Source organism: Dermacentor andersoni, chromosome 10 (assembly GCF_023375885.2).
Source record: "Dermacentor andersoni chromosome 10, qqDerAnde1_hic_scaffold, whole genome shotgun sequence".
NCBI lineage: Eukaryota > Metazoa > Arthropoda > Arachnida > Ixodida > Ixodidae > Dermacentor > Dermacentor andersoni.
In genome coordinates, this window is record NC_092823.1 from 46,314,192 (window position 1) to 46,375,139 (window position 60,948).

The 60,948-nt window shown below is 43.3% G+C and overlaps 1 protein-coding gene across 1 annotated transcript; it reads left to right on the forward strand.

The window, feature by feature from the left end:
• Positions 1 to 19,933: 19,933 nt before the first annotated feature.
• LOC126543122 (ornithine decarboxylase-like) lies at positions 19,934 to 57,940 on the forward strand. The gene is made up of 10 exons (XM_055062266.2): positions 19,934 to 20,017; positions 29,553 to 29,646; positions 31,269 to 31,365; positions 32,727 to 32,803; positions 42,560 to 42,726; positions 44,088 to 44,222; positions 49,081 to 49,246; positions 50,679 to 50,832; positions 54,830 to 54,933; positions 56,116 to 57,940. The coding sequence occupies exons 2-10, from the start codon at positions 29,563 to 29,565 to the stop codon at positions 56,458 to 56,460; spliced, it is 1,329 nt and encodes a 442-aa protein (XP_054918241.1). The 5' UTR covers positions 19,934 to 20,017; positions 29,553 to 29,562; the 3' UTR covers positions 56,461 to 57,940.
• Positions 57,941 to 60,948: the final 3,008 nt, after the last annotated feature.

Consider the following 60,948-nt stretch of genomic DNA (forward strand, 5'->3'; position numbering starts at 1 on the left):
GTATGACAGACGCTACACAAAGACCTTGTGAAAATTCACTGAAGGTTACGGTACTCCGTAGTCGGTATTTTGATCGCAGCTGTTTGGGTGTTTTTAATTCGCGATATATTGTGGCATGGAAGATAATTCTGAACAACAGGGTCCTCTCGGTCGAGGCGCTGAGCATCTGCTCGGGCAACTCGTTGAGATACTGCTGCCGACGAATCACTTCCACTGGTTGCGTCACTCATTGTTCAAAATGAACTGGCTGACACTATTTCGTAGTTTTGAATATATTTTGACGTGTTAGTGACGGCGAAGAACGACACAGACTCGAAACTGTGAGTTACAAATTCAGCTATTTATTGGACAAACTTGTGCGCAGCAAAACAACGCTCATGCACAACGTTAGTGGTGAGCGGAGTCAGCGATCGCTAAAAATCTGATCTGCGGCTTAAGCGCGTTGACCTTTATACGTGGCTCGTCAAAGGTTCCAGTGTACTCGTTGGTGCTTGCGTGGTTTCCATAAAGTACCACACAACTTGCGTCGCGCATACCATCAGATTAGAATGAGGTTTCGTTACAACAGTAGAGAGGTAAAACAATCGTTAACATTCTTGAAACTTCTGCTGCCTGCAGGCGCATCGTGGATCGAGGCGTACCGTTTAACATTTGTTAGCTGGTGAGAAACAGTGGTCGAAGAAAGATAAAGGGGGAACAAACGACGACCTGTACTCTGGCGCCATCTCGAAGCGATCGTCTTTGAACGAGTCTTCCACAGCACTAAGCTTTCCTTCTCAGGCTTTCGCCATTCCCTCCTCCTCCGCTTTTCTCCTCCGGCTCTCGTCGCTATCACCGCCTCTAATTCCCCTCTCTACGTTGCTTTGTCATCCTTCGCTTTTCTACCCGTTCGCACAGTTACGCCGACGGTCGCGTAGGAACGGACGCCTAAGCGCTTCGCTCAGAAAATGTCGGCCACACGACTTTGGAAGTGTTCTGGTGCTACGGTGACGCCTAATGGTGGTCTATTCAAGCAGAGCCTACTAAGCGGCATGACGAAAGTAGTCAGGATTTCGCTTCCCTAATTAAGGGGCATTTGCCAGAATACTTAGTTCGCCTCAAACTTCCAAACCATGATGCTTTTTGTAGCATGTCTAGCCTGCGTACCACTGCTGGGATGGGGTGCCAATCTTGAAAGATGGATTTCTTTAGTAAAGTCGACTCATAAGGGGTGTGCACTGGATGAATTTCGTACGACAACCGTGACAGGCGGGATGATGCCGATATTCTCCATTAGCGATAGCTCAATTTTTGCCGTGCCAAAGAGCAGCAGTGATACACCACGTGGGTTCGACCAAATGAAGGGTCCAACTTTCTCCGGTCCAAACTTTATATTACACTCACTCTTGAGCCTTCCGAGGCCCTGGAACATGTCACAGACGTCGTTAACGACGTTGACGGTACGAGTCAGAGAACTAAGTTAGGTGAACAGGCTAAGATGGCTGGCTGATCGATGGTTGGTCGAGCAGACTTGCGTGTAATGTTGGCAGGACAGACATTTGGAGACGTTGACGACCGTTCCATGCCAGTTAATTCGGGCTACCTCGGACGTCCTTGGGCCTCGCCCGTCCGGACCCTAAATGCGGCATTGTCTCGACGTGAAAGGAAAGTTATGAAGCGTCTCTCGGAAATTGAACTCAGGTACAACGGTCTCCTCTGCTTCAGTGTCTATATTCAACTTAGCTTACATTGGTTCAACCTGAGAAGGTATCTCCCACTTGCGTGCTGTAGGATGATTTGCAACAGCATAAAACCTAGTTCCTCGATGAGGCTCTTTACTCCTGGTATAGGGCTGCTGATTGTGGAGAAATGCCCCTGTTTCCGGCAGGATGTGAAATACGCGCATTTGAGAGGAAAGTCAGCTCTGCTGTGACCACCACTAGCCGCACTAGCCACAGGTGTCATTTTTCTTGCGTGCAGCAGCTCGGACTGCAAGGGTCGTCTCGCCTGTTAATTCCCGGACCTAGCCTCACGTTTCGCGGCCTCGTTGTGACTAGACTGAAGAGCATCCATTGCTGCAACTTCTTTTTTTTTTAGGTTTGAGTACAGCTTTCCTTGTAGCTGCATTGCGTCGTGTTAACGAGCCATTATGAGCGCTACCATGAAGTTGAGGCTCAAAGCCAGCTGCAGTGACTTCGAAACTTTCTCATTCTGGAGACCGACTGCGAGCCTGTCCCTGATCAGTTCGCAAACGCTACGGTATCTGCATGTCTCAGCCAGGGCATGCATTGCTGTGGCCACTTCTTCGACGGACTCACCTCCGAGTACGACTCGCGTGTTGAACTTCGCTTGTTCGATGATAACGTTACTCTTTGAAATGAAGTAAAATTCGAAGCCTTGCAACATAGGCACGAATTGCTTGCTGTCTGCGGCTGACAACCGAAACACGATCGAGACGTCTGCTGCTTGTGGGTACATTAGGTAGATTAACGTGTCAATTTGCTGCACTTTATGGTGATCGCTTAGCCTTGACCAAGCGCGATACCGGAAAAATCTCAAAACCTGTTCCACGGAGCTAAGTGCAGAGGCATCGCGAAGATAAATTGTTAATGACGGGCGAACTGGAATGTCTGGTGCAACGAATGACGACCTGTCAGGGCAACCATCTGGGCAAACGTTAACAATGGGTACGCAGCACCTAATCATTAATAAATTTGTTTGGCGAGTTGGCTACTTTGCCGCAATAAAAAGACGACAAAGGTCACACACAACTGCCTTGCCAAGCACTTATGCTGTTTAGGGGCGACAAATTACACAAATAAATTTTTTACCGAGCTTAGCAGGTCGTCGCTACCAACATTTGGCTGCGTCTATGTCTGAACTAATATTAGCGCTTACATAATTGGTGATGTTGTTGCCTGGCGGGATAGCGGTAAGTTCCCGCGAAGTGGAACCACACTGTTTTAACTGCTGCAAATGATTGGCTGGCTAAACAATCGCGTTTGCCATAAACACGTACAATTAGATCTCCCTGTAATACTTTTAGATGTATTATGTCGAATTTCCTCAGGTTTTCTTCGTAAAACCGGGAGTGACCATCTATTTTCTTCCATAAGGAAGAATTGGTAATAAATCCAACCCACTGAACTTATTAGGAGAGAACGTTAATTTGGCCGTAAAAACATTCGTAGTATCGAGTTCTTCGGAATTTAATTTAGGAATTCGACTGCATTCAAGTGCTACAAATTTTCATTGGCATTGTTAAACGCTTGCCGGCCTGTTCCGTGCACATGCGCTTGGAGAGGTGTGCGTGAGGCACATTAGAAAAGCTCCTGTTATTACACATATGAATAAATTGTTGAAGCATATAAAAAAGAATTCTAGCATAGCTTTCAACTGGTCAATATGATGAAAGCCGGTAAAAATTCCAGAAAGGCAATCATCGTGCTATGCGAGCACTCGGGGACAACAAAAAGAAACAATGCCTATTTCAACGCAGTCTTTGCATAGTAATTTTTATCGCACAAAAAGGACACTGGACTGAAGGGAACAACGCAGACACAGCGCTAACAACTTCGAACGTTTCCTTTCAGCCTACGACATTGTTCTTTTTGCGCGCTCAAAAGTTACCAGTGATCAGGAACATGCCCAAACATATGCCCTTTCAAGGTCTATGCAGTTTGGGTGGCCGGACGTAGCTCCTCAAATCCTCGCCTTTAAACGGATATGTACTACAAGACATTTTAGCCTAAGTAAACGAATGACATTATGTTTCAGGCATCATTACTGAACTTGTATGCAGCGCAAGACGACCCGTCCTTTTTACCTCTAAGACACTACGTTATTAGATACACTTTCTGTTCCTTAACACTGGCGGTAAAAATTATAGCAAGAACAAAATTTGACCATCTGGGTGTGTGGCCGGGCGTACCATTGCTTTCTTTGATGTAGATAAAATGCACTGTTTGATGGAATGCCAACCAAAAGCAAGAAAGCTACGGCGAGGGACATATCACTGTGTCTGAAAAAAGGCCTACATCATCTTGGCGTATCGAATATATGTTCTTCAAGACTAACGCGATGACTGAGAACCGACGTGACGCTAGCCGCCCACTTCGTAACTAGTTTCAAGCCTTTGCAATTGTCTCATCTTTGGAATCTGTCTCATTGGTAACAAGTCTCAGGTGCCAGAGCCGGCACATTTTAAGCATGAAATACTTTTAGCTCCCGTTGACGGCAACCAAGAAGGGAGCTTGAGCCAAAAAGCCAGGGCCGCTAACCGGGCAATCAAAGGAGAATATCCGGACAACCAGTCAAGATCGCATTACATACCCTAGTTACTTCCCAAACAAGTTACAAAAAACATTACTTCAGAGTTTCCAATAGCAACGTTCAAAATGCAGATACAGGGACCTATACAATTGATTGTCATCTTTTGGCGCTATGACCGAGTTGCCCCTTCTCTTTTCAACACAGGGGTCCGTGAGGTCCGCGGCGCGTGTTTCGCACCGACAGCGCCGGTAACGACTGGTTTCATCAAAGCATGTAGCGTCCGGGGCACCGCTCACGGGTATTTGACGGAGACGAGACTTGAAATGAGGTTCTGTCTGTGACAGGAAACTATTTCGTCCACAGGAAGCAGTGCACAGTACGATCTGGTGCGGCGTAGTCTGCTGGGGTGGGACATTGCGAACATTCACTACAGCCACTTTAGGATTGTGGATGGTATCATCTCCAACCCATCTGATTTCCCTGTAGCCATTTCATGGTTACATATACTCCCGATTACGGAAGAGCAAGCATTTTTAAAATATTTCTTCCTGAATGGCTTTAGTTCTTTGCCGGCGTTTTCTTTTATTCATTGCGGTTATCCTGGATCAACAGGTAACGAAGCAGGCATGGATGAGAAAAAGACGAGAATGAGGACAATGAGAACCACATTGGCAGCTTATCAATAGACTTAAAATCTTGTTGCTGTTCCTTAAAATCTGTTCCTTAAAATCTTGTTGCTTAAACTTTGCTGCAACGAACTGTGGATGATATTCTACGTTGAAACTCCGGAAGGCCATCCTATAATAATTGCTTCGGTACGCGAGAATTTTCTTACCACGGCCGAAGAACTAACTGCTCCTGGCTTCCTCAAAACCACAAGGAACAAAGCCAATGCACTGATCAGTGACGTAACTGAGAGAGGTACCGTGAAAATCAACATGCGACCAGCGGAATTCGAAGCTATGAGGGAACAAATCGTCATTAAGCGCGGCGGTCGAGGTGATAGACATCAGATCGCACTGCTGTCTTTACAAGGCACACTAAATATGACAGACCAATAAGATTGAAACGCCGTTGGGGCACAAGGAACAACTACAAGCAGTTATTAGCATGCTTGCAACTTTTGCGATACGCCGACAGACAGTGAAGTTGGATATCTTTTGTCATAGCACAGCTGGTCTGAGTCTGTGGCTGTATTTGCTTCGGTACACCTGCGAATGGAACCACAGATTAAGGTACCGCGATCGCATAGACAACATGTGGCCGTACTTATATGTAAACACCAGACAGTGGTACGATCCGTGCGGCGAGAAAGGGTATAGATATCAAGAGATTCGAGGAAAAACAATTTTATCCAGGCACTTGAAATTAGCAAAGTTCACTTGCGGGACCGACCACTTTTTACAAGCCTAAAGACATCAATTTGCTGGTCAACTACGTGGAAGCTAGGCGCCTGCGGTCACGTGGAAGACTTCACGGTTGGTATTGCATTCTTGATTGAGTTGGTATTGCATTCTAAAACGGGTACAGGGCAACGTAGAAAGGTAGAAACAAGCCGAGTCGTTCAGATGAAAGAACAGAGCACTGCTCTTTCATCTGGCCGGCTCGGCTTGTTTATTCCTTTCTATGTTGCGCTGTACCAGTTGTACATTGTTAAAGTTCAACGTCACGATGGTAGATGTGATGAGATAGCAAGTTAGATGTAGTAGAGAAATTTGGAGTTAATTTGCGTATTGTGAGGAAACCTGGTGTATCAGCAGTGACGTTTGATTTTCTTCTATGCCAACCCGAGGTGATAGCATTCAGAGTTAACATTTTTGGGAACAATATAATGACCATAGACCTTTCCTACCTCCTTCTTTCCTAAATATAGGCCGATCAGAAGCTCGGACGAAGTACTCTTGAAACTTAAGTAACTTGTTGTAGGCACCTACTCCACCCCCCCCCCCCCCCCTCTACAAAAGCTCAAATCTAAGTGCCGTGTAAACTTCCAGACCAATGTGCTGTGATGAAGAAATCCTATGAGCTAAGCTATGAAAAAGGTATGGCTTAACAGTAGCTAAAACGATTTTATGAATTCTGGTATATCACAATGGTATCAGTGACTTCCACGTTTCTATCACCGATTATCATACCATCGACAAAAGATCTCATGGCTTGTGCACAAACTTCTAGCTTATCAACGGTCATACAGCCTCGTTCTCTCTTCCGATGCCATGAGTTCAAGAAATAACGGAGAGAACCGGTGGATGCAAACAGTTTTTCATGGCATAGTTATGTAAACCATGTTGCTTAGTGCCACTAAAAAATGAAAGTAACATGTTCACCGCACTAAACACACATGTAGACATCAAGAAGTTAAAACAGCTGCATTTCGGTGGAGAAACTGAACAGCATAATTCCAGAAAATTATGAACTCTATTCGCAGAGGCTCTATAGGCAAATTTCGGGGGATTTATATCAGTGATGTGCTAGCCTAATCAAAAACGAAAGATGGCCGCATTAAAAGGGTTCTCAACTGTATCGAGCAGGAAACAGATTAAGGTCAGGAAATGTCAGTTTTTTTTTCTGTTGCAGGGCTGTTTTCCTCAGAAGGGTATTCGATGGGAAGACAGAGTCTCGCCAAGTCTTTTCATCTGCAGTGCTTTCGCGTATTCTTCGGCCTTGCCCGACAATTCACGGCCTTCATGAGGGATTATTCTTCAACGATGAAATGTGCCACAGCCTTTGCCAAGAAAGGGGTTCCGTTTGTGTGGTCAGAAACTTGAGCGTTATTCTACGCAGGACTTGTAGACATCATTTCTTGAGGCCAGGTCCTCATGCTAGCAGACTTTCCCCTGCCCTTTGAGCTGAACACTGTTGCCTTTCAATACGGTACTGGGGAAGTATCATATCAGATATATCAACAAGCCTCTTGTGACATAGGAGTTTCTTCTTAAACATTTCACAAGGCCATAGTAAACTACGCTACGACAGAACATTATTCGTTGATTGCAGTTATTGTCCTCAATTATTTTAGAACCTGCCTGCAAGAAAGAATCTCAAATGATTTACAAATAAGTCTTCATTCACCATTCGGAACTCACAGAACCGAAAGGAAGAGTACGAAGATGAGTGGAGGAAAATTCAACAGTACATTTTAGATACGGCACATCGCCCTTGACAAAGGCACCAGGAGGCGGAAGCTGTGTCCAGACTTCATATACCTGGAGAAGCTATCCATTGTGAAGTGGAAATAATCAAGTTGCGGCGAGGAACGCAGGAGCTGAAGATAAAAAAAGCAAGGTGGAAATGCACGCAAGAGTGGTGGCGACCATACTGCGAATTATCAAGACAGTCTGGAGCGTAAAGACCATAATAGCTATACTAAAAGATACGAAAAGTTAATGCAAAGATTCGCGTGGGATGTCTTGGAGGAAGATATCGCTAAAAACGTCATACGTGGCACCGCTTTCCATTGTACAATGCTAAGTTCCGGCCGCATGGAAAGAAAGTAGCCGTGCCAGATTATTCAAATGTTGAAATACATCTTATTTCTTTCTGAACTGAAGAACGAGGATCAGGGCTTCAAGCAGACCCCAGTATTTCTAGTCGCAGTGGACAGTATATTTACGTATATTATTTACGTATACACGATAGCAGTATATTTACGATAGCTCCCCATGCCATCTTTTCCCCACTGATCTCGTATCGGGACTGCCTTTTTCCGTGCACCGGATGTTTGGTCTTTGTCATTCCATTCGACGTAGCTCGCACGGAGGTCGGACGAGGTCGGACAGATACTCCGACGGGATGTAAAAAAAAAAAAAAAAAAACAAGAAGCTCAGGGTTACGAAACGCCTGTGCTCCATGTCACCTGTAAACGAAGACCTTGCCGGCAAAATGCCATCGGCGTTGCACTTTCCGGCCCTTACTGGTCGGCTCTGACATGTGTTCGCGGCACTGTGTGCGGACGTGAAATCTGAGCGTGCGGAGCATAAATGGAAATGAAAATTCAAACGAAAAGCAAACGAGACGATGTTACTGCCGTAAGAGCAGTGCTGTGAGAGCAAACTTGACGGTTTCCGCGCACAGAACTTACCGGCAGTGTAGCCAAGTCGAAGCTCCAGTGTGGACGACGAAGAGGACCGGCGCGGAGAAGTGGCAAGGTGAGCCGAGAATGTTTTGCCGAGATACCGTCAAGATGTAACCGGGAGGAATCTGCTAATGCACCGCACATTTCGCATTTCAGGCTTTTCCTAATAAGCTGTGTTAGAATTGTGAAAACAACTGCCACCACAATGTCTCCTACTGCAAATTACTAGACGAAGCTATCGTACTGTATTCGATCAGCAAGCGTGAGATTGATGGTTAGTGCATGGATATTCCTTATCTGCGTGCTTGCGGTTTCAAAAGTTCTTGAGGCTTCGTATCACTGCTACTTATACGCCTTTTATTGGCCTAAACGTTGAAGCAACCATATACTTCTAAACGCAAAAATAGCCATCGGACTCTGCAAATATGCAGTGTTTATGCGTATTGTTAGATATACAATTAAACATTTTGTTCATAATAAGCAATTGGCACAGCCAGTATGCTGCTTGAAGCGAGAAGGACGACGTTAAGGCAAATCAAACTACTAACAATAATTATCATTCTGGCCTAATAACGTGGTATACAGCAAGCCCCACAGCGCCATGTAACAGTTTTTGAAAGAAGCCCTGCTTCAGCAACATTAGCGCACCATGACAATGTGCACTTTATGAAATATAATATATCTGCTCCTTTAACAACAAGGCTATAAAGTTCGAGAGGTTTAGAAATAATTGCGGACTAATAGGTGCTGTTCGGTAATAATGCTATCTTCGCTCACCTAAATCTAGGCCGTAGCTTATATTTCAAGTGTTTTGAAACAAGCTGGTATCCCAGAACACTTTCAGTAATAAAATTAGCTTTCGCTTTGATGCAATAGAGGTGGAGCCATAATTTGCACTTTCAGTTACATATTTAGTACAACTTCTCATCTCCTTTGCTCTATATTGCATAATATGTCCAGTCAAACGAAACGATGAACGTATCTTCATCTTTGACCAACAGGCGTATTGTAGTCCGCAGATAATACCGATCTACGTCGCAAATGAGATTCAAGGCAGGTGCTAAAAGTGTAGTTGACGCTAAGGCTCTGAAGATTACTTGACTGCTTGTCTGTTTGATCTAAAAGAAGCAAAAACAATTAATACCTCAACTCAGCTTGGGAATTTCACTGATTCACCCTTAGGGACCTCACGACACTGCCAGGCTGGCGTGAGTATGATTTACAACACTGGGTGGCAAAGCTGAGAGTAAAATTTTGGTGGACGCATATGCTTCGCCTTTAGGAGTGGAACGCGATAGCCTTTAAAGATACCCGACTTTTCTCGCGCTTCCCAGGAAATGCAGCTTATGCAACCATAATATTTACCGGGAAACGCTGATGGCGACCGCTATGCACAAAGGCGAGCAGCCTGATAGAAAGGCGGTCTCACGCATTGGCCAATTCCGGAGATGGTGCACCGCTTCGCTAAAAATTTACGTCATTTTCGGGTTTGTGTTATTGTTTCTCGCTTTTAATACTTCATTTTGAGAAGATTTAGCACAAAAGACAGGCGATGTGAGCGTTTTGTTTCATTGGCACGACGCTCTTTCGCCACACCTGCCTCTTGCGCCAATAAACATCACACATTCATGCATTTCTTCAAAGTCATTTGTTTCTGGCTGTCATCCTGAAAATTCGGAGGTATAAATTTATCAAGTATGTAAGACAACCCATGGACAACATTAGTGATAGATTGGTGTGGCAATATAGCCCACATAAACCGCATGTCACAAAGCGAGGTGTGGCATATACATATACCTACATACAAACGGCAATTTGCGCTCATGGGACGCCAGATGCCAACACCAGATTTTCTTCGACAAGAGGACTTTAAGGTTCTAGCCTTAAACAAGCGGACATTTCGTGCGAATATTAACGTTCGTAGGCGTGGGGTGGCCTAATTCTTGCTGGCAATTTTTTTTAGAAAATTGTATCCGTGTTGTACCCATAATTACGGCCTTTATTAAATTTTTGCATCAGTAGGCAGGCTTGCATTCCTGAAGAAACATAAAGACACGACAATAACCTTTCTTGAATCTGTCACTACCAGAAACTACATCTACACGCTGAAGCTTAGGAAGCCACGGTTGAAGCAAAGTTGACTTTTTTTTCTGGGATGTCCACATGTCGGCTCTAAATGCCCCTTCGCCGTTAAGCTACAGGGTGAACACGTGATAACCACAAAATGTTTGCAAATTCAGGCCACTCCTAGCTGACCTCCAAGTTGGATGCGGCTAAATGCGACGCAAGAAACAAAAGTTATCATTTATTAAGACGAACGCAAAAAGGAGATGTCGGTTCTATAACGTCATACGCAAGGTCGCTTTTATTTTGTATTTATGGATAGTTAGGTTTCAAAATTAAGTTCGGCCGCTGATGCAGGGTGATATGCTGTAGTAGTGTTTAAGAAGCAGCACGGCGAAGTTGAACCACAGACACGAGAACATCAAATACGAAGCACCTGGCATGTACTGTTCTCGTCACTGTGGTTCAACACTGCAGCGCTGCTTTCCCATCACCCAATCCCAATAGCCAATCCTTTCGTGTCAACCTAAATTAACAGTTAAGGTAAGCTTTGCGTTGGTTATTGGAGGCGTTTCAGAGCTTTGGGCCATCTTCAGTGTAATATCTATATATATGAGATTGTATCATACACTGAATAACGTGAACCAGCAAATAAAACTGTGGTCTGTTATTGTGGTTAGACGGCGGAGAAGCGTGACCGGTGGTGAGGAAAACAAAAGTTACGATCAGATCCTACATGTGAATTGAAATTCATTGTAGCATATTTAGCCGGGAATTCGCAAGTCGTTTAAGCTTAAGCATGAGCATACATTAAAACTCAATAAACGTGTTATATTTTACTACTAACACCTGGATTAGAAAATCTGCAATGACAAAAATAAAGTACAGCTGCGACAGCCACCCAAATTGTGGCTGTAATGGAAATATTTCTTTCCTCCAATATTCTCGTCGCAGAGGCATTAGACACAATAGCAGAAATGATAATCTACGCTCATGCGTATGCCCTAAATGCTATAGCTTCGACATGTGTTTCCACTGCGACTTTCCCTTAACGTTTCAATTGTATACAGCAAGACCGCGAAAAGCAAAAAAAGTAAAGGAGGCGGCGATGCGGGCACAGTGCGCATGAGAGGAGAGAAATAATGTTTGTCGCACACCTGCTGGGCAAGTCAGCCATCAATGACGTCAAGGGAAGCCATGTCTTGCACACTATACTTTTACATGTCCCATTCCCTGACCAATCAGTTGTGAGCTGTGACGTGGAGTAGACAAAACAATTTGCGATGTTCACGGCCGCTGCAAGGCGCTCCTAATACTGGATTCGGGGAGGGGGGAGGGGGGGGGGGGGCGTTTCGCGAGAAACGAAGACATAGGGCGCAATTGGAGATTGTTGCTCTCCCGCTAGTTTCGCCTTCCGCGATTGGCCTAGACCACGGCGAGTCGTCAAGCGAGGCCGCGGCGTTGGACTGCACAGCTGCATGCACAAGGATGTTCCAATATTGTTTCGGCTTCAGAAACTTGTCTGTAGCCCTAACGCTCAAGTATCCATACAAGATGTTACAAAGTCGAGGCACTAGTAGAGCGCGGCGCGCAACGAAATGCGCGGATGGCGCAGAAGGGGCACTATACATTTAACTTACACGAACCATGACCAAACTGTCCAATTAGGTAATAGAGAGCGAACCATTATATGTTTGCTGCTAAAACAGCACAAGGACACTGAAATAAGCGCAAACAACGATATGCGTGCTTTTTATTTATCTTCTGACTATTTAACGTGTCATATGCTCAGGCACGGACATGCATGCTACAGGGCAGATTCGCAGTATTGTGTTTCTTTCGCAGTCTCCAGCTTTTACAGTGGTAAACATCTCCTGCAGGATATACAAACTATAAGCCAAGTTTTAGTTCTTCCACTGCACAGCGAGCCTTCCTATTAACAAATGACGGAGCTGTACGGCCGTTTCCGAAGGGACGATACTGACCTTAGCTAAACAAAATGCGGCTCAGTTCACGCCGCATGATGCGCATGGAAGATGTGAGACTGTGTGTATGCGTTTCAACAAACAATTTTCGAACCTTTATGCGCAAGGTTTGTCATGTTATCTTTGGGATACTGACTTTCACAACATGCACACGTTGGTAAACTATTTGACTCCGTGCAACAAGGGATATTTACGTGATAGAAATGCTATATACAAATGAAGGTTGTTTTAGACCTCATGTGACCACAACTGGTTTCATGCGGCGATATTGATTTCCCTCGGCAGGACTCGGCCAATAAATCACCCTACTATCTTCACAAAATACCACATATGTTCTAATGATGAGTTCTAATGTTTCATTGAAGTCGATAAACCGCAATGGTGGGCAACATCCCGAGGTTGGCTCCTCATTAGGTTGACCAAAACCTCAATATGATCTCGGCCTCACAAAGTGAGCTGAGAAATAGATCTGGTTGGCGACCCATAGAAATTCCGTGAGTAAGGTGATCCTCGATGGCGCGCCTGAGTTTGAGCGAGGTCAGACGCTCTCTGACGTCGCGCTTTGAGGTGACTCCGCAGCTGCTTATGCTTGCTTCTGCTAAACAATTATGTTCGTGTCATGTTTTTGACTTGCTCATCATGTAACCCTTTGACATCCTCAGAATTTTGCGTGCATGTAGGTATTAATCTACAGAATCACTAGTAGCGGCCTCTCGTGCGTGACGTCATCTGGTAGAGTGGCTTAACCAATATAACGCACTGTAGACTCCTCTGTCGCGCCATGTGCGTTCGTGCTACGTGAAGGCTTCCTCACACCGTCAGTGGACCTATTCTGTTCGAGTTTTAAAAGCATCGTGAGTACTCAATCTTGCAATTCAGTGTACGGTAGTGCGCTATTAACCACGAAACCAAGCTTTCCGGGTTCCCGCCTGGCAGGCCGTCTGAACGCTGCTTAATGTGGATCACTTCTCGAGTTGCGTGATCGCTTGTAGACATGCCTGTACATACGTAGGTGATGCGTGACGATATTTTGTGAGGATTTTGTCACGTCATTGTTATGCGTTCACAACAGCTTGTGTGTAGCATCAAACTACTGCCTTAGGCGTAATGCGGCAGCCTCTGCTCTGTAATCAATGCAAGGTTTTTGTCCGGCGGACCCGGAGCTCCCTGCGCGATCGGTGGAACGCCGTGCTTAGCACGACTTTTGTTACCAAACAGTGCTTTAAGAACGCTATATGGCACACGTTTTATGCTATTTTGGAGATATATTAGTCGCTGTGTTGGCTTAATGCTGTGATCTAGCAGCTTGGTGCCAGAATGTGGCATTTCATGCAGTCTGCTGTTAGTAACGTAACTGGCAGGTCAGCAGTGTTGATTATCATGCATGACGCAAGCCGAGCGTGCAAAGAAAGCTAAGAAAGGGTGACAAGTGATCTTAGGGCTGAGTGTTAGGTGCGACCTTGTCCTGGCCTGCGTATACGTACACTATAGAAATTCTTGGAGTTTCTACAAAAAAAAGTAAAGTTTCAAGAAAGCGTATTTCAAAACAGAAATCACAGATTTTTTGGCACACAACTTTGAAGTGTCCCTGTTTAAATTTGATGTGTACCTTGTTGATAGGCACCTGGCGGTTATCAAATATCTCGAACCTCATCTAGGACTGCGGTGAAACATAGTGGTGAACGCCATCATACGCAGGGAGTTACGTCTAAAAGTACTGTCATGCCCATGAAAACGATGTTCGAATAATTCCACCATGCAACTATTAGTAACACTGACACTACTGGAAGCACTGCGCTCTACCCTACAACCTTAGTAGGTTCTGCATCCTTGCCACCAACATACCAGACAGATGCCCTACTTTTGATGCAGATTGTTCCTTTGCTCCTTCCTTGTTTAGAGCACCCCGGGCACTGGCGAGATTCGGTTATTGACGCACATAGCTGCTATCGTGTTACAGAAACACGCGATAACCTCGACCCCGTACTTCCTGTATGTGATAAATACATTTATTTCCGCAAGCGTGTTATTCATTTTGCAGCAAAAGCAATGAAATCGAGCAGAGAATGTTTGGGGTTTTTGATAGAATAAGTCTTTATGGGGCTACATGGACAAAGCTGGGCAAGGGGATGTACACAAACCCGAAAATTGCTGTACGCATCACTTCGCGTTTAACAATCTTTTCTAAGTGGATTTTTGAACGAATAGGCTATTTTTTTTTTTCATTGACAAAGGAATATTTGACGGCTGCCTTCCTGTTTTTCAAAAATCCATTGCAATAAGGGCTTCTATCACGTCAACTATTATATTAATAAAGTCTCCAATTGGAAATTCATCACGCGATTTTTATCAGGAAGATCGTGCAAAGCGTAGTCGACAATTGCACAGTGTAAAGTGCCATCTAGGTGTTGTAATTGCAGTTCATATGTAGCTGTTCGTCAGTGAAACTGTGACATTTTTGATTACCACATCATTAATTGGAGTTCAATCAATTTACTGCAATATGGTACAAATGTAAAAGTTGGATTGAGATACAGTCACCGCGCCCACTAGCGATAGAGCCTGTAGACCTTGCTTAGATAGAAAGCTGCATTGACGTAATTTACTTGGTCGGCGGGACATCTTGCGATTCAGTCGCGAGATCGTATACGTGAACTCGATGGCTGTGGCTTTGTGGAAAGTGCATCCCAAAAAAACATTATCTTCCTAATAATACTGACATTCAATCCTTTTCTATGTAGATTCTGTTCTAGAAATTGTTTTTTTTCGCGCGAAAGACAACACTGATGGTTCCACCAGCTGAAGTCACTGCCGTAACGATTGCAGCGCCATCACAACGACACCAATAATTTACCTGAACCACTCGAAGGCTTAACGTGCACTCTTTAGAAGCTGCTAATTCCTACTGAAGAAACGTTAGGCGGCCCTTCCTGCGATGAGCGTCGGTCGGCGCGAGCGGACTATGAAAAGTGCGAATCGTGGAGACATATTCCTTCGCACCCCTTCAGTGAGGTTCACCGGGGAAACATGTGTCATGCTTACCCGCCAAACCATTCGATGCGTAATCGTAACTCGTCTGAGCTGGACCGCTCGTTCCGTGCTATCGTCTACTCGTGTCAGCTCTCGCTCGCGCTTCTTTCGATGGTCATGGTTTGCGACTGTTTTGTAATCTGATTTTATGCACGTCGCGAATTGTGTCGCCCTTTCTGGAATCCTCCTGGCACCAGGGCTTACACTAGAGCCTTCGACGAGTCATGTATAAAAGCGAACGTGCTGTACCCGCAGATCAGATTTTCGACAATTGCCAACTGTGTTACATGTCTCTCCCAAATTCTTTGCCAACATATATCGCGAAATGAAAACACGCACAGAGTTGTCTCAAACGTTTCATTAGGGAGTACCGTAATCGTCGTTGAACTTTTTTTCCATAACTATCATGGGTATTTACATTTGTGCTGGCTTTCATTGCCTGTATCAGAAGTATCAAAACATGTTTACGTACGTTTCCGCTTTGACGACACATTGAGCGTTGAATATCTGACCATGAACACCAGCAGTGATGTTTCGATTAAAAGACAGACCTAAGCTTCAGCAATGAGGTTGTGGAAGCGTCGTTTAGACGTTTTTTTTTAAAGAAGGTAGTAGTTTAGATGCTTTATGTCTTAATTACCTGAAACAAATGTAATAAAGGACTCTGGTGGAGGTGACGTGAGGTCGATAGAAGCCGTTGAAAACTGAGCTGAGGCCACCTTAGCACGCCAGAACCTTCATCGAACAAGGCTGAAGTTGATCGAGGTTGCCAAATTCTTTTTCAAGTGGAGGTCAGGTCGAGGTTCCTGAGTTAGTTTGCTTGCCTTCGACAACCGGTATGATGCACCTGTCTTTCGTGAGCTACGCACAAGTTGTTTAAAAACGGACGAAAAAAAACAGTATCGCAGCCAGAAGTACGTGTCTGAAACTTTGCACATGAATATACGACCGGAATAAGTTTCGCGCGCGGTGCAACTTGTGCTCGCCATTCTAGCTGCATCTGCATGTGGGTCAAGGACCGAATGCGTACATCAGTTAGTATTTCTAACCAGGCACTGCTCTACAACACTTTTTTCCACCACTGGCTCTCTTTGTTTGTATCTTAAAATATTTCCCCGTGTTTTCCTGCTACTTTCTTTATAATGGTTACCTTTAGAGCTACCTAAATTTAAATCTTTCATTTTATTAAAGAAAAAAGTATGGATTTTACAGTAAAAAAGACAGTTCATAAACTATACGCGAATTTTCGCTTGTATCTAGTGCTCACTACAAAATATTATATGGTCACGAGCTAATGTTCGCAGAAATGAGCCTACACGCTATACAGCTTCACAATATATCAGTGCTAAACGAAAGCAATAATAATAATAACAATAATAATAATAATAATAATAATAATAATCATGATAATAATCAGCCTGGTTACCCCCCCCCCCTGCAGGGCAAAGGCCTGTCCCATATGTCTCCAACTACCCCGGTCATGTACTAATTGTGGCCATGTTGTCCGAACGAAAGCAATACAACAGCTGAAATCGGTGCTAACCGGCATAACAGCCGCTTTGCGCAGGTAGCGCTGGCAGCGTCGAAGTTATTAAATTCACAGGTAGAGCAACATCGAAAATACTTTGGTAAATGTACACCAAACCCAATAGTTGAACGTTGTGTCATTTTCGTCGAAACGTTGTCCGAACGTTGTCCGTACTTTGTCCACCAAACCTAATAGTTCTCCGAAGAACACTTCGAAAGTCTGCTACACGCCGCACACAGCACAAAAAAGCGTCGACAAGATACGCAGAATGACAGCTGCACCACAACAACGCCTTAAAAAAGCAATGAATGAATGAATTCTGGGGTTTTACGTAAAAAAAACAAATCGATTCGTTTATGAGGCAGATCATATGGGGTGCTACCTATTCATTTTGACCACCAGGGGATATTTAACGTGCCCCCAATGCACGGCACACAAACGTTTCTGCATTTTGTCCCCATGGAAACGCGGCAGCCGAAGCCTGGATCTAATCCCTCGACGGCAACATATTAGTGGAACACCACATAATCACCAGGGCGGGTTTTAAAAAAAGAAACTTTGACTTCTACGTGTGCACCAGTGCACCTGTATGCGAGAATAATCAAACTTCTTAATGAACTACCAAACAAATTTTACGAAAATGTAACCCACATCAATATTTTCTGTGTGCAAGAAAAGTTAACCACATGAATATGCAATTTGTCCCTTTTAAATATTAGCAATTAGGGCACTTAGCGACCGCGGATCCGGATCATGAGACTGAAATAATCAGAAGAATAACAATGGGCTGGGGTGCTTTTGGCAGGCATTCTCAGATCATGAACAGCAGGTTGCCATTATCCCTCAACAGAAAGGTGCACAACAGCTGTGTCTTACAAGTACTCACGTACGGGGCAGAAGCCTGGAGGCTTACGAAAAGGGTTCTGCTTAAATTGAGGACAACGCAGAGACCTATGGAAAGAAGAATGATGGGTGTAACGTTAAGGGATAAGAAAAGAGCAGATTGGGTGAGGGAACAAACGCGAGTTAATGACATCTTAGTTGAAATCAAGAAAAAAAATGGGCATGGGCAGGACATGTAATGAGGAGGGAAGAAAACCGATGGTCATTAAGGGTTACGTACTGGATTCCAAGGGAAGGGAAGCGTAGCAGGGGCCGGCAGAAAGTTAGGTGGGTGGATGAGATTAAGAAGTTTGCAGGGACAACATGGCCACAATTACTACATGACCGGGGTAGTTGGACAAGTATGGGAGAGGCCTTTGCCCTGCAGTGGGCGTAACCAGGCTGCTGCTGCTGCTGATGATGATGAAATATAAGCAAATCCTTATGCATCCCCCTCCACTCTTTGAGCTGGTCAAGAGGTTTGAAGATCAAGGCATGAGGGTGAATGTAGCAAAAAATGAAATTATAACACTGTGACATTGAATAGGGTAAGTTAGTTCAGGGATGCCCGCAATATGTGGATTGTTCATGAAAGAGAAAAATTGGCACCCGAGCGGTCACAGCGTAACATTACACAGCACACCTATACGGATTTCACAAGACAGAAGGCGCCACAGTTGAAAATTATATATATATATATATATATATATATATATATATATATATATATAGTGGGTCGCTCCTGCAACTTGCATAAAACTAGAAATAAACGGGCGCACTTTAGGTGAATAAGATCCACGATATACAATGTTCGTACTTGTGTTGAATTACTTATGCAGCATCTCGAACTGCGGTTATTTAGCGAGTTAGTCAAGTTTAAGCAATATTTGCAGTATTATTAGACATATACTTGAAATGTTGTTGAGCGTTGAGAAGCAGTTAAATTATGTTTCCACGATGTAACATTTTACTCTGGTCTTTTAGCGAGCTCTGACGAAAGCCCACGAAATATGGAACGTATGTGTAACTGCGCCTTTGTGTGTCTCGATGGGAAGCGCTCTCGATAGTGCTTGAAAAAAAAATTAATAAACTCCGTGTGCTCTTTGCAACAAGCGTAAAAAAACAAGCAATGGGCCCAGGTGTCCAGCGTGCGTGCGTGTGTTCGTTGGGAGGAGCAAAATATAGCCACTGCGCTAACTGATATCTGTATGTGTTGAACGCACATGGTAACACACCCGTCGGCTTTCTTACACGATAGCCGCGTGGGCTTTGCCCTTTAAAATCATATTTGAGTGGCACGTGACAGCACAGTTACGTCGTTCTTTTCTCTGTCCACAATACGAAGCGTTTCTTAAAAGCCCGGCAAATAAATGTAAAGTAATAAATAACGTAAGAAAAACAGCTTCATTGGGTGTTTCTCAGCAAGCTCCCCTGCTCCTGAAGTTAACTTTCAGGTGGATGCCTGGAATTGAACACTTCCCTAATACTGTGTACTGTGCACTTCACTAATACTATTGCAATTCACTAATATTACACGTCACAAATCATGTAACTACTTGAGTTCAGGACAATAACGCTCATTTGTCACAGCTGTACCAATGTACATGTGAAGTTAATTCTAGTTACCTAAAGAAATTTATAGTATATATCTACGCGGAGAAAGCAAACAGAGGGGCTCGTTTTCCATTAGGTAAATCTTATGAAGCCAACGAACAATTGCTCATTGGCGTCTTAAAATTTTTATTATATGTGTATATGGTCGACGTCCATATTACCGCAAGCGAAAGGAATTCTCAAGCATGTCTAGACACTGCAGAACGAATGTAGCTCTAAAGTTCGGATGGTTGTGCCAGGATTTAATGTTATGCCGGTGTTGGGGGTCGTGGGGGCACGCGGCCGGGGTGGGTGTAGAAAAGCTGGCCGTGTTAGAAATGTAATGTATCGACCATGGCTGCTGCTGATAAGTGAACACGTCATTTGGTTGAGAGCTGAAATCATGAATCTATCAAAACTACAAAAGCATTAGCAGCGCCGCGGTAAAAAAATTCGCGTTCACATCCGCCTCATCGTGTCGGCAGCTGGCCCCTGAACTCATGTAAAAAGGGCCCACATGCGCGCTGGACGCATAAGCTGCAACGTTGCCGAACCTATCCAGCTTTTGCGGCTTTCCCTGGGCCAAGCGTCACCAGCAATTTCAAACTGGTTCGTGTTATTACGCTTATTATGAAAATTAGCACTCAACAGAAGTGTTTGTGTGTTGGTGGTGGTATTGTATATGCGATGTTTCTTTTTAATTTTATTTTTACAGTTAGAGAAAGCAAAGAAAAAAAATCGCGTTTTGCTGATAACGCAATAATGATCCTCAGGTGGATTACTCAAACAGTTCCACATTCCTTGCCCAGGAAGTCGAAATAAATAATGGACTAAAACGCTAACTTTCAGTGGATATGGTCCTCAGTAAATACGGTACGAGTGCGCAAGGTGCTACAACTAAGAATGTATATATGTATGCATAGTTAGGGCATCGGATATTTCCTATAGAAAGCTGGCTTACTGTGAGTGCTATCACCAAGGACTGAAATACGGTGAACAAGACCTTTTAGCCTTTGCAGGGAGAATGCGACAGACTGAAGTTATTATTTATATCAAAAGAATGCGATTTGAGCTATTATGGTTTTTTGCTGTGATAGCAATGGGCATCTTTGTTTCGACAGTTCCGTAAATTAAGTAAAGTACTTTGAATTTGATGGCAAAGCAGATAGCGTGGCCTACCAGGCAAGTTTCCTGTCCGCAAATTATTTGCACTTGGAAGCGCGAACTCTAGAGTTTTTCTTGTAAAAACGATCTGGACAAAAAAAAATTGGAATTATGGGACCATGTTCAAGGGCTCCAAGAAAGGCTTACTACAATCAGCATATGTGTGATAAGACAAACTGAGGCGTCAAACAAACATTTCCCCTTCATAACCGTACGTTTAGTTTAAGTTTCATGGAAATTACTAGGGTAACATGTCGGAACCATGTGTCTAGAATGAAGATGTCGTTTATACAACGAATAGTTTTGTAAAAAGGTGCAACAAATACAAACATAATATTTACGGCATTCGCTTCCTTTTTTCGCTTTAGATTGGAAGTTTTCGAATTCCTACGTCTAAAATTGTACCGTTACACAACTTTTGAGCTACAAATCTGATGGTCCGTATGCCACCACCTCAGAGGATCAACAGTGGGTAGATTATAGCTCTATATTTATCGCAGAAAGCGCAGTGAGTTATTTTGAAGATAAAAATATTTAAACGCGTTCCTAGAATGCCGACTTTTTAATCTTTAAACACTGGCTAATAATGCATTCTGTAATGCACGCAAAAGTCACATGAGGGTTTATTGTTTGGAGGCCCATGCAAGTTTTCATCATAAGTTCAGCCACTGCCTATTATGAATGTGCGAATTCCTTAATTATTAACGATAATGAGGAATTTTTTCGGACGAGTTACCTCTCCGGGATACTAAGTACAAATGAGATACTTTCAAAGGTGTTCACAAAAAAATACGGCTTCGTGATGAGCATACCATAATAGGGTTCAATGCGGGGCGAAAGCCTGTCTAAGAGATTCCTCGTTGCATTTGTTCTGGTTCTTTCAAGTTATTTCATTACTTGTGCCATTCCGTGTAATCTCCAGTCAACGCGCTTGTTACCTTGTTGCGTGATGCAATCTTTTACTGCTGGAGACGACGTAAGTTGCGTGCCATCTAATGTGCAATTTTGATATCTATGTATTCTTTAGCTCCTACAGCCACTTTCCGGTCGTTTGCTATCTGTCGCACATCAATTCCCGGTGTAGCATCTTCGGCATCGGCTATCATCATGCGACTCTCATTAGGCCGTGGTGGTCTCGTTGCCGTCATCGCGATGTGCCTGTCATAAGCTATCATCATCATCACCACTATAATCTGTTTGAGTCCTCTGCCAAACGAAGCCGTTGTTGCCATCCAATAACCAATGTCTTGCGCTCGCTGATTCCAACTTGTGCCTACAAATTTCTGAATTTCATCACCCCACCTAGTTTTCTGCAGTCCGCGACTGCACTTCCCTCCCCTTGGCACCTATTCTGTGACTCTAATGATACACCGGCTGTCTATCCTACCCATTACATGGCCTGCCCACCTCCATTTCTTCGCTCCTAATGTCAACTAGAATGTCGCCTATCCCTGTTTTCTCTCTGGTCCAAATCGCTGTCGCAACGTTACGCCTACGTGTTTCGTTTCATCGCTCTTTTCACGGTCCTTAACATGCTCTCAAGCTTCTCTGTTAAGTTCCAAGTTTCTGCCCCATATGATAGCACTGGTAGAATACAGTGATTGTACACTTGCCCACCGATCGCTCTGGCACTGTCTACTCAGATCTGCCGTGAAGAACGGATTATATGCACATAATAAAACGTTTCACGTGGAAGTATAATGCTTTTGAGCTCTTTCGGCACGCATACGACATCGCTCTGCTAACTCTTCACTGAAGGTACATTTCATTTACATTTCTAACCTACCGTTGCACGCCGCCGTCATTTTCGACCAGTAACCGCAGGGTCAGCTGAGAAGCCCACAAATACCAGACGCCGGCACTACCCACATCATGCGGTGATCTGCTTTTACTGCGGTAGCTCGACCCCGCCGAAACACTCTCCCCTTATGTGCACTCCTCGCCCTTTGCCACCTTATTAGATAAGAAAAACCCACCAAGCTAGGCAATGGCATTGGCTTCGAAAGTAAAGTGGCTTCCTTTAAACGAGGAGAGGGTGTGATGGGGTGGTTCAGACAACGCTGCGGAACACCACCCTGTTATTGTGTCGGCCATCACGTACACTTGACGTGAGGAGATTGCAATAACAAAAAAAAAAGACTGGGATGGACTTGAAGTGATAAGGCCCCTAGTTTAGATATGGCACTATTCACAATATGTTTCCCATCCAATGACTCCCACAGCTCATGGGATCTTGTTATCTTTACAGTAAGTTCCTGCAAACAATCTTGCCGTAATTACACTGTTGTTCGTTGTCGTGTCTGCTTTTCATGTCACTATATACTTGTCCCTAACGCTGTAATCAATCTGATTGCTTTCTTTGGCTATTGTATTTGGTCGCTGAGTGAATAACTGTCTCAAACGTTCCAACGCAACTATTTATAAAGAAACAGGACCAACCAGAAGTTTTATCCAGTCAAAGACAAGGAAGACGGCGCAGGAAGACGGCGAATTCATCACATTGTTTATGGAATAGTGAACTCTACGGGCGAATGATGAAGCTATTTTTTAATATGTTATTACTGCTGTACACAATTATCCCACGTATGTATATTCAACGATCTTGAACATCTACTGCTCCATACTCCTTCTTGTTCCATATAGAGGCACTGTTGGATATTTAATCTCATTGGACATTCCACTGCGTTGCATATATAGACGACAAAACATTCAGGTTCGTTGGATAGTTAGTCTAACCTCTCACGTATAAAATGTGATATTCGGTACCGTGGGATTTCAAAGCTGTTGCATATTCCGTCCCGATTGACGCTCGCACCAAAAAACAAAGCGTTTCAAATAGGCACAGGTGTGGAAGAGAGGTCAGAAGCCCCGTGGAAAAGGATACTGTCATTGCCCTTTCATAAAACAGATAAAAAAGAAGGCGCAGCCGATTTATTAAGGCTGTAGGTTAGTTTCATCCTATCACTCCTCATGGTGAACAGGCGTTCAAGCGTCTAAAACATGTGGGTTCAAAACACCCTGCTTAGCATGTCGACCGGTCCCTGCAATGCACAGGAACCGATCACATGACAGAAGTTTACAAGCGGCAAAGCCGAGCGATGCGGGATAGATCACAGAAATTCAGTGAAAAGATAATGATGATGATGATTATGTGTGGTGTTGTATGGCGCAAGGGCCAGGTGAAAAGATAGTGAAAGATATTGTGGCTCGTATGAATGGTTAGGTTATTGGGATGCAGATTTCCTTCCAGCACGCAATAAAACTGCAGAATTATTCTGCAGTTTATTTTAGCTTAAGTAGATGTAGATGAATAATTTAGTAAATGATTAATAGCAAATAAAAAGAAAAGTGGGCTTAAAAATAACCTTTGTAGTACCGCAGATTGGTCCTTGTTTGCTATGACTAGTACCAGAAACGCTGACCACTCGGCTTCAATTATGGCGGTAAGTACGGATTAGTAGCAACGCAGGATAAAATATTTCCATTCCTTTTCTTTTTTGGAAAAATTTAACAGCCGAAGCTACCTTCATCAATAGCTTTCTTTAGTTGATCTGGGATAAATATTAGATTGATATTTGTGAAATATTTAGATTAAAAACCGAGCGGATAACGCGTAAGGATATTAAAGTTCTTTCCGCAGTTGGTTAGATGTATCGTAGTTAATTTATCGACGGCTTTACTGACAAATGACTGCACAAAGAAGGGTCGGGGTCGGTAGTTCCTCAATGATGAACGCTCTTCGTTTTTAACTACGGTAACTCAAGCATGCTTGCGTACTCGACGTAGCATGTCCCGTATTAAATAAATAATTACTGCCCTAAAGAATATAAGATATCGGATAAGCGTATAATTTTACATGGCGTGGGCTAATATTGTGAACAGCGTCACTTGTGATTTTGCAATTATTAATTACAGAAGTCACTTCGCCGGGAGTAGCAGAGAACCTGTCGCGGTAATGCGGGAGGCGTGTGAATCGGTAATCGAAAAGGTTCTTCGAAGCCATGTGCGAGAAAGCGAAGTCTCCGAACAGGTCTGCCGTATCACGAAGATTTCATTATTGATCACCATTGTGGTTTATTCTCGTAGCGCTTTCATGGTTGCTGTTTCTATTTAGGAAAGAACTTAGTATTTTCCTTTTTTTATCGGACTTGTTCCCTCACTCCAATCTTTTCTGTTCAAACCAGCCTCTTTTTTGCTCTTTTCAGCTTCGCGCAGAGATAGTTGCAGTGCTTCTTGTACCGGTGTGTCAATGGAACGTCATAAGGCTTTTTTAAATTGATTTTCGCTTCTTGAGATTGCTTCTAGCAATCTATCAGTAAGTCACGGATTTTGCAGTGACACTAGTAGGTTCTTGCATTTTCTTTCTTGCCGCAAGCACAGTTTTGGACGTATAGACACAAGGCGCCAGAAAGCTTGCTGAAGTTCGTTACTTTCCTTTACGGGGAACCAGTCAGCCTTTGTTACGGCTTCGAAAAATTTTTCTTTACGAAGAACAAGTTTCCAGTAGAATATGGTGTGCGAAAATGGAATAATATTTATCTTGAGATACATGTGACATTGGTATGTGATGTCATAAGTAACAATGCCTGCTTCGGGCGTGACTCCATGATAATGCGTGATCAATCAGCAAGCTTCCATCAGTGTAACATTGTTGCTTGAGTAATTAGGCACTCGTACACGAAAGTATGATAACAACATAGCTATGATAGGTAGTTAAGGAAAGTTGCGTCAAATAGACTTACGTTTAAGTGACACATAATTGTCATGTTTTGGTTTTCAGGAGATAATGATTCTAATACTTTAAGGCACTGCAGAAACCGCTGAGCGGAAGGGGAAGGTGAACGATAGGCGCAAAGCTTAAACACTATTCTTGATGCCAATGTTAAGGAACGAATGATCGAATTCTACCCAAACAATTTTAGAGCAAGTTTAGTATAGGTCGTGTTGTCGCTTGAAGGCTAAGTTTGCCGAAACATTGACAGCTGCTCTGCCATGGCTACTGGATTGTTTATATCAGTACCGTGTTGTGCAATTGGGGAAGGAGAGTATATCTTCGTTATCGTTTCAGAACCAAGTTTCTGTGACACAAATGAATCAGGTTGATTTGGTCATCGTAGCAAAATATACCGAATATCATCATTATGCCTTCGCATATTATGTGCTTTGAAATGACTAAGCGAGCATGAACTGTTAGAAATAAATTGTTCGAAATCAGTTGTTGTTAGGTACAATGACATACTGCTTCAAAAGCCGTAATAAACGAAGAAAAAGGCTCGTGTCTAGATAACTATAGATGTTGAATTCGCTGGAAGTGCCGTACACTTAGCTATAGATAGCTTCCCCAGCCTTCATTGGACAATTGTCGTCTGCAGGAACTTCTCATTGTTGCTTTTCTTTAGAGCCCGAGCCTTGGTGACTAGTGACTTTTTTTGCAACGTCAAATGATCACTCACGTAGACAGTTCTAATCCCTGTGGCTGTGATGCCGAGATAACAGGTACAACTATGCTTTGCGATCCTTACCAGTGAATTCCTTTTCCTTTGAACGCGAACATAGCCGAGGAATGACGTTCTTTTCGTCATTTACTTTCGTGGGAATACGGTGCACAATTTTAGGTTTGGCACGCATAAGAGCTTCTAATTTTTGCCGCAACTTTCTGCAATACTGCGCCATAGTTTTTCCCCCGTGCGCCGAAGGAATGCCCTTGATTGCCACCTTAATAATTGTCGAATACCGCTCAAGTCCTTCAACTTAGTTCGAGATCGCGCATTTGTCACTCTTCAATTTTTTTTGTGGACGGCGGCGAGCATAGCCCTTTCAGAGCGTAATTCAATTCAACATCTAACATTCTGTTTTCAATACTCAATCTCGGTTCTCAGTTTGTGTTGACAATGTTCTCTGAAGACATGCTTAACGAAACCTTACCGAAGACATTCTGAGTAAAGCGATCGCTCTCCTTGTTGAATTTCGTTTGAATCTCCTAAAATTTTCTCGCGAGGTCGGCATTCGTAGGCATATCCTAGCAGATTACTCTGAAACACCTATGTAAGCACATCGATAAAATTGTGCTGGGCTAGCAAGAGCGACAGCACACTGTACAGTAGGTGTAAATTAGAAAAAGGTACCCCTAACCAGCACACACGACACGAATTTGTGTCAAGATGTGCCTGTTACGCTGTCACTGTTGCTAGTGCAGCCTTGTATAAGTCTGTAGCTTAACAAAATGGCACTTGGGAAAGCAAGCGACACACAGCAGGATCGCAGGTAGCTCTTTCAGGTGGCTCTGGGTTGACTTAGACGTGTCCACAGATCGTACTGAAACAGTTTGATTCGACATCTGTGCAAACAATAGAAGTTTGCGTCAAAGTGTTTGCGTTGCGCTGTAGCTGCGGCTAATCAACATATTATGCTAAAGGATCGTATAGAGAACAGCAAGAACAGAGCTGTCAGGGTTCTTCACAAGATTACCGTCGGTGCGCGAGAATGTTAGTAACGAAACCTATTTCGCATGCACGTAAGTTGTTCGCATGGATTTCACGCAATTTATAAAGGTGAGGGCAATAAAATCCTGCAAGATTTGGTGGCGTTTTCATGGAATTTCTGTGAACTGCCTTTTATATAAAGGGGATACACACTTCCGTTTCCCTGCATATATTGACGATGCCGGCGACATGAAGTCTGTGGTCTATGGAAACTATATTTAAAAACAGGCACGCTCGTGGAGTTATCTTTACCGCAAACGCTGTGCTTTTTGCTTTCCTGCCGACGTGGGGACTCATGAGAAAACGCAGAACATCTGATAGTAATTTATCTTTCATAACTGTGACATCGACAGCCTTTGAGAACAGCTGTAAAAATTAATTGCTGGTCTTTTAACATTGAAGAATCTAGACTACGCCATTAGTAATTAGCATAACAAATGGATATGTAGGCTTTTGTAGCATCCATAAAAGATAATAACATAGTGCCGAAATGTCAATGTGAAAAAAAAACTGAGCCTTTATTATGTAAAATTTTCTTAACTTTTTTTTACATCCTAGTGGTCTTGAATTTGTACGTTAATGAAGTTGAATATTCTGTACGCGTGCTTTCGATTTGGGTTTGATGATGCTTTATTTCTGGGGAGTTGTTTTTGTTAACTCTACGAAAATATTTTTAATGCGAAACGTTAATCGCCAAGTATTTTTGGCATATCTTGGCATAAAAAAATTCAACTATAGCGTTTTAGGTGCCGAAACCACGATCTGATTATGAGGTACACCATAGTGGGGGTCTGCGGAAATATGGACCAGCTGGGGTTCTTTAACGTGCACCTAAATGTGAGTACACGGGCGTTCTCGCATTTCGCCCACATTGAAATGCAGCCGCCGTGGCCGAGATTCGATCCCACGAACTCTCGCTTAGCAGCCGAACACCACAGCCACTAAGCAACTACGGCGGACATCTCGGCATCTCGCCGTTTCCGTTGGTCTACGAGCCAAGAATTTACACCATAAAGGATGGGAAGTAGCTGTGGCTTCGGTTGATGACCGCCAGCGAGGGGGGCGCGGAGGAGCACCAGTTGTCTCTTGCCTCTGGTTGGCAACTACGCTTGCCAACCACAATGCGCCGAAAAAATTTAATATTTGTTTGGGCTCAGCGTGCGGCCCGCAGCCCCTTCCTGAGAAAGGAACAAGAAAGTGCTACACATTCTTTTACCAAAGAAATTCAGAAAAACGCGGCTCTTCTTTCTCTGATTGCGGGCTGAAGCATTAGCCACTGATTTAGACAAATAATAGTAGCTTCACAACAAATCGGTCGCTCCCATCTCTTGAAATTGTAGGGATTTCATCCGATGTCGCTACTACGTGTGTCCCCGCTGACATCAAACTTCAAACCACGTTCCTCACTCTGGATTATTTTTATGGCAAGATTGTGTTTCATAAATGTATGCTAGATCCACACGTCGTCACTGAGAACAGTGGACACTATGTCATTCGTTCAACACGTCCGGTGAACCAGGGTGTGTTGGTGCAGGCTGCTCTTTTTGAAGAAGGTGTACGACCTCCATGAGAATGCAATTTGTGAATTGTCGCGACACGGTGCTCACCATTTTATTTAAGGTTTTCATATGATTAGTACCTCCTGTAAAAAGGCAACGAGCTTGTAATAAAAAGGATGGGCATCGGAATTTCGGAAAATGAAAGCGAAAAGCAGGCACAGATCGCGATAGTTGCAATAGAGCAAGTCATACTTTAATGAATGTTATTATTGAAATCGTGCCTATTCTAAAGTATCATTCGCTTCAACCGTATCTCTCCTAGAGTACTGTAATAATGCGATCTTGTCCGTGGTGGTTCACTTTCTGATAGCCACTAGTATTCTATATGTGAATAAGTGCAGCACTTTGTTTTTGTGTTCTTCCTGTTGACTGTCTGTGCCCAGATTCGCCATACGCCATAACGCATGGAAGCATGGTGCTCCTTGAAAAAAGAAAGCGCTTGCAGCCAGGAACAAAAAACACATTACTGTTAATAAAAGAGAAGAGCGATACCTCATGTCAGTCATAATTTCTTTAAACGCAAACTTCATTTGCACTAGTGTCAAAACGAAATAAGGAGCCCAAGCATTCTCCTTTTGCCAGCAAGGTGCAGTTACTTTGAGCGTATATATATATTTTTTGATTAACTAATTCTTGTCGTGGTTCTAGAATTTCAATTGAAAATTTGCAGGTTTAAATTTCGCCTGAAACGAAAGACAGAGTTTTGTTGCTGAGAAGGCATTACTGAGGCAGCCAGGCTGAAATTTTTATTCTTCGTCTGAGTGTCCCTCAGTCCCAACCGTATCTTGTCAGTGTCGACAGTGATCGTTGTCAGTGCTGACAGCATACGACTCGCCTGCGTTACAAGTACATGGAAAGCCAGCTGAGATAAATTGCTGGTTTTAGCGACAGTAATTCGCAGAGAGGAGACGAGGTTGAAACGTTCCTTTCTTCCGACAGGGCTCACCTGATGGAGAAGACAGCCGGAAACACATCGACTATCCACACTGCCGGAAGTGTGGTTGACGTAGCCCGGGAAGTCATCAACTGCCAGGTGCGGATCACAAAATGCTCATAAAAGCTCTCATTAGAAAAACGCACGCCTAATTTATGACTGATCCCTCCTGGGGCATGTTATTTGCCGACCTTCATATGCGGACACCCACAAGCATTATTAATGAGCGCAAATTTGACACGTGCACATACACACGCAAAAATAAACTGGATTATAGGTAGAAGTGAAAGAAAACACCGTTCACCAATGCAATATTATTGAGTGTTTGCTCTAGGAATCGCTGTACTTTTTGTGATCTTTCGAGTCCCTGCACATTCTTTCGAGCGTCTCAATGAAAGATCTGCATTCATCCAAACGGTAATAACATATTATATTTCCAGAAACAAATTTTAAAAAAATATATAGTAAGCTTTCCTGGGAAACTCTGACGAGGATAACTATCGTTTTAATGTAGTTACATGCGATTGCATTATATAATAGAAATGCTAAAAAGATGCAAAAGCATCATCGTAAAATTCAACATGTATCGCTGTTAACACGTAAAAGGCAATGATGCTTAGTAAAAATAGGGTTATAGCTCAAGTTTTGGGATTAGTCATTCTCCTTAACGCAGATTACCACTGAACAATCGTATTCTCATAAGGCTACAGTCTCAATTGAATGTAAAGAACTGCATAATATTGACTAGCCTGACACATGAAGTAGAGGACTCGGCAATAACCCACTCTTCATACAAGCTTGTTTTTAAAGGTACACACGAAGAAAGCTTTGTTTCTCTTGTTTGAAGCTTTCGAGTGTCCTAACTAAAGGTATTGGTACACCATCACTATAATTCTTGAGAATGATACGAAAACACAATTTCTAAAGCGGCATGAGGTAGGCTAGTCTCCTTTCTAAAATTTGGGACACAGAATGAAGTAATTCACCAGCATTCACAGCTTTCACAGGTTTAAATAAAGTACGAGATTTAGCCTTCATACCATTGCGCGGCCCTATAGTTTTGCTATATTTCTAGTAGGTGATGGCGCAATTTGGTGTTTCCGGAAACGTTCTGCTCAAATTTTTGCAAGGTTGGTTGCCCATCTAGGATGTCAGTGTGTTTTAGTATAAACCGGAGATACAGGATTACTAGACTCAAATGTTTATGATCGCCTCATTGTGGCCAGAGCTGCTTAGTGCACGTTAACGTGATATCTTATCTAAAGAAAGAGCATTGCAAGACACTAGCGTAACGAAGAGAATGCAACTGACCAGTACGCATTAAATGGCTGCGCTGATCACAGATTCCTAGAACCATATCTTGAACTAAATCGCCAAGAACTAATGAACAGTGAAAGAAACAAAGTTACGCGAGCATCTTCTATATGATATCAAGTTTAGTTTAATACAACAAGCTTACTTTCTAGCACCCACACTACAGCAAAACTTGCAGCAAATATTTTTTCATTGAGAGAAATAAAATCAATTTTGTAAACATTGAATAACAATTTTTTCACACATATACACATAGCAATAAAAGAAATGGGATTTCTCGGTAAGGCTAATAGCTTATACTACCAAGAAATTGTGCATTGCGTATTCTTAGTCAGTTAGGAGCAGTTTTGACTATGTATTGTCCACTTATTGACTTATATCCTGCTGTTATTTGACCGCATTGGCAGGAATACGATGACGCCTTTTTCATTTGCGACGTCCGTGATCTCCTCAGCAAGGTGGAACTATGGAAGCGTGAACTGCCACGGGTCAGCCCGTTCTACGGTAAGTGAGACAAAAGGTATCTGGAGACTCAACTGAGCAAAGCAGTTTTACACAGGCCTGCAAGCAGCAGAGAGGTGTATGGAAAGGAAAAAAATGGCATCATCGTGACTGTAGCATTCACCTGTGAAGGACAGCCATACTATTGCGGTTCGACTTGCTTCTTTTTGTGGCTTCATGCTATAGCGCAGTGGTTTACATTTTTTTCTGGACGCTGAATATTAAGGGCATACTTATTGAAACACAGGAAGAATTATTACGAAAGTACAAGCATCGAGCGTCCTAAATGTGAATGTTTGCGATTACGCAAAATAGAACCGAAGTTCAGAGGAACGTGAGACTATAAGTGCTCAACTGTGGGCGAACAATGGACCACTGAGGCAGGGGCACACATTTTGACACGGGAACTCGTCATGGAGTTGACAAGCCCCCTTCCCGAATCCGTGACCCTAACCTAAGAAATCGTTGATCGACCGCTGCTTTATAATAACAAAAATGCTGACAGAATTCGCAACTGTTCTTTATTAATTATCAGTTCTACTAAAAAATTACTGTTTTTCACTTTTGCCGTCAAAATTTATGGAGTCTTTGCACAGCTCAACAGAAACACTCGAGGCGAACCTTCACCACTCTGACGTGCCGATATGTTGAAGAACAGATACTGAAGGTTTATTTTGCGGCAGTAAATGCATTATAATACCGACACCGCCTCAGCATAATGGCAGTTACACCCCCAGCGCAAAGTAATGAGCATGGTTGCCCTTATTATTATAGCGATGAGAATTGTTCAGTGCACCTGCCCAATATTTACGCACCTATGTTGAAACAATTATGGTTTCTTTCTCTGTATTTACAGCATTTTCCTAATGATTCTGTTGTCAAGCTAAGGTGGTACATACTACGTTGTACCTATTTTGGGGAAAAAGACAGCATTGATAAGACTTTCACAGTAGGCTGTAGTTTGTACGGGCAAGGTATGTAGTCAGGTGACGCATTGTAGAAGTTATTGGACATTGCTTCGCGAGACGCGTATCTTTACGCGAGCCTAAGTTAGACTATGATAACGTGACAGTGAAGCTGAGAACGATAATGTATTTGAGAATGAGACAGACATCTTACAATGTGTCCACTTTCTAACTCAAAATATTATTGCAACTAAAATATCTTGTCTGCAGTCCCAATAGAGAAATTTCAGACCAACCTATCTTGGTGAACATAAGTGGGACAAACAGGAAGGCTATTCTGTTCTTGTCCATTTTCTTTGTCCTGGTTGGCGCTGACTTTATTCCATACAAAAATTCACTGACCCATTTCGGTCACTATTCTCTAGAATAGGATAACGCATATGTCCATCTTCCTTTCAGCCATCAAGGCCTGCACAGATCCCGTTGTTCTTAAGCTCTTGAAAGACAATGGCGTCAATTTCGACTGTTCGAACAGGGTGAGCTGTCATAAAACATTTTGATAATATTGTAGTAGGAAAGACACGTTGCAGGGAGATATGTTTAATGAACGAACATAAGGAAATTAGCAGTAAAGAAGATCAAAAAGTGAAACCTCTGAAGATTGTTCATATTGCGCAACATTTCTGGTGCATGTACTATAAGCGGCGGCATTCAAATGGACTCTTTAATAAGAATTACATTGCAACATTAAAATGAACCTTCACGGCACTTACTCGAAATTGACATGACATTCACTTATTATCTACTGATAGAGCGTAACGTGCTTGCTGCAAATTAAGATAACAATTAACAAGAAGTTTAGCAGGGTATAATAGCAAGGCCTTGCAAAATTATTTAAATTTCGTTTGCGGCGGTTAGAAATGCGGCGTTTATTTACGCGCTCATTGATTTACCAATTTCGAAAGCTGACAGGGCAAAAACTCATCCAATTTGTAAAAGTTTAGTCCCCATTATTGAAACAAGAACTATGTGAGAACTTGTAATCAGACTTCAATATGAAGGCGTGAAAATGGGATCAATTTTTCACAGGCTGGTATTTAGGATATTAGGCCAACTCGTCCCATGAGACCTCCTTTATTTGTCTCTCCCTCATTAATACCATTGACATTGTGAAACGCGCCAGCAGCATTAGCCTGAACGTATATTTTGCAGGAAATCCACACGTCTTATTTAGCTCATTATTTAGAATATGTTCAATACACGTGCCATAGTATTTCATGTAGCGTATACAGTCGACACTACTGAACACGATTCAAAACGCGATGACGCACGCAACTATAGGTTCTGCGTCAGCCAGCTTGTGCGGCACTCATCTCAGATGGGCTTCGCGCATCTGGGATGACTCGCTCATTTGGAACGTTGGTCGCCATCAAACATAAATGACTTACTACATCCGCTGTTCACTGAACGCGAACATCCGCTTCCAAAAGCGATAAATGTTTAGCACAATCCGGATGCGTTGCCAACAAAACGTGGCCTAATCACGTACAAAAAAATTTCCCGCAACAATTTCACTGCATGGGCTAAGTTGCATCACGTCATTGCAAGCTATACTCTTTGGCGGTATTCGCACCGGCCCGCAGTACACATTCAGTATTGTGGCAGACGTGTGTGAAGATCAATACAGATAGTTTAATAACCAATACATCTCAAGGTTTCGTTTACGTTGCGCTCTGAAGTAATCGAAGGAAGTAAATTCTGCCGAAAACAGAATAAAATTGAACAGGGCATAATGAGGATCGCCATACTGAAGGACTGCGGGATAATTTTTCACCGACCTGCGGCTGTTTAATGAACGCCCAACTCACGCTGCACACGGGAGCTTTTTCGTTACACCGCCATCAGAAGGTGATGATGATGATGATGATGATGATGATGATGAGTGGTGTTTTGTGGCGCAAGGGCCTGGTGCCATCAGAAGGTGACTGCGGCGACGGGGAATCGAACTTGCGATTTCGTGCTCAGCGGGGCCACACCGTAGGCCCTCAGTCACTGCTGCGGGTCCAGCTCAGCTAATATATTACTTGCATAGAGAAGTCTATCGACATCAGTGGAAGTATTGCCGATCTAAGAATCTATTTAATTTTCGTTCAAACATCGCTGAAACTTTGAACAGCAGGTAACTTATGACCAGTGTAAAGCATTCAGCGCACATACCACGAATGCTGCCCTGCGGGTGCGATCTCGGATCGAACAATGACTGCCCACGTTATGTTGACGCCGAGAAGTGCTGTTCGCCATTAAGGGGCCCACGTACGCGGCTTCGCTGGTCATCTTTCCTCCCAGAGTGGAAGGACACTGATTTTCTTTCTCACGTTAACCCAAGAGCAGATGTCGGATGTCTACTCGTAAATAGTAACATAAAAGGCACATTTACAATCTGTTGACCTAATGCAAGCGCTCTAAAGTGTAATAATATATATATACATAAATTAGAAATATTTACAGGACCCAAAGGCACTACAGAAAGGAGTGGAGGGAAAATGGCAAGACGCGCAGATAACAAAAAAAAAACATACTATACGGCATCTTGTAAAGCGATCTTGAACTCGTGGTCATCAGTTACGCTGGCGATTGTGGAGGGAAGGTGGTTCCATGCGACTTTTGTTCTAGGAACAAAACAGTGATTACACAATTTTGTGCGGCAGGACGGTAGCCCCACCTTGAAGCGATGATCGATCCTTGAAGATATATAATGAGGCGGATGAAACAGAACGTCCTTCAAATCGTTGTTATAATATTATTTTATGAAAAATTTTAAGGGAGATGACTTTCGACGCAACGGAAGGTCAGGCAAGTTTAGGGTTGTCTTCATAGATGTGACATTGGAATGAAGTAACTAATTCGATTCGAGGGTTTAAGTGAGTGTAGTTAGAGTAGGATCCCGTATGGCGCATGCGCACTCTAATTTAGAACGCACCAATGTTTTGTAAAGTGTTAACTTCAGGCACGATGGGGCGTCAAAAAGTTTCCACGCCGATAACCAAGCATACGATTGGCGTTGTTAGTTACATATTCTGCATGCGTATTCCACGAAAGATTAGAAGAATTGTGAACACTAAGGTATAACTGTCAACAGATGGTAATGGAATATTATTGAGGAAGTAAGCACGCAAGCAATGATTAGTGCTGAGGTGAGAAACTTCCATAATTTTACATTTAGTTTTATTAGGTGTCATGAACCATTTACTGCACGATTCAAATACCCTATCTAGATAACCTTGCAGGTTGAGATAATCGGCATGGTTAGTAATTTTCTGGTAAACTACGCAGTCATCTGCTAACAGTCGGACAGTTGAGGAAGAAAGGCAAGTAGGATGATCAATCATGTAAATAAAGAAAAGCAGAGGGCACAAAACAGACCCTTGCGGGACACCAGATGGCACGGCAGAATTAGGTGAGGAAAAATCATTAGCCGTCACATGCTGAGTGCGGTTAGAGAGAGATTCCTTAATCCATGCAAGTACATTGGGGTCGATGTTCAGTTGAAGCTTGAAGATAAGTAGATCGTGTGAGACGGAGTCAAATGCCTTAGCAAAATCTAAATATATGTAATCAGTATCAGAGTCATGATCCGCGTTAATAAACAAGTCATTGGTAAAACATAGCAATTGCTTTTCGCACGGAACTTATTATGGAATCCATGCTGATAAATACTGAAGAAGGAATTGGACTCAACGAATTCAATGAGGTGCGAGTATATTATATATTCTAGGATTTTTACTAGAATGGATTGTAATGATATGGGATGGTAATTATTGTGGGAATGTACATCACCAGATTTACGCACCGGGAGCACCTTCCCTATATTTTAATCAGAGGGCAGCGAACACATCTGTAATGACTGTTCAAAGGCTTTGACAATATCAATGAAGAGTAAACATGTGTACACTTCAGTATTTTTTATGAAATACAATCTGGAATGGCCGATGAAGACACTTGTAAGTTGACAATCAGCCTTTCGACACCAACTGCATCGTTAGCGATTGAATTTATTGGTAAGAAGTTGGTTTTTGTTATATGTGGAAATACTGTTGGAGTACTCTTACAAACACGAGTAACATATACATCATTCAGAACATTGCAGAATTCGCTTTTAACTGATGGAACATTTGAATGGATTAATTGAATGTGTGTCCTTTTAGTACCGTTAATAATGCTCCAACAGTTACGACGGTTAGAACGTAATAGCAAAGGAAGAGTTTTATCAAAGAGTTCCTTCATTGTTTTTAAAGCACAGTAGAGAATTATATGATATTTTTTTTGGTAGCAAGACCAGTGGTCTGTTCTGTCTGTTAATTATGAGCGTCGAAATATCTACTTCGTTTTGTTGTGAATGCGCTTTAACGTGGTAATATTGCCAGGAGAGCGAGTACATGATGAAACTTTTAGGTGCAAAACGATTATGAGACAAGAGTTTTTTTTTTTATAAAGCAACCAGTTGTCATCAACCGATCGCTACTCAAACCGGCGCACAACCAATAAACAAAGACCTGCAATTGCCTATTCATTCTAGTAACGTCTGCTTTACCGTAGTATTGGATGACCTTAGTTTTTTTCTTGCTGGAAACCTCTGCCCGCGGAGTGAAGTGAATAATAGAGTGGACACTAATTCCCGGTGAATAAGTTAAGCTGGAAGCTCGGTCTGGTATAGTGGTAAGTATTAAGCAGAGAATATTAACGGAAGTGGGAGTTATGCGAGTGGGAAGGTGAACCAGCTGAGTTAAGTTGAAGTCCTGACAAAAAGTTAAAAATTGTTTACTTTCTGCTGACTTGTGGTTTAAGGAAACCGAGTCTATTTTCCACCTGATATGAGGAAAATTGAAGTCGCCAAGTATGGAGAGGGGCGATTTCGGGTATCTCACAAACAGCTGATTGACAACATCTTGCAGTTCATTATAAAAGGACAGCGATGCAGCTTGTTGCCGATAGCAGACACACAAAATTATTTTGCGAGAATCAATGAGCACACGTACACACACAAGTTCAAGTGAGGATACAGTTCGATAGACACGAAAAGCAAGAGTACCGGCAATAGCCAACAGAACACCCCCACAAGACCGGTAATCCCGATCCCATCGGTAAAACTTGTAGCAATTTTCACAGTCCGAAATTTCTTCATTTTTACCTTTTTGCAGAAAGCCAAGTCTCCGTCTGACAAACAATATCAGCAGAGCAGAAATCAATAGCGGAACACAATTCAACGCATTTATTCGGGATACTCCGTACATTGGAAAGAAAAATAGAGGCACCTTTAGCGCTGCTGACACATGCTGCGACTTTAAACGTGACGCGCAGAAGCGCGGCTATCAGTTGCCGTAGCGCCGGTGGACAATTGAGTGCCGAGCGAGCGCTTCTTTGTTAGTCGAAGGCGCAAACGCAACACACTCGCTTCGGGGAACCCGAACCGCATGCTGCTGGTTAGCCAAGATAGCGAGCGATGTACCCTGTTCCAGCTGGTCTGGCGTGAGGTAGGACATGTTATAGTCTCGCACCAGCCACACTTGAGTGTAGAACGTGCAATTTTACTTTGTCCACTGCACTGCACCTTTAGTTTGTCCATCCCAATGCGCTCTTCTTCAAGCGCGCGCAGAACGCCTCGAGACCCGGCTGATGAACTTAGACGACTGCGTAGAAAAAAACTGCCTGGACTCGGAGAGTGCTTCACATTAAAAGACCATCGCGGTGGGGCAGCAGCGTTGTCATAGCGGAAGAAGCAGCAAACAATGTATGCTAATTAACTATTTGGCCACCAGGCGTGCAGGAAGTGTTCGCTGATAGACGGGAACGGGATACAAGCGAGGAAAGCAGACAACATGGACGCTGGTTCTGCACGTTCTTCGCTGCACGTCACTTCCGCCGGGGAATAATGGCGGCGCTCTTTTTTTCAGTTTCCGTTTCAGTGCCGGATTCGTTTGGTGGTTTCTGAAGATTATATACATAATCTTAGGAAGCCATCAAACGAATCCGGCAGCACTGATGCCATCAGGTAACATTTGTGGGTTTATTGACCAAGTTTCCTTCACCCGAAAACGTGGCAGTTTGGGCGAGATCATATGTCATCGCTTCTTTTTAGGCTTGTAGCGCAGATCAGAAAGAGCAAAAAGGAACGTGGAAGGGGTAATGAAAGGGAACGGATAATAGAGTGACCGCTCGAGTGCACACAATTAGCACTCATTCTGTTCTCCTTCCCTTTCATTACCCCTTCCACCTTCCTTTTTGCTATTTCGGAGCTGCGCTACAAGCCTAAAATAATATTCGCCCAAAAGTTCACGTACACATGAGGTCTGCGGCAGAAAGGGTGTTTCACATCCGCCGCCAAGGCTTGTGAATGGTGGCGCTGGCTAACACTTCCAGGTTAAGCTGAAGATGAACATAAATACCACAGAACGTGAACGGGGGATTGCGGCGCCTCGGTAGCTCAATTGGTAAGAGCATCGCACGCGTAATGGGAAGGCGTGGGGTCGTATGCCAACTACGGCAAGTTTCCCATTCACTTTAATTTCCATTAATTATCATTTCTTTAATGCTACGTGTACTCGCTGTCTGTTGTTTTCTTAAAGGCCAACTGCAGCGAAATTCTCGAACGCGTAAAAAGCTCACTTTCAGATAATTTATAAGGGCATTAGCCCCTGCGCAAAATCTGGCCATTGAAATACAGGTCAACCCGTCACAAAAAGCTTGGAAAAATCGAAGTTTGCCATACCGAAACTAAAAAAGGCCGGTGCAATTATCGCCCGGCGGAAGTGACGTACGTACACTGAAGAATGTAAAGAAACAGCACCGGATATATATATATATATATATATATCCGCCTATCCAGTATCTTATGAATGAACTTAGCACCAAGAGTTGTTGCTCTAGAAAGAAACCTCCTGTTCCCGTTGTCATTGTCCTAATTCTCTGAAACTGCACATGTATTTACTGCATCTGCTACATTTCCTGCGTGGCTATATGGTTCAAGACAAGGACAGTGAGTAGAGGTTTTAACATGTATAACATAAAATTTGGACCTTTCAGGTGCTTTGTTTCCGAGAAAGGTTTGTGAGAGGTTGTATTTCATTTTCTTGTTTTCTTTTGTGTGTGAGGGAAGAAAGAAAAAAAGGAAAGTGCGGCTAGAGGAGATCTTTACTTTGTTACATTGTCGTTTGTTACTTTTCGTACGCACCTTTAGTAGGCTTTAAGCAGTGATACCAATGGACTGTAAGGTAACCACTCGATTTCCTTATAACGACGTGGTAGCCATTTCGTTTGCTCCAAAGAATTCGCCGAAGCACCAAAAACCTAGTGCTCTCCTTAACAATGCACACAAAAAACGAGGTCTTGTGGAAAACTTGCGGAACGAACAAGTGAGCAGTAAACGCGACATTTTCCGTTATTGTTGCTGAAACGAAAACGCCGGTCATTTGTCGTATAAGTGCCGTTTTAAAGAGCTATTTATTTCGACACCTAAAAGCGTATTGTCTTTTCGTAATGCAACTGTAATTTTTTGACGCAGTCACAAGCGCCGAATGGTATTTGAAGTAATGTCTTTAGAAAACACTGAATTTATCACAATTGCGGACTCGTCAACCTGCCAGGTAGGCGACCTTTGCAAAATAGCCAACAAGGACCGTCGAGGCAACCAGATTTCCAGAAGTGCAATATTATGACAAAGTAAAATCAATAAAAGGCGAAACAGAGCATAAGATTTGTAAGCCACGAGGCGAAGGATGCCTCTTGCAGCTTTAAGTTTTTACGATGAGGGCGCAGCCTTCCTGGCAGATGGGGGGATGTCTGTGTAACTTTTAAATCCTCTACTGTATTTTCATGCTGCATGTGCTTCTTATCTGTTTTATGTTTCTTTGATTCTTTCCGCTCTCTTTATCCTCCTGATTCAAAAAGTAAACATTTGTGTATACAGATTGTCTGTCAGAGTTCTGTACAGTGGCGCGAAGAAAAAAAAAGCTGGTCAGTGTTACCCGAAGGGCCGAGCATTGAAACGATAAGGAGGTTTAGCAATGCCCTGGCGCTCCTCAGGCAGTGCTCTGACAATCAGCTGGTGCCACGTGCTGGCTCTAACACAGACACGATAATTTCTCCTAAGCAGCAGAAACAGTGCTCTAGAAGCTTTTAGGCGTCTCATAAATTCTACCATGATCAGGACCATCGCCTCCTGCGTGGCCGTGTCGCACATATTGCTAAGTGTGGCGAGACGGAAGGACAAGCGTGGTTGTTTATAGCCTAAACAGTGGTGCTGAAATGGCCGGAAGAGCCAACGCAGGGGTATTGCTTCCATTTGTTCTTGGACCTACAATTAAGAGCAAGCCGTCCGTGTTTTGGTTATCGTTACCAATTTAAGGTGCAGCCAAAGCATTAGCTGGTACATCGTGGCATTAGCTGGTACATTGTGGCAGTGATGTGACAGTTCCACACTTCCGGTCGATTTTATATGAAGCTGTCAAGCTTAGAATATTCATGCATCTCTAGCGGTGGTGGAGTTGCTGCTGTAGTTGGCGGCAAATAGCTCTGTTGGCTGATGAAGTTGAGCTGTTTGGTGAACATCTGCCCTGTTGCACATGATCAGCTCATGGTTGAGATGTTATGGACAGTGTAATAGCGCTCGCGCCGATCCTTCCTGAAGCGGAATGGCTGCACGCTGTGGTTTTTTTGAATGGTAATGGAGTCGTCCCTACGACAAGCGTAACGGTAGCCGGGGTCGGTTTTGTCTCGAAAGAAGCTCTTAAGAAGCCCCAAGGCTCTGCATAATGTGACAGGGGTGATATGTAAACGAAAGGATATGTTTACAAAATATTTAGCAGTAAAGTCGGTCAAGGGATGATGTCTGATCCGGCCCACATGCAAGCGACCTCACCGTCGTCTTTATCGCAGTGTCAAACCTCGAGTTCTTCCATGTATCGATCACTCCCTAACATCACCCTCCCTTGGCGGAAGCACCGTCCTGGCGCGTGCTACGAAGCTGAGCAGCTAGACGGGCAATAGTTCTTCGACCGGGAAACGTGAATATCAATTGGTAGCGAGGACATCGACGAAGCAGGGCCCTGGGGTATAATCTCGTAATTGGCATCAGCGAGTTGACGCAGCACCTTGTAGGGTCCGGTGTAACTTGAAAAGAGCTTTTCTGATAGCCCAACGTGGCGCCATGGCAACCATAGGAGGACCAGACAGCCAGGCATGAAGTGAGCATTCTGTGTCGGCTATCGTAACAGACGACGTGGCCGATATCGTGACAAGTAAAGCATATCGGTTGATCGCCAGGGTTTCTCCACTCAACAGGGTTGCAAGATCGCGTAGCGATTCGCTACTCTTGACAGTATGAGGGCGGACGCCATGAAGTTTGTGTTGGTCTGGCCACAGTGTACACAGAGTGAATGACCATGTTGGCGAGCTGCTGCGGGACAAGGGCTTGGACGAATGGAGTCGTAATTGAGCTCGAATCACCGGCGTGAACTGGGGCAGGGGTCATGGCCTCAATTTCGCGGCGTACCATACGTGTCACTTGATCTGGTGGAACCGACGCCTGTGCTAGCGTCCGGTCTTCGCAAGAGGACGTGGCAGCTGTGTCGGGAAGATTGCCAAGCGCATGACCAATGCGTTGGCTTTCAGCCTGCTCAAAGCGCTGGCAATCCTTTGTGTTCTCTCCATAAAGACAGCAATGTGTCATTATCGTCACAAAAATTCCATATTTTTTTTGTCGATTGCCGATTGCTTAGTACTCAATGAGATCAAAGCTATTGTCCTTAGCGTCTGGAAAAAAATGAAGGCCAATGCTCTGATGCTTTAAGTCGGCTGCAAATGCGATATTGAGGAAGATTTGTAGTAGTATGCAGAAATAACGTAGTAGTGAGTGCTCTTTTATAGCGTACTACCTTTACGCGAGTGCCCTGGCCTCGAGGTGACCATCAGATCAACTTTCTTCAGTTTCTTACAAAAATATTTGCCGAAAGTCCACCGTGCTTCCTCTCCTTTCAATCCCTTAGCCATTTAGATCCACCATTGAAATTTATTCACCATGCGCATGTTAGTGCAGTTTCAAAATAGTGCCTTTGTTAAGGCATCGATATCTTTAATTAGCCCAGGAGAGTGAAATGACAAATTGCTATATGATTTCTTTAGGTTTTAATTGGAATGTCTGTACTTTGTAGATTATTCGTGAAGAGGTTATTATGCGATGTCAAAGGCGAACCTACTTTCTCGTACTAACAGCTACTGTCTTCACTGTTATATTGCAGAGGGAGATTGGTACTATGCTTGACCTTGGAACTACACCTGATCGCATCCTGTACGCACAGACAGTAAAAAATTGCTCGCACGTGGACTACGCTTTAGAACACGGCGTTGACCTTATGACCTTCGACTCTGCAGAAGAACTGGACAAAATACATCAAAAAGACGCAAGGTCTGAAAATTGACGATACATTTTTTCCCGTTACAAAATCTAGAAGATATTGATGACCGGAACAATTTACTTGTAAATATTTATTACTGTTTTAAGAACAGGCCTGTCACATGAACAAATACCCTCCCGAAACCGTACCTGCTATGAGTAGAATAACAGCGCGGAATGAAGCAAAACAGAAGAAAATTCATTTCTCTATCGTCAGCGCTGTACACATCTGAACTACATATTGACGGCACGGTAGGAGAAAAAAAAAACACGCAGGGTACAGAGATTGAGGCGCGAAACAAAGATAACATCTAGAATGAGCACTCTGCAGATGTCAGATATATTGGTCCATATTGGTCATTTCTTTCCACCCATAGTTAGCCAACATTTGGATGCTGTAAGAACAGTGCAAATGCGTAAGCCAGTTATTTATAATGGCAGCATAAATGTGTATCGAAGTATAATTAAACTGTCTTTTGAAACTTCACCATACTCACATTCTTCGGTCAACGATAACGATATCTGTACAGAAGTTAGCACGAATTTAAAGTTTTGTTTAACGCTTTTTATTAAATATTCTCTGTTCCTACTATAAACAAGTTTTTTATACAAACTTCGCAATTTGGCTACGATTTTATGAACTGAGGAACAATTATTTTACGAGCAACGCACGACATAAGGTAAAGCTTTCATGTGCCATTCAGAAATGTATTGGATGGGATCTTGCATTGACTTTCATGCATTTTTTTTCGGTGGATAGTACAAATCGCCGCTCACATATGTTTAAAGAGAAGCTTACCCTAAGAGGTCACATAAAGCACAGAGAGTTTTTGTTTATAGGAATATGTTTCGAATGCGATGCACATGTATTTCGACATTTTGTTCGAGCCTCTTCACGCATAAATATTGACGTGATGTTACAGCAAGCGGTATTATATTTGGAGAAATACGAGTGCTACGTTTCGATGAGGCACCTGAGTTTATGCAAAAGAGCTAATAGCAGAAATATGTAATGTATGTGTGCATGTTTCCGCCCAGATTTTTTGCAGCAGTAACGACGAATCTGCATTGAAATCACAATTATTACGTGGACCCCTGCTAACAAGTTTAACATTGCCGTTCTACCGACTCAAGAAGGCGATCTTGGGTTACGGGGATGTCACGTACAATTGGGATTCAGCTTAATTTGTAGGTAAGCGAACGCATGAAAGCAAGTAAGAAGTTTGCTCTGGGAGTATACTTGTAAATCGATTACTAAGGTCATATTAAAGAGCTATGAAAAATTTGCGTACTATCCTATGTGATACTAGATGGCATAAAAGAGGCTTTCGCTGCTCCTATACAGAACTTGATATTTTTTTTTTCCTGTGAAGGCTCTTGCTCCGCATAATCGGCAATGAAGAGGGATGCCACTACACACTGAACAAAAAGTTTGGATGCTTGATTAGCGACGCACCACAACTACTGGAGAAAGCACGAGCCCTTGGCCGCAGAGTGGTTGGCATTGCGTAAGTAGTCTTTCGTGAATATCTGACATGAGTTTAAACTGCTGAATGTTCAATTAGACCAACAAAATATGCTATCTAAGCAAATCGCTATAACTATGCGTAATAGCACCATGCTGATAAACAGCACACATTACGAGAGAGAGAAATAATCTGATTGTTCAAAAGTAATTTGGCGCAATGGTCAGAGTCCCTTTAGTCCAGGACCCCACTGGCCTCGGCCGCGCGTGTGGCCTGGTTTATGAAGGACCGTTGTCCCGCCAGATCTGAGCTTCTTAGCTGTGCCTCCCATTGCTACATTGTGCGGCGTGTTATATCAAACCGGCCTTATCCAAAATCCCAAGTAATTGATTTTAGTGTGAGTTTGCAGCCGCACCACACGGAGTCAGTGCTGTGGCGAGTGGGCAGCATGTCTTTTTGTAATTGGAGGTGGGACCCGACCTGACCTTTGTGCCATCTGGTGGCTTCATCGCCACTGAGTTGTGTGGGAGGGGAGGGTATATTTTTTTCTGGTTGTGCGCTGCTTAGCGAGAATCCCTCGGACATTCTTTGTATCGCGGTGACGATGCCTTCTCAAGACAGTCCCAGTCGACTCTGCCCAGTTAGGAATCACTCAGGCTAGCGAATCGGCCAGTTCGTTCCCACCCAGGCACGTGGGGCCTGGCCACATCTAAGTTTGTCTCTAAACTTTGTGCACAGTACTTACTTTCAGAAGCATTGTCTAAACATGTTGAGGAACAATAAGAACGTCACTTTCAAAACACTGCTTCCACCTTAGCTTCCATTAATGAAAGAACTCTCGAAACTCGTCAACTATAAACTTCTTTGGCAGCGATGTCGTTTCTTTATAACTTGTTGCTACATCCCCTAATGCCGTCTTTGCAGAATTAGATTGTAATTCAGAAAAAAAAAAAATCTGGAGGACGCTGAAGCTTCGCCTTTAAAAGGGAACTTGGGCTCGGGCCCAACTCCGACGCGGCCAATTCAAATACATGTAAAACGAAGAAACGCTTTTTTGAGATAACTTTGGACCAATTTTAATAAAATTTGTGGCATTTGAGTGAGAAAGGTAAATTTTAGTGACCGTTAGGAGCGGAATTTCCACTTATTGCAAGAGTTTTGTTAAAAGAATTTTTAAATATTCAAAAGTTCTAAAAGCTAGAAGCACGAAGTTTACGAAATAATAGCCCTGCATCAAGAACAGGTATCGCGGCTCTGTAAACAGCATTCATTAGACCATTGAAAGCAGACAAATTCAGCATGTCAATTTATAGCTTACGTGAATTCTTTACGTTGTGTACAAGGGTTCTGCATAAGGTGTACAAGGCTTATACATATTACTAATTTTCGTATATTCATGTGTAACATGTAGATTTTGTGCGCTTTCTATTTACTATTGGACGTAATTCACAGAATTGTGACATCATTTTCATTGCTGCGTTACAAGGCAAACATGATAGTTTCGTTCTCTGAAAATTGGCGATCCTTGCCAACTTTTTTCAAAACTTCGATACCGACAGTCACTAGATTTAAGTTTTCCTTTTCAATGCAATATAGCTCGTTAAATTTGGTGCAGTGGTTGCCGACAAGAAACTAATTCCCCTTTTACATGTATTTAGATAGGACCACTCGAGCTAAGGCTTCCTCTTAAGATTGGAACGCTATAGCATTCAAAGAGCCCTGACTGTTTCTCACGCTAGCCAGTAACTGCAGCATATGCAATTTTAATGTTTATTGGGAAACGCTGGCGGCGAACGCTATGCATGAAGGCGGGCTTTCTGGTAGAAGCACGGTCTGTTTCCTGGGCTGCGATACCGCGGAGCCCTCTGGAGATGTTGCAAGGAAGCTGGCGCGTCGCGCAAACGGCTGACGCCGTGGCTGGCCTATAACTGGAAGAAACGCTGGAAAAGGGGTTTGCCTCAGTTATGACGTGACAGAATTATGTTTTCTCGTATATTCAAATCACAATCCGATGCTCTTATGTCTATAGTGCGTACATGCTGTAGTACCTACTTTATCTTGAAAAATTCAATTAGTTCAGTAACGTCTTTGCGCCACATGGAGGACCTGCGCACGGATGGTTCAAAATTTGTTTTGCGAAAACAATGCGGAACGCCGGATTTCAACGCCAGATGTTCTGCGACACGGGGCCCTTCATGCTATCACGTTAAAATAGACGTCGCAGTGTGCTATATCCGCTATCTCATAGGGATGATTGAGCACAGAGGTCAAATTACGTGGCAGTAATCCACACAGCGACATTGTCGTGATGTTGAATACAACGTCCCGTATTTACAAATTGGCTCGCAAGTTACCAATACGTACTTCAACACGCTTCAAACCGTTCACATTGAAAAGTGCATCGACATTTTCACTATAAGCTTAGTAATAAGCCAAAGTATAAGCGTGGTGCAAACGTGTACTGCATTCAAAAACGCTGTCAGCATAACTGAGACATTGCTTCGCTTTCGGGCTTACTTTCTTCGCTTTTGCCCTCCTTGCATTGCTTTCTGTGCGAGTGCAGCTCAATATCGTATTCGTAAATAAAACGTAGGTTGCTTGTGCGGACTAATTGTACGAGTTGGTTGCTTTCGACTGAAGTTTGCATGTCGACGTGCAATTCTTTTCTATGTAGCTTTCGCTCTTAAGTGTGCAGTTTGTGTCTCGTTCTAGTGCAAAACCTTTTTTTCAAAATTTTCGTAAGAATCATATGAAGAGCCGACATTCCCAAACCAGATGCTTCTGATATGAACCAAGCTCTGATGAAAAGAAACATTCGGCGAAAACAGAAATTGAGAGAGCACGAGTGATCAATGTTTGCACCACCCGCCGTGGCTGCTCAGTGGCTATGGTGTTGGGCTGCTGAGCACGAGGTTGCGGGATCGAATCCCGGCCACGGCGGCCGCATTTCGTTGAGGGCGAAATGCGAAAACACCCGTGTGCTTAGATTTAGGTGCACGTTAAAGAAACTCAGGTGGTCAAATTTCCGGAGTCCTCCACTACGGTGTGCCTCATAATCAGAAAGTGGTTTTGGCACGTAAAACCCCATAATTTAATTTAATGTTTGCGCCCTCGCCCTATATAGCGGGGCCTCCTGATGATTCATCGTCCCTCAGGTCTTGACGCACCTCTCAAAATCGCCCGAGCTCACACGAACACAAGTATTTTATTAATTAACTTAAAAATACCCCACAGGCCTATGAAGAGGCATAGGGTGAGGGGGGCATATGACACAATTTATTACAAAATACAATCGATAAAAAGATATCGATGCATAAAGGAGCTCAAACATTGACACCAGACGAAGAAATTTGCATGTATACAGAAAGCTGCCAAAAAAGGAAAACAAACGAACAGATGAGCATTGCATAAAAACAGGAAGAACCGCAAGAACTATTACATAAAAGCAGCAAGCTACTATGCGTCGAGATGTTATACACTGCGTAACGTTAAAAATAACATCACATGGCATAACGCGCGACAATGCATTGAAAACGTAAACTTAATAGGTTTGCAAAGTACTCGCGTACCAACTCAAACCTACGCACAGTGTGGAGAAGTATGTTTGAGCAAATTACAATTATATACGATTACACCATAATAGGCAGCTTTAGTTGGGCGTCGGCAACCACAGACGTAGGCAGCGCGCGAGGTTGCGGGAGCGTAGCCGAACCTGCGCGCACGAGACGGTAATAGTTGGCCGGACGCAAAAGCGGAGAAGGGATTGCTGACTTGCGCGCGCAGGTCTCAGTAGTGTGCTATTCACCGCCGCCATATGCCACCTTCTGAAACTGTGTAGCCAGCATCAGCCGCCACGAAGTCAAACCACAAGCCGGAGTTATATCTTTGGCAAGAGCGATATCGAAAAATGCCCTCTCGTGGACACGCGAGAACCCGCGAGAACCCGCGAGAACGTCCAGCGAAGCCCGCTGAGCCCGCAGCGGGCGCTGCGCAACTTTTGAAAAGCTGCGGGCGCGCGCAAGATACCGTGCGTGCTCCTGTGTACTGCACATGCGCACTGACGCCTCCGCGGGTTTGCCGCGTTCGCAGCGCTGCTGCGGGGGCCCAACTAAAGCTGTCTAATGTCACCATTTCCATAGATCCATGGCCCCCTCCCCAAATAAGGATTAATTTCTGTAATTTTTGTCCCATCACACAGAAAAGAAAGCTTGATACAGTAACATTGTTTATATTGTTGGTGGACCTGCATTAACAACACAGGACAAAAACGGTCAGCAGTCACGCTGACCATGGAGTTCAAAGTGGTGCTCTTCAGTATGAAGGCCGTGAAAACAGTGCCGCTGCACCATCTAATTTATAAGGCGACTCACTGCAAACATTTCTTTAGGCCGGGAATCGCATATCTAGGGAGCTCAAAGAATACGTGGAAGTAACATTAAGAAATCCTTCAATTCAAGGGAACCATTGAATTAGATTACGTTTCATCAGCATTAAGAAAACCATAGAAATTAGAAGGCATGTATTGAAATCTAAAGACGCATGCCATAGAAGTTTGAGAAATTTCAACTTTAAACGCAGTGAGGGTAATACGCCTTCACAAATACACTGAATCTTGATGGCGCAAGCATACGTTCTCGAAGACTTGCTGACACGGCAGTTTTAAAAGATATAGTAGTAACGGTAAGGTCACTAAGACTAAAGTAAGCGATGTTTGAATTAGTTGGATGCAACAATTTATCATACCTCGATTTAGGTAACCAATTATTTTGCTCGAGGCTCCCTCTGCTCGGAGAAAATATCTAGCGGGGCTGAATACCATGTTACCATAATGAGAAAGTGCATGTAATGCTTCAGGACAATATCTTGGTTTAATATTTATTAAACCTTATATTCTTTCCAGGTTTCACGTAGGCTGTGCTTATCAAGACCCCAGCATCTTCGTAAGAACAATTGAACAAGCCAGAAAAATATTTGACTTGGCAACTGAGATGGGCTTTCAAATGAACGTTCTTGACATTGGTGGGGGATTTCCTGGAGGTCTCAGAAACAAGGAAAAATTTCTCAAGGTAATTGCTTTGTTCGTTTTTTGTGTATTTGTATTACCAAGCCAATGGCAGTGCCAGCATGGTGATACGTTTAGATAAAATGTTATTCGAATCGTTGATACTAGAAAAGTTAGAAAACCACGACTTTCGAAGGTCTGTTATATTTCCGCATTTTGATTATCTTGGTGGCAAAAAATTATTTTAATATCTGTCAATTTCACCTGCTTGGCTTTTCTTTTGCGAGTCTTTTGCTCAAAAGTACTTGCAGCACCTGTGCAAGAAGTATCCAGTAAAAACGTTCAGTCATGTCGTTTACTCCGACATTACGCTCAAGTGAAACATCGCTTGTAAAATCATCTGAGCCCATTTTGCCCGTAGAACATTTATATAAATTAAACGTATCATATTAAAACGTGTACAGATTACGTAAGAATCTGTACAATAACGATAGCGTACGGAAAATATATGAAATAATTACGATGCGTACAGAAAATTTCAAATCCACCAAGGCACGAACTTGGCAACTCACAAGTTTTAGCACTTATTGGCATGCAGCCTCCAATCATATTTGACAAATACATACTGGATATCATTCTGGCATATTTATGCAACGCATGTACCGTTAGGCTGCTTACTCTACATTATCGCGATAATCAAGTTTGATCTGTATTGCTATTGTGAGTTGCTTTGTAGAGGTGACAGCTTTGTCCGTATAGCCAACATCTCTACGCCTATGAACAAATTATATGCCTCTAGCGTACTTCTGTGAAGCCATATATGCAAATCCAAAGGTACACTTCGTTGATAATCAGCAGCGATAGCGCATTGGATGTGAAAATTACTGCTAGGGCACTGTGGAAATTAATCGGACCCCGTGGACACTTGCAGCTCGGCATTTTCTCTCAGAGCCACCAAGAATCACGGGGTATAAATTGGCATTTCCCGGCACGTGAGATTATTTAGCAAGAAGTTATGCTTACAAAAAGTAATACCAGCCATCATAAAATTCTTTGAGGTTTACTTATTTTGTGTGTTTACCATTATTTGTTTTGCTTCGACATGGATAGCTTTTTTTTTCTTCTGGAGAGGACACATGCAGAATTGAAGCAGAAGGCATGGCAACGGTGTTAGCCACCCAAACTGTAAACTCCGGTACAAGCGTTAAACAAGTTCAAGTGCGCGACAAAAAAAAAACGTAATTTGAGGCGAAGCTTGGAGACGCAGTTCTATTAGACATTGTATTATCCAACAGTCATGAAACATTAAAAAGATTGCGTTCATTTGGAGTGTCGTTAAGTACACAAAATTTGCCGGGCTTTTACCACCACAACGACAACGTAAACATTTCACACCTCGGAAAGCTAAAGCAAGATATGCCTCAGTAAATCGCGCAAAATCTGTGATAATGTTGTTTGCATGATTTCATCTGTTGATAGTGATTGCGCATCCACAGGTGTGTGCCTCCATCCGCTCCGCTCTGGACGCTCACTTCCCATCGCCAAATGATATAACGATTCTGGCCGAGCCTGGTCAGTTCTTTGTGACTTCAGCTTACACTTTGCTCCTCAAAGTAGTTGGGAAAAGGAAGAGGAATCTTCTGATCGACGGTAGGTGTATAAATTGGAAGAGACATGTTCCCCTCTGCCGATCATACTTGTCAACCAAATGATAAGTATAGCTAAGAATTCCATTCAGTGGAATGGTACGAAATAGTATACTTGGCACATTGTGTCTTCCCTTCATTTAGTTCTAATATTGCAAATTACAGCTAGGACAATATGCCATTTTTTTGTCGAAGGAAAAAATGTTCTTGTGAAAAGGTTGGCGTGGTCAGTGGTGCTATACTTTTTGAAGGCAACATGATTAAGGGAGCCTGAGTAAGACAACATGATTAAGACAACCGAAAAGATGAAAACAGACACATCGGTGTTGTGGTAGCATTTCTTATCGGCAGGAACTTGTAAGTGTAGTTTGTAATTCGGTGGCACTGTAACGTGAGGCATTGGTTGTAAGGCGCTAGAGCACCGATTTCGGGGGCGCCGTACTGAATGGTATGGGTTGACCAATTTGGATAGCAAGGAAAGTAGTGTGCCCTCGCAAGATCTTTCTAAAGGACAGATCATTATGCAGGTCAAAACGATGCCTTCGGTGATGTAGTCAGCATGACGCCGTTAGAGGTATTCGCGGCGTAAGCACCATGATACAGGGAAAGGGTAGCGGGAGAACGGTGTGACGTATGGAGCGACGTGACAGCAGGAGAGGTGACACTTGCGTGGCTGGCTTTGTCATATATATATATATATATATATATATATATATATATATATATATATATATATATACATAAATGGATGAGGCGCGCATGGTTTCGCAGTGTTCTCCATCAGGTGGCAAACGATGTAAGGAAGCGACAACTTCTTACCGGATAGCTGTGTGCTTACATGTGTACACACTACAGATATTTCCAGAGTTAAAGGATCCTGAACTACGTATAGTTATCGCTGAAAAAACGCAGTCGGCGGATGGCGTACACTGCTGCGAACAATGTAGCGAAATTTGCAGTCATGCGTGACACGCATAACTCAGAAGCGTAGCGCGAAGTAACGTATTTCCCAAATACTCTGTTTTTGAACGAGGCCTGATCATCATCCTCTTTGAAGCTGCCGGCAGCTTACATATGTCGCCAAATACGAGATTCCCATACACGGCTGTCATTGGCTGATCGCTGATATTGATACGGAACAGCCGCCACAGTGTGGCTGCACTGAGGTGGAAGAAGACGACGTGTGTGCCCGCTTGATACAGCGTCGCCATATTTGCCACTGTTGGTCTTCGTGTAAATATATTGTAAGTAGACTTGTACATCAGCTACACGTAACATTAATTTGGTGGAGGTTCGGGGTATCGATCCCGTACCTCAGTGCAGTTCTCCTCAGTGCAGCCACACTGTGGCGGCTGTTCCTTATCAATGCCAACTCAGGAAGGGTGTCTGGGTCAGTGCACTTCTTCATATGGTTGCAGCGTATATTTAATGACCCACTTTGTTTAACCGGCTGACGTAAGCAAAAAAAACAGCTTTCGAATTTCAGTAAGCATTGCATACATCTAAACGTAGCTGAATAACACAGGCCCGCGCTCGTCTACAATGCCCAAATGGCTGCACTTGTCTACACAAATGGATACACTGCTTATCGGTGTCGTAGCCATTTGGTTTCATTCATTTTGATTCGTTCTGAACGGTAAACAAGCCTCTAACCATGCAGAACTTAATGCGATGCAGAACTTAATGCTTCGCACGTTTGCCAGTGTGCGCTCACTCCTGGAAGCTCCCGGCTAGACGCCTTGGCGCGAATCCGTTAGCACTGAGCTATTAATCACATCCCTTCAAATTGCTCAAAATAGATGTGGCTTCACTCCGTCGGTCATGTTTCACGTCACAGTAGGAACGGGTCCGCATCAAGTAACACGGCCAGACTGGTGCACGGAAGCGCGAGCGCACGCTCCAGCACTGTCTTGCATCAAGCAAAGGTTGTGCATGCGCAATGGAGTTGCACGCAGCTGCGGTCTGCCACGCGGCGTAAATACCGCGGCCGCTGCGGGGTGACGCGACGAGTTCGCTGACAGCTCACTGCGGCCGGCTGATAACCGCGTTTTTCGCGTCGCGGGAGCGAACATTGGACGTAGTGGCGTCTACGTGAACATCCAACATGAAATTTCAACTGGGCGCCACGGTCATGTTTAGTAGTAGGCGGCTTGTGGGCGCGGTCCCCTCAGTGGTAGCCTTCGCAGTGCCAGGCGTAGAACAAATAGAAGGAGCAACGCGAAGGGGATCAAAGGAGATATCTGACTGCCAATAACACCGCTAATAAAGACCGCATTAAATTACTATTTACTGCAAAATGTTTCTGAAATGGTCATTTAACTTCAAACACTTTTCTCGACATCCATAAAAAGTGTTTTAAGGCAACTTTGAGGAAGTTTTGATTTGCCTGTTGCACATCTCCTGACACCTACAGAAAAAGGTGTTTTAGTGACCCAATAAAAAGGCTCTTTAAGCATTGTATCTAAGAAAATAATATAAAGGTTTTTTTTTTCGCGGGCGTGCACTTCTTTTTCTCGAAATCTTCAGGAATTTCAACATCAAAGCAACAGGGCCTGATTTTTCCCGGCGTCTATTTGCATGCACGAGTTTTTAGCAGTTTATTAACCATCGTTTCAGTTCCGAAGAGGTGAGGCAGGAGATCCTATAACTGCGGTAATGTTGCTCATGAGCGATATCCCGGACTCCGTCCAGTCTATGGCAAGGAATTCTTAAAGTGCATGCCCCTCCTTTTTTTCAATCAGTAATGAGGCAGCGCCTGGTGGAATGTCCTGGGCACCATAGACACGTAGCCGCAGAATGACATTGGCTACGTATTGTGACTGTAGAAAGAGTTAAAGCAATGTCTTCCAGATAACTACCGGGAAATGAGGCCCCACGCTTTTTCTTACATCCTTGAAATGTTGTAGCGCCCGAGCGGGCTTATTCTTCGCAAACTGAGTCTTTTGCATATAGACAAAGTTCAACACCCTAATATATGCAAAAGAGCAGAACGGGTTAACTAAGAGCATTCATTAGCATCTGTTGTCGACAATGTTGACGAAACAACAATGATGGTGTTGGAAACTTGTTTTAATAGTCAACAGACCCAAAGAATTTCAATGTGTTTGTTCATGTTCAGTGCGTGGTATGTTCATAGCAAAAGCTGGATGCTCCGTTATTAAATAATACCTGTGTTGTGTTTGTATTAGGTAACGTGTTTTAGACTAAAACAAGAAACAGTGATTGCGCTCTAGTGTTTCACTTGACAGCAGTCGAAGTTGTAGGCATGTGGCATTTGACATGTTAAAGAGTAGCATGTAGACAGATTTGCTGACCTAACAATTTGTTATCTTAGAAACTTCTACTCAATTTGAGATATGTTACAAAAAAGCTCATCCTTCCGTTGACGAAGTGATTATATTTTGAAATACTTAGAACTTGAATATTAGTTGACCGTGTTATTGTAACCCTCAATCATGTTAGGCTAAACCATGAGAATTCTTAATGTGGCCAGCAATACGGCTTGGCTTCTATGCGCATTGAACAAAATATGAATGTGCACTTTCGAAATTTTTACCTCAGACGCGTATTAGTTGCAGGTTATGCTAAGAATGAAGTCGAATTGCGTAAGACCGTTCTAGTGTTGGGCATTACTTACTGGTCATAGAACAAAGGAAACCAGTGGCCAAAAAGAGCTGGTAAACTCGCGTAAAATTAGGAGCTTCACAATTAGAGAGTCAAAATAGCTGATAGCTTCCTTGTATTTTTTTACAGCACTGCAGTCGATTTATGAATCATTTAATATATATACGTTGTCAAAAGAAAACATATTTTTGCTTTTGAAATTTTCATAATGTAGTAGCAAGAGTGCTTCGTAGATTAACTCAAAAGCTGCTAATAATATAGAATGTGTTGTAAGGCACCCACCTGCGCTTACGGCTGATAGAAAGTCAACGTGTTTCGATCGCCTTGCGAAATTGTCGAGCAGTATTGAAGCACATCTTTCTCTGTATTACTTTCAGGAAAGATCCAAGAGTACCAGGAAGTCTTCCTGAGTGAAAGCAAAAGAAACTGCATCACTAATTGCATCTACGATTTCTTGGACGTACAGTTCCGGCCACTTGACGTAAGGATTATTGTCATATATATACTAAAGCCTCCTCTTTCCCATATTGCACAATAAATGAGGCTGGGTGAAGGCGGGTTATAGTTTACGCAAAATCCTGTGAAGAAATTGTTCGGCTATGGTAAAGAAGAAAAACAAAGGGACGTGAGAAGTAAAGCATGCTCCTAGTGGTACGTGCATTAGCGAAAAAAAAAAAAGAAGCACCAAGTGTCACTATTTCGGTAGCAATAGAAAGTTTAAATTGCCCTTACCAACTTTCAGCTCTTTCAGAGGTGGGTATAAATATACCAGCACCTGGTTGACGTGTGTGTTAGATGATGGTAAAGCGTTTAGTCTAACGCTGAACACTATGAAGACCTGGTATATTTAGTTGAATCGCGTTAGCACAAGAAAAAATTTTAACGACTATCTGGCTTTAACAACAGAAACGTGGTGAATAAGTTTCGGTTACTCATTTCTGAGTATATTCTCCACTTTCTACATTCAACCAGACTCGTCGTGAAGTGATGTCTATTTAGCATGAATGTAAAATGTAACGATGCTTTCAAGATACCTGGTCCGAAAGTGTGCGTAAATGTGTCAAAATTTCGTCTGGCAGTACCTCAAACTGATAAAGGAAATTTTCGAAAGCGGTAACTGGAAGGTCAATGCATTTTCTACCGCATTTAAAGAGCACACTTCTCGAAAGTGATGCATGGCTTAGCATTTCTTCTAACGGTGTATGACATCACATGGCAGCAATGCAATATTTCATTTGGAATATGTGGACTAAAGTGATAGTTTGAATTCAGTTGAATGTATGATTACTTCAACATTCCTTTATGTAAATGTCAGCCTAGATAAAAGCCTAGCGAAATTTATTTTATTGTGGTGGGTCACATATTTTTTTAGCTATCGTGCACAGGAAAATATACTTATGATATATTAAGTATCTATCCGCTGTACCATGTCCTGCCTTGTGCATACAACGAAGTGCTCTAGTGATCTGACGTGTACGTCTGCCGTGCAGCTATTTCTTGGCAACATTCGCCAGGTAGCAAAGGTTCGTCGGTGTTTGTTTCTTCCTTCTACTGAGTATAGCGTAAACTAAGTGCATGTATACAACCCTCACCGCACAGCTTTGTATCGCCGAAGACTCGATGAAAAGCTTCTCACATTTGTTTTTGCTGATATTTCTTGCAGCCACCCTACGATCGACCGCGCGACCTTCTCAGCACCCTTTGGGGGGCCACCTGTAGCCCGCTGGACTGCATCGCCGACAGGCAGCTCTTTTTCGACGCCAAGCCGGACGAGTGGATAATCGTGGACAACATGGGGGCATACTCGCTCGTAAACGCTTGCGGCTTCAACGGCTTCGGATTCCCGCGCGTTCACTACGTGGTCCATCCAGCGGATGCGGCCAGCGTACGCGCAATCCTGGACGCCTTGCCCGTGGAAGGCGGTTACGGGCCAGCAGTTGAGATCGTCAAGAAACGTCCCAGTGACAACGCCCTCAAGAAGAACGGCCTGATACAGAACGCTCATTGACAAGGTTCGGCTCGAGCAATAAGCCCGATGAGAAAAATGACTTGGGGGATCGCATTTTAGTTAGCCGGCACACTGTCTATTCAACGCGAGCGCTAGCTTCCGGCAACTACTTAGTATATTTTGAAGCCCTCGCATCTTTCTTTAAGGTAGTGGTTAGCAAAGGCATAGAAGGTATTCCTTTACTAAGTGCCAATTTTTCTAGCATTTAATATTCTGCTAGAGAAGGCGCAATTAGCAAATTGAATGTGTCTCGCTAGAACGACGGAGCTTTTATCATTGAAAGCATTGCAGTTCAATGTAGTGCTTATTTTGCGTACTTCAGATGCGGAAATGTGTTGGACTTGGACAGGATGAGTAAACGAAGATCCTTCTCAAAGACAGTTTGCGACAGCGCTACAGCCAAAATTTGGAAAGAACTGCAGCGAACATTTAGATACCGGAAGGTACAGTCTCCTTAGTCAAATTTGGATGGTGGAAGCTTCATCCTATTTATGACAGTTAGCCGGAGACCTCCCCCACGATCAATCTATTTCCTCGCATTGTTAAGGGTGTTTTTACGGGTTGAGACAATTTGCAGCTCTGCTGTGAAAGATGCAGCAACTATAAAATTTTAACCGTGGTGTGTATTCACTCTATGTGGGATGTCGATGAAAAGTGACAATTTCTTTCCGGATAAAGAAGTTTGATCAAGACAGATAGCGGCGTCCTCGAGACAGTGGTTTATTTCTACTTCTGAAAAGGTGGAATTCTTCATCTCTTTCATTGTATGTAACGAACAAAAAGAAAGAAACATCTCCAGTATTCCGTTTCATAGTGGCCATGGCAAGTTAAACGAAAGGGGGAAAACACATAAAATTGAAATAATGGTCGTAGTGGCTGCGACTATTTCGCTTTCTTTTAATTTTTAAGGGGATGATAAGGAAACATTCATTAGAAAATAGAAACTTATTTAACGGTCATATATTACCGCTTGTCGACACATTTAGTGGTCTTGCAATAAAGAAAGAATAGAACCGCCCATTCTTGCTTTTCAAAGAAAATAAACCTTTAATAATACGTATGTAAATTCTGGATACTCACTAATGAAGAAAAAGCTAGTCATCACCGGGTATTATTGGCTGCTGTTGGAGCAATATAGCAGTAAAAGTGAAAAGATTGGCTTAACTGACAGGGAATGTAGCTTTGTAGCCTTTATTAGGGATGATGTTCGAAGATGTTAAGCGACAGGATTTGTATTGATTGTATTTTGGTTGAGATATTTAGTGACCTACAACAGCCGCTTTCGCGCTACAAAATGCTCAAAAAGCCTGTTGTGTTAAAAGCCTGTATACAAATCTGTAATCTTTAAAGTGTGCATCATTACTTGTGCGGCAACAAAAACATCTTCCTTTGATACATTTTAATCTGAACTCTATATCTGGGCCCTATTGGCTACACAGTTTGGTCCTGCAGAGAAATAAAACTGTAACCCCATGCTTGCTTTTTCTTGTTTCGTGTATTCATTGTGCATTATGCTGCACGCTATCACCTAGAGGTGTGTGCGAATGACGTACAAAGTATTATCCTCGGGTACAACTGATTGCAGCGCTGCCATCGGTGCTCTGCAAAGGTTAGCAAAGGGATTCCCCTTTGCCATTTGTTAAGTTTGGCTAAAATAGCTGTGTTTTCATGCTTTGGTTGCGCTCTTAGCGTGCTCACGTACCATGGTACTTTCTATATGTTACATATACTTTAGAATAAGGTAATTTTGTAAATGGCAGTGTCAGGTGTACGAGAAATATTGTGTAATAAGTATATCTTCACACAGCGACAGTCGTCACGGTTAACGCACGATCGTCTTAGTCATTCAGCAAATATCGCTCCGCGTAACCTGCGGAGCTTCCGAAACCAAACACGATCTCAGGCTTCATTCGCAAAAATTCGTGCAGGCTAAGCGACACTGTAGCAGAACGGTAGTTTTACATGTTGCTCAAGATTATTGCATTTGGTGTTGCATATACAAAGCTTTTGAGGACATGAAAGATATCGCAATTTCGCTGACTTGCCTTTTATTTCGAACATTAGTTGTGAAACGCACTACAATGCTTCGCCGATGCCAAGTATATTTTACAACAGTCCTCTATTCTGTTAGCATATTCAAGGTACTTCGCGAGCTTTGCGGGGGCCACATGTGTATGTTTGTCTCCCCTCATTTTCCCGCCTACCCATGCCACTGAAAAGTGCACGGTCGAATGGGTATTGCACCGGGCTGCTGTGCTGAGCCAACAAGGATCGAATTCGACCGTCAGACCAACTTGCGTCAATGAGTATGTGCACTTATGTGCCGCTCTTCATCGAACCTCCTTCACATGCGGGACTGGGTAGACACCGCTGTTCAATGAACCTGTTTTATGGCAAGTTGGGTCAGAAGTCATGCATCAGTAGGTGTGTGGCATTCTTCAATCAGTGCCTCTGGTGCCAGCTTGGATAACAGGTGTGACACTGGGAATGCCCCGCTCTAGAATCACGAAAAATAACTGTTGGATGCATCTGATGCTTCACGGAATCGAGCCTATGCTACAAGGTTTTCTCGAGGAGAGCAAACCAACGCTTTAGCAGGTTGCACCATATACTCTCTCGGTGCGATTCACTTTTGAATGAACGTCTTTCAATCAATCGCCTGAACGAGATGCGCCACGAATGCACTGGGTATCTGACGCTCTTTAATTAACCTCTCGTCAACTTGAGGTCACTCAGTATGTGCTACTGGATGCGCGATAAGGTAGGGAACAAGTAGCAGCGTTTACACGCACCAGCGTTCGATGCTTCTGATCTCGAAGGCCGCGCGTGGACGTCTCGACAACGTTACTAGATGGAGTAGCGCGTCAAGAAAAGCGCGAGAGAGGAGCCCGGCTGCCCCATAACATGTTTCTCAGTGTTTGCACTCACCGACGCGCCACGCATTTCGGAAGTTACATGAAGGCTTCGCGACGGCGCCGCTAGGTGGCGCCGATTGTTCTTAGGCAAGCAAGCAGACTAGAATTGAAGTGAAGGAAGCTCGCAGTAAAATTGAGTATGAAGAACGGCTGAGGAATATGGAAGAAAGTGAATGGGCTGGGAGAGTGTTCAGGAAAAACACTGATTGACAGTGGAAGAAAAGAACTAGGAAACTTACCAGCAAGTATGTGGCCTGTAGAGTGGGCAACGCAGCAACAAAGACGGTCAAGCGGAAAGTCAGAGAGGCTAAATAATCTCATAGGTGGCGGCAATGGAAAGGAAACCTGCCATAAGTAACTACTGAAGAGGAAAAAACGGAATCAGGAAAGAAACAATGATAACTCAAAGGAAAGCTCATTACTTTTCGAAGGGAGATCGGGATGCCTTAGAACACGCGCCTATAAAGCTAGATATAAGAAGGAACAAGAAGCATGTGCTTGCTGCGGTAAAGCAAGAGAAACTATGGAGCATGTTTTATTAGAACGTGAAGACGTCTACCCAGCGCTCCATTTAGGCACCACTGGCCTCCTTGAAGCCCTTGGGTTCAGTAGGAGCAGTAAAAAGGTAAACACGTCCGCAATAGGAATTAGTAAGAGGCGATTGGAGGTTTGGTGGACGAAAAGTAGGGAAATGACAAAAAACGGGGACGTACAAAAGCACAGTTAGCAATAGGGGATCAAAAAATTTGGGTGTGGGAGTTCATAGTGTCTATTCTTTATTTTTTTATTGTTTAGCTTGCTAGGACATTAGGTAGTAAAATAGCGCCCCGTTCCAAAGGGGACGCTCATAATATCCATCCATCCATCCATCCATCCATCCATCCATCCATCCATCCATCCATCCGTCCGTCCGTCCGTCCGTCCGTCCGTCCGTCCGTCCGTCCGTCCGTCCATCCATCCATCCATCCATCCATCCATCCATCCATCCATCCATCCATCCATCCATCCATCCATCCATCCATCCATCCATCCATCCATCCATCCATCCAAGCATGAAAGAGTAGTCCCGCTGCATTACGCGCCTTGTACGTAACTCGGTTAGGCACTGGAACTATGTATTTTCCCCATACTGTTTTAATTATGAACACATCAATGTCGACAGTGAGCGTGAAACGGGTTCTGCGGACTTTTTTGCAAATAAACCTGGTATTACCAGTTTTTCGATTTCGAAATAAAATGTTTATACATGTTATCATGATTAGGACATTTCTGTGAAATGCACTTTCAGATCGGAAAGCATTCGGAAAGCATCACCTTATTGATGTATAATTAAAACTTATCGCTCAAGAAATGCCTGAAAGCCGGACTTCAACGCAGTCATGGCGCGTTGAAGATTTCATTGCGCCTCTGTGCGTCGGCTTCTTTGCCCTTCTCTGTTTAACGCTGCAGCTGCTTATTCGGTCAAGCAGGAGAACACCCCAACTTCCAAATTGTTTTGTCTTAGTCTTGAATACACATGACGCGTGTATAGAACAAAAAAATAAAATATGTAATATAAATATCATTGACAAAT

What these genes read in the sequence shown, in the direction of transcription:
- LOC126543122 (XM_055062266.2), top strand. Translation starts at nt 29,563, where the DNA reads ATGGAGAAGACAGCCGGAAACACATCGACTATCCACACTGCCGGAAGT. An exon ending in ACGGGTCAGCCCGTTCTACG is followed by an intron (nt 31,366 to 32,726) that starts GTAAGTGAGACA and finishes TCTTCCTTTCAG; the next exon opens with CCATCAAGGCCTGCACAGAT. An exon ending in CGCAGAGTGGTTGGCATTGC is followed by an intron (nt 44,223 to 49,080) that starts GTAAGTAGTCTT and finishes TATTCTTTCCAG; the next exon opens with GTTTCACGTAGGCTGTGCTT.